The 72,089-nt window shown below is 39.0% G+C and overlaps 3 protein-coding genes across 3 annotated transcripts; 1 reads left to right on the plus strand and 2 right to left on the minus strand.

Annotated features, from left to right (window-relative positions):
- Positions 1-5,839: 5,839 nt before the first annotated feature.
- On the plus strand, positions 5,840-40,945 carry si:ch211-168d1.3 (ras and Rab interactor 3). The gene is made up of 11 exons (XM_017719051.2): positions 5,840-6,109; positions 18,016-18,141; positions 18,893-19,001; positions 20,807-20,879; positions 21,199-21,290; positions 22,666-23,027; positions 26,646-27,144; positions 34,149-34,454; positions 36,727-36,858; positions 37,381-37,547; positions 39,243-40,945. Exons 2-11 carry the CDS (start codon positions 18,016-18,018, stop codon positions 39,564-39,566), a joined length of 2,190 nt encoding a protein of 729 aa, XP_017574540.1. The 5' UTR covers positions 5,840-6,109; the 3' UTR covers positions 39,567-40,945.
- A 1,092-nt stretch (positions 40,946-42,037) lies between these two features.
- On the minus strand, positions 42,038-50,111 carry zgc:101810 (uncharacterized protein LOC493612 homolog). The gene is made up of 8 exons (XM_017719048.2): positions 49,891-50,111; positions 48,684-48,794; positions 47,876-48,164; positions 47,484-47,620; positions 45,941-46,090; positions 44,181-44,326; positions 43,872-44,004; positions 42,038-42,900 (listed from the first exon to the last, which is right to left on the minus strand). Exons 1-8 carry the CDS (start codon positions 49,936-49,938, stop codon positions 42,730-42,732), a joined length of 1,185 nt encoding a protein of 394 aa, XP_017574537.1. The 5' UTR covers positions 49,939-50,111; the 3' UTR covers positions 42,038-42,729.
- Positions 50,112-50,885: 774 nt separating this feature from the next.
- On the minus strand, positions 50,886-56,569 carry six7 (SIX homeobox 7). Its single transcript, XM_017719049.2, has 3 exons — positions 55,921-56,569; positions 53,421-53,584; positions 50,886-52,598 (listed from the first exon to the last, which is right to left on the minus strand). The coding sequence occupies exons 1-3, from the start codon at positions 56,326-56,328 to the stop codon at positions 52,394-52,396; spliced, it is 777 nt and encodes a 258-aa protein (XP_017574538.1). The 5' UTR covers positions 56,329-56,569; the 3' UTR covers positions 50,886-52,393.
- Positions 56,570-72,089: the final 15,520 nt, after the last annotated feature.

The raw sequence follows: 72,089 nt of genomic DNA on the forward strand, positions 1-72,089 counted from the left end.
TTTTGACAGTAGACCCCCTCCCCATCACCATCTTTTCCTGCTGTCCCACTGTGCTTCACAAGGGCCATTTTCTACTGCCAGAGAAACTAGGACATCACACCTAAATAGCTTCCAGACAGCATCATCATGTCTAAGGATATGAGTCAGGTGATGTGCACAGGAGCAGCACTGATTTGTCAGGCCATTCTTGAGAACTGCTGACCACTGAGACCTTCCCTTTGGCTTTCATCACCTGGACATGAGGCACACTAATGACAGCATGATGTCCACTCCTTCAGCCTTCAGCATAAGGATGGGCAATATGGCTAAAAATAACATCTCTATCATTATACAGTAAGCTTTCTTAAAAAGCATTGGGGGGAATTAAACAGTCGTGCCAATAGAAATATTTATGAAACAGAAAGTGGAACTAAATTTGCATAAATATTACAGATGTAATCCAGAAGTTTACCAATGCAGTAACATTGATCAAATGTGGTCATTTTAGCACAGTAACCCAGCGTCTCCTGTAGGTTCTGATCTTCTGGAGTACAATAAACATGACATTTAATATCCGTTTGAAATATCTGTGAAATCTAAACATCTGTCTAAAGCCACTATGATTGCAACACTATTGTGCATCCCCAGTTAAAAATAATAGAACAAAGTAAGTTTATGTCTTGATAGGTCGACATCCAATCAGCTGGCTGTTTCTATGCACTGGTCATTGTTTAGAGGATCTCCATAAATGGTCTTTTTATGATGCCTGCAGTTGTTCAGTGTTCTAGAATCACGGACAATATCCATGACATAATCACAAAAGCACACTGTAATTTAACAATATATTACCCTTCTGCCCACCCACCCCTATATCAGCATACACTACACACATAGGCTGGCCTAACTGAAGAGGCTTGGCTTGTGTGATTTCCTAAACAGCAGATTGCAGGTGATGAAGTGGGAAAAATCCATTCCAAAGGCTTGAGACTGTATTTTCTCTTATATCAGCACTGCAAAATGCAATTGCATCATTATATATGCAGAGGATCCATAGAAGCTGGGCTATTGATGAAACAGTAGGCACAAAAGAATAGGTGGAGCCTGGGAGGTGACAGTCTGACCTGGCATTTCAGCAAAACAAAGCAACTCATTATTTGACATAGGGGGGCATGGAAGGAGTCACAAACCAAGTCACAATGGCTAAGTGAAAACACTCTGTATGAGTGTGTTTAAGATGGTCTTCCTACCTCTTGATGTAGCAATTCAGTGGGTCCATGGGCTTATCAGTGTCAACAGAGCATAGAAGTTTAAATCCTCATTGGATCTATATAAAACCCATTCCACAAGAATTCCAATGCCTCTCATGATTTCATTTCTGGAAGAAAGCATGGCTTTTTGGGTGACTGTGTGATAAATCTGTCCAAATTATAGACTTTATAATGAAGATTATCTCATAATATTACAGTGGACGTTGACATTACAATGGATATGGTCACTCCTATAAAGAGACAAGCTTTTATTATGAATAACTGAAAGATGAAGTTATATGTACCTGTGTTTTTCTCTCTGCCAAGAGAAGAACTTTTCTGTGAGAGAGAAAATGCTAACTTCTGATTATTTATAGCCTATTTATGTACAATAGGTAAATCTTAGAAAATATGTTTTCTTCATGGACTGATTTGCCTCACGGTGCCTTACATTGCTCAGACTTTAGTCAAAAGTACTGCATCTCAGTTAGGTAAACAACTTAGTTAAAAGCAGTGAAAAAACAGTGAATATGATTGCCTCCTTACAAGCTGAAACTGCTCAGTTTCTCAGTTTTCACTGGACATTTAAATCAGTTTCCCCCCTTTCTCAGTTTTCTTATACTCTTATGCTTTCATTTTGCTTATGCTCTTCAGCACTATCACAGTCTCCTACTGCAGATGTAGAACCACAGCTCAAGACGGGAAGAGCAATGAGGACTCCCTAAACTCTGAGCTACCATCTTCTGACCAGATATCTAAATATACCTGCACTGCTTCTATCATAATGCCACAAACTGCTATTGCAGCAACAAAGCAGCTAAAAACAGCAATAAGAATCAAGAACACGAAAAAGGGCCATAGCATTAAAGATGATGCTAGAGTATTACTTCTTCACACTTTTTCTTCTAGCTAAGTGCTCTTAGTAAACTAGGCCTCATATGCATCTTAGCAGGTGCATGAGGTACATAACTGATTTAAAGGCTGAATCAGCAGGGTTTACTTTTGGTAATGCAGCAACTAAGGCTTTCAAACAACAACAGCATTTCTGTAATGCTAGTGCAGCATTGCGTGTATGCGTTCTCAGTGCCTCCGGTTAGCAATAGTCTCTGTTACTCCTGGAGTTGAAGGTTTAAGCTTAAAGTAGAATTTTTCACAATTCAATCACTGAGATGTAAATAAAATTATCTAGTATGGTTTTGTTCATTGATAGTCAGAATGGTTCACAGTGGTGATCTGAACCAAATGTCCAATGCTTTAAATGCTTCTGAAAGCTTCCTCACAGATGGGTCATTATCAGTATACTGTGCCTTTTGGGCCATCATAACTTTCAAAAAAATGACATGATTTTTAATTCCTATGAATATTCATCAAAGTAACGTGACTATAAACCACGCAGAACACATCTGTGTCAAACTTTATTTGTAATGGCAAGTTAACATGTGTCCACCCTGTCATGGACAAGCACACCATATAAAAATTGTGTTTCTAAAGTATTATAGTTGCAGATATAGCAATAGGCAGCAATAGGCAATCTCTTTCCTCACCATATCCTCATCAGACATCTTTTTATTCCCCAAACAACAGTAACACTGAATATTTTCGGACAAAAATTGGAATAAAAACTACTTGACCCATTGTGATGTATAATAAGTCAATTATAATCGTTTGTTTTTTACTGTGAAGAATTACTGATTTGCTTTAATAAAATATGAAGATAATAGAGTGGACAGGTCCTTTCATATTTACAAAAAAATGCAGTGGTTTTATTAACAGTGTCCATAATATATAGCTAAGCTTATATTTGACAGTGGAGATTGAATGAGCATCTCAGAGAGGCTGAGTATTTCAGAAGTAAAGATGAGGAGGAGTCCACCACTCTGTGAAGAAATTTAGCTTTACATCATCTACAGTACATAACATCATTAAAAGATTCAGAGAATCTGGAGAAATCTCTCTATACAAGGGACAAGGCCAAAAAACAGTATTTGCTGGCCATGACCTTCAATGCAGGTGGCACTGACATGATTCTGTAGTTGAAATCACTGCATGGGCTCAGAAATACTTCTGAAAACCACGGTGAAAACAGTTTTGCATCCACAAATGCAATTTAAAACTCTAAAATGCAAAGAAGAAGTCAGTCATGGGCGGGGGCAGTCGTGGGCGGGGCAGTCATGGGCTGGAGGTTAGGGAACTAGCCTCGTGACCGGAAGGTCCCCGGTTCGATCCACAGAGCCAACAATACATGACTGAGGTGTCCTTGAGCAAGACACCTAACCCCCAACCGCTCCCCGGGCGCTGTGGATTGGGCTGCCCACCGCTCCGGGCTCCGTGCTCACTAGAGTGTATGTGGTGTTTCACTTCACGGATGGGTTAAATGTGGAGGTGAAATTTCCCCGTTGTGGGACTAATAAGGGTCACTTAATCTTAAGAAATCATATATAAACAGTATCCAGAAACACTGCCACCTTCTCTGGGCCTGAGCTCATATAAAATGGACTGAGTGGAAGTGAAAAAGTGTCCTGTGGTCTAACGAAACAACTTTTGAAATTCTTTTTGGAAATCATGGACACTGTGTTCTCTGGGCTAAAGACCACTCAGCTTGTTATCAGCATACGGTTCAAAAACTAGTATTCAAGACGATACAGTGGTGCATTAGTGCGCATGACATGGGTGACGTACACATCTGTGAAGGTACCATTAATGCTGAATGATACATATATGTTTTGGCAACATACACTGCCATTCAGATGACGTCTTTTTCAGGGAAGGCCTTGATTATTTCAGCAAAAAACACATTTTGCATGTATTACAGCAGCATTGCTCCGTGTTAGAAGAGTCCTGGTGGTAAACCGACCTGCCTACAGTCCAGACCTGACACCCACTGACAACATTTGGTGTGTTATGAAATGAAAAATACAACAAATGACCCCCCCCCCCGAACTGCTGAGCAACTGAAATCCTGCATTAAACACAGTCTCACAATACCAAATGCATTAATCCTGATTCCCTAACATGCTGTACCACACAAGATGACCTCACACAAAGAGTTTAAATTTTTTTAATACAACACTGAAATATCGAAAAACATTTGAAATGGAAGATGGAAATAAGAGGCAGTAGGTTCATCAAAACCCAGGTAATTGGAATATTTTTTCCAGTTAAAACAAAAAAGCTCTTTCATTAGTTCCTGTAAAATACAATTGATGTATAACTAAAGACAGGCAGGAGAGGAAGAGAAAAAAACCTGAATGAGAATGACGTGAATGAAGGAGAAGATCAGATAGAGGTTAGTGATCAAGAAAAAAGTGAAGAGCTGTTTAATCTTTCAATTAAAATTACTACTATATTTAACTGAACAGAGAACATCTCTGTCACTATATATGATACATATACATGCCTACAGAGCAAAATCACACCGACTGTACCACCTGAGGCTGAACTAATCTATAATCTGTGCGTTTGAATAATATATTTAGGACCTGCAGCTTATTTAAGAGAAAGGAATCGATTTAATATCTTTGCTTGATCTGTGGCCTGTTGCAAGTTGATGGATATTTTGTTTAAAGTCATACTAACTCTTTGTTTAATACAAACTATGAAGATACAGATCTACTATGGACCAACTTGACCCAACAGCCATGTTTTGATATCTTTTTTGCTGTTACTACACTAAAAGTTCATAAGACATGGACATTTTGGGCCATTAGAACATTCTCATGGGGGATCCAAGCCCCCAGAGCCCCAGAGTACTCACTTAACCCTGCATACATAAGTCTCTAGTGATGCCTCTGGAAACCAGTGTCAATGATCATAACTAGGTATCTGGGACACTCATATGTATCCGTCTATGTTTCAAACTGTAGCCCTGTTGGACTATTGTATAAGATCACTATTTTAAAATCTATTTTCTGAGCCGGTCTGTGTGGTGTAAAACTTTTTTTACATTTTAACACTGAATTTTTATCTCTGAATCAAAAATCATACTGAATCTGAAAACCCCCATATTACCTAACACACTCCCCCATAATTAACATATAATGGGCTATGACCTAGTAGTTTTCCACTCCAGTCCTGGTGGACCTAATGGCCAGCACAGTTTGATCAACAGTAGCAATATCTGCCTGAGCTGGATCAGGTGTGTTGGGGCAGAAAAGGACAGTGGGTCCAGAGGACTGGAGCCAAGCTAAAACAAAACCACTGACCTGGTATAGGGGTCCACAACAGTGAAGAGAAGGCTGGAAGAGACAGGCAGCTCGCTGCTCTCCTTAGGCTCTCCTTTGGTGCCACCCAGTGGACAGGACGAGTGGTGCAGCGCATGGTGAGAGGTGTGACGCGCGGATGGAGGACTGGCTCAGCGCGCGCTTAAATAGCACACTTCTCTTTCACTACGTGGGTGTTTTTCTCCTCAGATATATGACGTCTGTAGCTAAACTTGACATTTATTTCTGTGCACTTCCAAAATGTTGCTCAAGAAAGTCTAACACCAGCATCTAGACGGAAAAAAATCACATGACGCAAATGTTTTAACACGTTCGAGACTCATTAAGTCATCAAGGTTGTTGTTTTCGTTTTCAGTGTTAAATCTCATTTTCGTTTTTTTTTTTGCTGTTGTATTCTGTCACTGCGCACTGCGCATGCGCGCACAGAAGCATGGGAAAAGTTGGGTGTGCGTTTTAAACTGAGCTTGAGGAGCGGGGAGGGAGAAATGTTCTCCTGAAGCAGAGAAGCAGATAAACCCGGAGGGGCTCAGGGTCTTCATGAAACCACTCCCCAAGACAGAAAACAGAGAAACCATGAGCCACGATGCGTGGAGGATCCCTGTGGCTGAATCCGATGAAGCTGATGCTGAACCTCACATGCAGAACTAACAACTAGAAGAAAAGGTAAAGTTGCTGGTGTCCCTGCTCTCTCACAAGCTCTCACTGACGGAGATGTAAATTTTAACACCTCTGATCCGTCCTGCGACCGTCAGGGGCAGTTACTATCGGGCTTATTTGGTTATAGGTTCGTGTACTTCAGCACATCATGTGAAGGATATTGTTCTGTTGACTAGTATCATCACCTCTGAAGTCTCTTAACCTCATATATTTATTAAATGCTGATTTCTGAGCTGATTGGAGTTGTGTGTGGTCCATATTTTGTGGCCACTGTAGCCCTTAAAGAGTTAATCCCTTAAACTCTAGGCTATTTATTCAGTTGATAACAATGAGGCGTATTATTCAGTAGCTACTCATGCAGTAATTACTATGTAGCTAATGTGTTATTATGAGAGTGATTTCAGGGGTTAAAGCTGCTGCTTCGCTGTTCTCTTTCTGCAGGGGGCTTTGGGTGGGCTGTGTATTGGCTTGCTTTTCATAGACTGACACTACTTGCTGTGGATGAGCGCAAGGTCTAGCTGAGCGCAGCTCCAAAGTTGCCATGAAGGGCAAGTTGATCTTCTGCTTCATTATCAGTGGCCACGCTATAATTGCAGCCATGTGCTTATTATACAGCGATGTTTTTCATGAGCTCTGCTGTAGTTCTTTTGTGAGTAGGGCTGAGATAAACATCGTCTATACCATAATACTGACATAGTGTGATACTGTTTTCTACCATATTTCCAGGAATGTATCTTATAAACACTGAGCATCAGATCCACTGTAATGGTAGATATTTTCATAGGCGTAATTTGAATGGAAGAAAACATTTCAATCAAAACATGCTTTGTCAGGTTTGTGAGATATTCTTTTAGGGTAGAATGTCAGTACTTCATTACATTTGTACTGATTTTTGATTCAAACTTCTGATCGCATGATACTGTGATATATTCAGAAATTACGGTGACGTTGACTTTGAATCGTCCAGAACTGCCACATCCTGACATTCAATACCAAATTTCAGTACTTAAGTAGTCGGCCTTATTAGCGCCAATTGAGCAAATAAGCAAGCTTGATCCAAAATGTATAAAATTCCTTTAAAATCCTCTAAAATTTGTTCTTCAGTTTTCAATTATTAAAAATTAAAACAAACAGGCTGAGCTTAATTAACATCTGTGGTCCAGGTTAAGTTCACTCACTAGCACTGCAATGGCACTTCATGTCCACTTATTTAGTGCTGCTTTACTGAATCAGTGCCTCCACTATATCATCCACACATGACACTTTATACATTACCAGCGTTTAGATGTACACCTCCTACCTCGTACTCATACTGCTGCGCTCCATACTGCTGTTATTTGTCCACCCCTTTATTTGCACCTTCTATTTATTGTTTATGTTACTTTTAGGAGTTGACTGGACCGTGAGTACAATGTTTCGTATCTTATATCTTATCTTATCTTATCTTATCTAGCAGTAAAGTTAGTTAACGTTAGCTTGGCTAGCTAATGGTAGCTGTCTTTCTAATATGTTAGCTTACCCACAGCAACTTGTACAGATTCAGTTCATGGACATTTTCATATGTCATGTATGTCACTATGTAGCGGAGATGTTTAATGTAGAATCTTTCACTTTGTAAGCATCTTTTTCTTTGCCCCTGCTACAAAAATGCAAATTTCAGCTAGCTATAGGCTGAGTTTAATACTGTGCAGCGCAAGCTTTATGTGTTTGGAGCTTGTAAGACATACATGTAATGTTTTAGCTTTGTGTGTTGCAGTTTTTCAGTGAGTCCTTTGGTAAATAAATCGATATAAATGTTATGTGTGAGTCTCATTAGAGGAGCCTGTAAACTGTTAGCTTTTGAAAGAATAGCTGTGTGTATTTTGAAAAACTAAAAGAATCAATTGACTCTTTTGTTCGGATTTGTAATTCTTTAAAACATATTAAATGAAATTGAGGAGCCATTTTAAAATATGCACTCATAAGCAATAGTTTTGGCACCCCTGGTCACATGTTACATGCTAATTTTATAAGTAAAAATAATATTCTACAGAGCACATACTTCTGCTCACCTTAACACACAATCACTGTTCGCTCAAAATAATATGTTCTCTGTAGAGGACATGCTAACTAATTTAATTTGTTAACTAATTTTAATTTAGGAAATCAGAAAAGTATAATTGGAGTTCAGACTGGATATAACTGTATAATATTCAGAAAGCAGGACAGACTAGACTACAGTACTGTTGTCTATATGTAGCCTTGTAAAAAGAAAGTACCATATGTTGTTACTGTAAACAAACATTGTAGTATGTAGGATAAGAATGAATGCTAAAAAACAAATTAATAAAGTTACTAAACTCTATCCAGCCCCGTTTGTGAGAATTTGTGTGAGTACCGGTTGTCTCGGTGGTGGAGTTTAAGGAAAATAGTGCCAAGCATCTCTGCTCTGCCTGTGGGGGTGGAAGTGTGAAGACTGTGAGGGCCTCATGGGAGAGAACACACACTTTTTCTCTCCTTGTCTCTCTCTTTCTTTCTGAGTCCCCTTCTTTCTGCCATTGTTTTTCCAGTATCTGTTTCTTTTTGTCACATTTAAACAGCACACACACACACACACACACACACACACACACACACACACACACACACACACACGTTCTAGTTCAGACTGTTCACGCATGGACCTCCATCGTTCACTGTCCTGTGACTCACAGAGAGCACACGCACTCTCACACCTGTTCAGTGTGTTGTGTCAGTGACGATGTCGTTTGCATGTTGATGTCATTGTCACGTTACTGACCACCGTGTTGCCTTGGTGATCTTGAGAGGACATTGCTGAAGTCATTTCTTGCCATTTGTGCTTGGAGAAACATCCTCCATGTGGTACTGACTGATTTTAGAATGTTTGTTCCAAATCAGCTCCAAATCTTGCTTGTCAGAGCACTTTATCCTTTCAGAATGATACTGTTATCATTCAGCTTCCTGTTGCTTATCATATATTACATATATATTCACATGACGCATGACTTGTGCAAAGAACTGCAGTTTAAATCTTGTAACGAAAGCAAACAGTCAGTGATTGGTGAGAAACACATCACAAGCCAGTCACGTATAGCTACAAACATCATCACTGTCCAAAGAAAAAGAAGTATCTCCAAAATGATTTCCTCCAAAATGGTTAATGTAAAAAGGTTTTATTCCAAGTGTTTCTGGAGTATTTCTGCTGGTCCATTCATGAAGGAATTTTCATATAATTTAAAGGACGGCTGACCTGTTCAAAATGGAGGTACACGTTTTTCATTGCACAGTGATATGTTTATGAAGTAGTCCGTTTCTTTGTAATAAAGATTTGCTCTGTGCCTTCTAATATTTATTTTCTGCATGCACAGACTATGAACACAGTTGTCAGAAACCTTTTCATAAATTGTTAGAGTGTCTGTGAGTTGAAAATACAAGAAATTTGGTGTTTCATTATGTAGCTTAATACTGAGAGAAAATACAGTTCAAAAGGCCTCCTTTCTAATCCAATACAAAGATTTTCTTAACATATTATATTACAATATAACAATTTGAGTGAAAAGTAAAGTCTTTGAAATTTTAACATGAATTTCAGCATTTCTTAGTATTTAGTATGTTCCCCTTTTGCCTGAATGACAGTGTATGTTCAAGCTACCATAGACCCCACAAGTTTCTATGAAAGCTACTCACAAGTAGATCAAACCAATGTTGTTTGGCAAAGTGACGAGCCTCAACCCACCCTTGCTCATAAAGGACTCTGCTATACTTGGAGGCCCCTTTATTACCCAGGCATATCTGCATTAACCCCTGTTTAAGCACTTTAATAGCCAGAGCCCACCAATGGGCTCAAAGTCTTATTTCACAGTTCTATAACCTAAGAATAGCTTAACCTGTTTGAAGTCCCTGGAGTTACTGAATAATAAGCCTTGCGGAGGACTGAGTCTGACGCATGCACACTGCAGACTTCAGTACACAGCCTCATTAAACACACCTGATTCAGCTCATTAGCTAATTAACAAGCTAATAAACAATTGATTTCAGAGCAGTAGATGAGGGTAAATGCTAATCTCCGTAACACTTTGACCTGGAAGGTCACCTGTTTGACATGTCTGCCTTACTATGTAATAAGTAATTAAGGGATTAGGATGTTTTTTCGACATTTTAACATTTCACATTGTTCCCACTCTTAATTTGCTCTGTCCCAACTTTTTTGGAACATGTTGCAGGCATCAGTTTATACCTCAAATGTACATTTAATGCAGTTACCATTTTACCTACAAGGACTACACTAAACTATGGCAGGTGCATTTCTGTGAGTGACAGTGCTGGTTCTGAATGCACTGCCACCTCTCATACTCATCAGTCACCTGCTCTCTCCACTAACTCAGTGCAGTGTTCAACAGTTCCAGCTAAAATGAGTTTATATTTTTCAAGAGTCATACAGCAACTGGCTGTCCAACATATTACACACATACAGGCCAGGCAGATTTAGCATCTCTATAGATTGCTCTTCTTTGACTGCTCTTGAACAGGATGAGAGGTGCTTCACTTACCTATCACAGACTCTCCAAAATCACTCAGTTAGTGCAGATAAGTATGTGGGGGGTGGGGGGGTTGAGAGAATTGGAGGATGGACAGATTTTAAAGGTGTGTGCATGTGTGTGTGAAAGAGAGAATTAGAGTGTGTTTGGTATAATACAGTAATACAAGCTGTTGTGCTGTTGTCATGATGAGTTTTGATCTCATAGGCACCCACTGGCAGATGTTTGTTGAGAAAGTAAGCAAGGAGTCACCACAATCTAATCATGTTTCCATATTCATAAACTGAATAACACATTCCTCTACTCATCATTTAGCACAAATCATGAAACTTGGAATGCAGGGCTGCAACTACTGAAGATTTTCATTTTTGAATATTCTGTGAAATTATCTTGAATATTTGAATATTACATTAATAAACATTTTTACTTATTGTTAGTCATTATTATTATTATTATTATTAATTGATGAGTCTGTATACTAAGATAATGAAAAATCATCTCATAGTAAAGAGGCATAAAATGTTGGGTAACACTTTATTTGGAGTGGTCCTCTGTGTATGATTAATAAATTCTTGACACAGTATCAGTAACACATCAACAACATATTAGTAAAGTAGCAGTAGTGAAGCATCTGAATACACTGAAGTCAGTATCTTGAAGATGTACTGTTCATACATTACTTACATTAAGTAAATATTTTGTTAATATGTTACTTCCAACATGCAAAACCTTAACTTACCCAAACCAAACCCTAACCCTGACCCTCAACACAAAATCTATTCCTAACACTCATATGATTTTGATATTTTACTGAGTCTGTTGAGTGTTTCATCCAAAAGAGAAAAATAAAGTGTCGCCAAATGTTGTTCTGAGGGAACTGGCATCTGTGACCAGATTACTGAGGCTGTATGTACTTTTCAGAGGAAACAGCATCTTCTCACCACATTGTCTTAAAAACCGAAAACACTCTTTGGTCCGCTCATCAATGAGCGAAGAGGTGACCATGTTATAAATTCTATATGACCACGTCTTTTAATCTGCTCAAAACACTTTATATTAGTCTTAAGGTCTGGTGCTGTTAAAGGTGTTTCTCTCTGCTCCAAATGGACAGCTTGCTCAAACATAAAGCAATCCAAAGCAGTGGGAAAATTTAGACTGAACCAGGTGATTAACCCCAACAACTCAACGAACAAGAACAACTCAATCTCAGGTGACTGCCATGTCTTTGATCAGACTACTGTTATACATATTTGGATATTTGGATGAAAGTTTTTTTAAATGATTTTAAAAACTTACATTTTTTTAGTGGAAGTAGCACCAAGTAGCACCACAGCCAAAGCAAAGTTCACCAAACTTGAAAACCTTTGCATGTGAAAACCTTTGCTGGGCTGATTGTGATGCTGTTCGACAGGCTGACTTGCCTGCTGGTCTACCAGCAGTACAAGTTTTTTAGGTTGCGCCAGGATGCAAACTGAGTTTTTGCCAAGTGGGCTGAGTTTGTGTTTGCAAGCGAGAGCACTCTTGTACCCACCACAATGTCTCCTCTCCGCAGACCCTCATTTAGTCAGTGTCTCAGTCAAACTTATCGTTACTCACTGTGGAGATAGGACATGCTAGCCCACTGGGAGTTTTATAACATCCCTCTGCAGTGAGATTTCAACATTGCACAGTAGAACCCAGAGTTCTTGAAGTCTCCAACTCTGACAGTTTAGCTTGGCAGTCTGGAGAGAGAGAGAGAGGGAGAGAGATAGAGCTGCACACTCACCCCAAACCTGTCAAAAACTGCCTGAGCTTTTTTCTGTGGAGAGTTATGATGAGCGTGATTTTTATTGGCTGCAGACTGTGTTATTGGAGATTTTTTCACATTGGCTTCAGAAGATTTTCGTCACCTCAGAGAGTAAATAATGGCTCAGTAAGAAATGTCAGTGTAATTCTGTGGGTGGTATGCATTTGTTAGCCACAATGCCGTGACACTGGCCTGTAGGCAGGTGTTTAGCAGTGAGGTTGTGCATGTGTTGGTTCCCCCACTGCCAGCCAAGGCAATGCCCTACTGCCTTCTTTCCTAATGTACAATTTCATACTGAAGAGATGTGTGTCTCTCTGCCCCCACATTCTGTCACAGCTACTGCTGCTCTTTTTCACTCAGGATGCTCCTTCTAGCTCTTAACTACGCTTCTCCTTTCTTTCTTTCTATATTTGACTATTTCTGTTTCTCTTTCTCTCTGTTTCTCTGCTTCTATCCTCCTCTCTCTCTTTTTCTATTTCTTCTTCTCTTTCTATATTTCACTATTTCTGTTTCTCTCCTTCTCTGTCCTCCTCTCTATTTCTTTCCCTATTTCTCTCTCTCTCTCTCTGTCATTTTCTTCTTCACTGTCTGTATCTATCTGCCTCTATTTGTCTCTTATTTTATCTCTTTTTGCCTCTCGTTTTCTCTTTGTTATCCCTCTCTTTCTGTTTTTCTCTGTCTCTCTGTCTCTCTCTCGCTCCTGTCTCAGGAGATCTCCATCAGCAGGCCTTTCCTGTGACTCGTCTTTTATCTAATCTTCACTTTAGCCTGCAGAAGTCACACTCGCCCACTTTTTCCTTCTCAAACTCCTCCTCATTTCGCTCTCCCCCTCTCCCTCTCACTCTCTCCTGATGCTTGTTAGCAGAACTGTTTCAGTCTCTTCATCGTGCCACTGTTACTGTTGACTGATTATTTCTTTTCATCTTTAACTTTAGCCCTTCACAGTTCACAGTATATAATGTTTATGCTTTGTTTGCGAAAATGTTTTTATCTGTGTGTGTGTGTACATTTCTCTCTGCTGTTCTCTCTCTCTCCTTTCTTTTCTTCTCTTTGTGTCTCTCATTTCATCTCTCTTTTTCTCGTTCACGGTTTTAACTCCTGCTGCTGCATTGCATAACTGAGTGTGTAGGCTGTTCACTGTTCAGGTTTTTATGTAAGGAGATTCTACACTGCAAATGGACAGCACTGTTTCATTTCTGCTTTTTCTTTCTCTATTTCTCCCTCTTGCTAATATTACAGAGGTGTAGGTCACGCTAAAAGCACGGCCCCCTCCCTGCCTAATGCTTTCAGTCGATTATGTGTTTTAGGGACCATTTTAGTACTGTGGTAGCATACCGTCATTGTTCGCCATTTCTTTGAAATGGGAAAGTCAGGTCAGCTATCTGATGTAGCCATGTTATATCTCATATTGCTCAGATTTCTAAGCTCACAAATATGCAGTTTACATAAAAAATGCAAGAGGTTGAATGCTTGAGTAGGGTGATACATTTGCCAACCATTCCAAGTGAGTATCTGGCAGGCTGTATGCACAGTGCATTGCACAGGGTCGCAAAACATTTGGCAACATTATAAACAGGGATCTGACTAATATACAAGACACTGTCTTAAATGTCAAGTAAAGAGCACAGCAGCTATGCTATATTTTACATCCAGTTTCTTACAGCACTGGTATACAGGCATATACAAACGTTTTATCACCCTCATTCAAATGACATGTTTTGTTGATTTTCTGACTGAAAATAAAAACACATGTTCTCCAGGGGCCATGTCGTGGAAATTTTGGTGGGCAATTTCTATTTATTTGATGGGTTTTACATACTGAGAAAAACACAACTTTTGCACAGGCCATATTTTATGTTTTATTTCCCAATATGTTAATTTCAGTAAACTGTAATTACGCATTAACATCATAAAATGGAGTTGAAAAAACAAACAATGGGTCAGACACACAAAAGTAGATCATAACACAGACAAGAGCACTCAGTAGCTCTAAGACAGAAGCAATACCTCACAACTAACCTAGCCTAAAGTCTGGACTTACAGACCAACTTAATCTAGTCACATGTTAGATAAAATGTGAAGAATATAAGTAGTCAGGGGAAGCTGATCTCTGATAGGTGGAACCAGATGACCATGGCATCATGTGTTCACCCAGAGGGTTCTGGGAATTGGAGTCCTGACAGTCAATGCCTGGAGGGATGCATGACAAGAAGTGTGTTCTCTGCAGAGGATGCGTTAACTTATTTTCTTATTTTCACTTGTCATTTGATCAGGGATGCCTAAACTTTTTCATTCAGTTCATGTGCCTCATCATTATAAGCATTTTTGTTTTCTGTAATCTTTCAACAAAATGCAGTGACTTTTGCCCACCTTGATTCAATCACGGTGCACCAGCAGGCTGAGAAAAATCACACTAATCAATAGGGAAAGAATTAGAATCAGCCAAAATGCTCCAATCATGCCTTCAGCAATTGGCCATTTTAATATTTTATTGGCTGATCTGTTTTGCAGTTTTGAATTCAACACAATAAGATGATATAATATTATTGCACTCATGCTGTATTTGAATATTTTTTGTCAGATATTTCCCAGTGGACATCACAAAATTTTCTACAACTAATTCTGATTTCTACAACTAAATCGTCTGATTGTTAGTGCTGCTTTATGAGAATCTAGGCTAGTTTGCTTCATTAACCAAACCCAAAGTAGGAAACCTGGTTGTAATTGTTTGAGCTCTGGGTTATCCTGCTTATAGAGACATGATTCATTAATTATCAAATAATATTATTTTTATTATGACTTTGGCAGATAGAAAGTCCTGGGAATGTGTTGTATGTTGTATGTGATCTACCCCAGAAAGTGTGAGCTTCATTAAAAAAATGAAAAAATGCTAATAAAAGTTACTAAAACAATGAGCCGTTGGCCAAATTGACTGTAAAGAAATCAAAATCGAATCTGGCCATAAAGGTTAATAAGTGTGTTCTTATTGGACAGTATTTTTTGTTTATCCTTTCCTTTCTACCACCACAACTTATCATCAAGTGAAATACTCGGCTAGCCCTGAAATCTTCTCTGATGTTGTGTTTTACACGACTGGAACATGACAGACTCAGCCAGATGCTCATGGTAAAATCTACAAGATTTTAATAATAAAAAGTAAAAGTAAAATAGTAAAAAAAAAAAGTAAAAAAATTAAAAATTGGCAAAAATTGTAGTCGTAGTACAGGCGTAGGTCAAATTCCAAATAAAAAGGCAAAACAGGGCAAAGATAACCAGTAGGTCAAAGAGAAAATAAGAAATCCAATATACCAAAAAGGGCAAACGAAAACATAAAGGAAACGCTCAGTAGTTCTACAGGGGAAACAATACCTCACAACTTGGCTAAGCTAAAGCTCAGGCTTAAAAACTAAACTAAATATGTCATGTGACATAGAAAACAGGTGAAGAGAATCAGGGGACTTATAGCAATGATTGGTTGAACAAGGAAGTTCATCAGTCACATGCGCTCCCAAGGAGTTCTGGGAAATGGAGTCCTTGTGTGAATTGCGGCCAAAGGGATGCATGTCAGTAGTACAGACAGAAAATATATTTCACGTTGACTTTAAAGGAATAGCTTTGTTGTTTGTTTAGTCTTGACCTAAAGGGTTTGTGGCAAGTTTGTGATGATTTGGGCATGTGCTTTTATGCTAATTGTTGAGGTATAATTTCATAAACAGCTGTTAGCTTTAGAGATTTCTTGGCTGACTGGCCGTTTGCAGTACAGACATAAATTGTGTACACGTGATTTATCAGTTAACCATTCCTAAAGGAATAATCTAAATCAGAAAAATCTAACTTGGACAAAAAATGGACAAAAATATGTTTCATAGCTAAAAGCTATAGTAGTAGCAATCAGTATCCTGTTCATATTTATGAGTAACAGTCAACAGTTGGTTATGCATTTGGGCTCAGTGAAAATTGATAGATCAGATTGTTCACTGAACTGTTCCATCAAGTCTCAGTGTGGAGGCTTGTTTTTCAGCACTCGGGCTTCTACGGAAGTGTTTGACCTGTATCCTGCTCTCTGAAATTCAAACTGACCTACCGACGTTGGCGAGCAAGAGAGAGGGCAGTGTTAAAACGGTTCAGTTCGGAAGTGAGTGTGCAGGCTCTAAAATAAACTTCGTCTTCCTCCACGGCTTCTGTCGTTACCTTTCTGATATCACTGCCCCCTCCCCTCCTTCATTGTTGTGCCTGCTGTTGTCTTATGTAAGCCGGGCAGAGGAAGTGACAGTGGAGTGGGCTTCAAAAACATGATCTATAAAAATAACCTGAAGTGCATAGGGATGAGCAGGAGTTATGATGAGAAGAACTCTCCTGAAACTAACCAGACACAGAGAGATAGAGAAAGAGAAAACCACCCTCTGTTCTTTGCCAAGTTTTTACAGCCTTTTTGATGAGGGTGTGTGTGTGTGTGTGTGTGTGTGTGTGTGTGTGTGTGTGTGTGTGTGTGTGTGTGTGGCGGTTGAGTAGGTGTCTGGGACTGAGTGGGAATGCCTGTTAGCATGTGTAGGCATCTGTTGCTATGGCAACCATCTGCCGCTACACTCAAGCCCTCTCTAGGCTGCCCACACAGTGTCACACTGCCGATACTCAGACGGAAAAGAGAGAGAGAGAGAGAGAGAGAGAGAGAGAGAGAGAGAAAAGACAAAGTGTTGGAGATTGTTTGGTAATCATCAGTTTAATGTGATTTTTGGTGGTGTTAATGGTGGTGCATGTGTATGTTTGTGTGAGTAGGCCTAAGTGATAGAGAGTGGCCAATTCTTTGTCACTATGACACTGGAATTGCTGGTATTTCTGTATGACATCATGACCAAAGGCGAAGATTTCCAACCATGTGTTTGTTTTTTCCTTAAAGCCCCAGGCAACCAAGTATGTAAGTCTTGTGAGCACACAATATACAAAGTAAGTCCTGTGAATAATTTTCCCACTATATGGCAGATATACGTAGTCACTTAGTCAATTTTTTTTCAGTATAAACTGGGCAGTCCTATTCCTGTGTATGTCCCTCACCAATTACAAGGATGATGTGGCTTGTCCTGTCCAAAAATCAGTGGCTGCTGCCAGTGCTGGTTAACCCTTTTGTGTTGTGAGAAGTTTGAGAACCCAAATTTTGCCAAATGTTGGGTCATACTTATTATTTAACACAAGAAAAATCAGGACAGTGAATACTTGCCGTCTAAGAAGCCAAAACATAAAGAAGCAAAGCGAAATCAGGTCAGGCAACAGCAGAAAATCTGATGGTCACTAAACCCTTGAAATGGGAGGGATGAAGGAGGTTGGTTGCAGTCTGCAGCTTCACTGCTGAATCTTACACGCTGCAAACCCACATCTAAAATGGGTTTCACAATATCCTATTAAATATAATTAGACGTCTAATATTATTCATCCTGAAACATGATGATGATCCTGTAATGTTGGATGACCACCACTGACACCCACCACATTGTGGATCAAGAATCTGTGTTCTCTCTGAGGACACTGAACACTGTGCCTGGATGTTGCGTATGTGTGTGCAAGTGCTTTAACCCCTCTGCTCTGTGTTACAGATGGATGACTCTCTTCAGAAGAGTCTTAGTGTTCTGGACCGCCTCCTCCTCACACACTCCATCTGGCTTCAGCTATCAATCAATCCTGACTCCGCCCTCTGCATTCTGCAGAGAGAAATAATCGGGGTGAGATCGCCATTGAATCACTAAAATGTATCAGTTTGTAATCAGTTCATGCCAAGTAGCCAGTAATCATTCCCTCATGTTTCTGTAATCAGTTTGCCTGCACCAGTGATCGTGTAAGATTATCACATTGGGAAGACACATCATATTTGTGAGAATAAAAGTTACGGCTGTGTGCCAAACTCTTCAAAACAGCAGCATTTTAAACGTTTTCCACATACACAGGGTCAAAAGCAATTCCAGCATTTGTCCAATTATAACATTTTCTGAATTAAATCATATCCGATTGCTAGTTAGGTCTCCTCATCACACAATGCTACCACCTTTGGTGCGGGGCGGGGCGGGGGGCTTCTTCCGCGTCATGAGACACACCACCACATCTCTTCAAACTGCCACTAATACAACGTAACAGCTCAATGCACTTAGAGGGGTACACTAACTGCCAAATATGTTACAATATCGAACAGACTCCCTTGCTGGCTAACTCCCTTGCTGCATTAAGTGATGGGGAAAAAGTGGAGGGGGGGGTGGCATCTGTGGCCAAGTGTCCAAGAGAGTGAAGCAGTTACACTTTCCTGGACTCCTGACCTCAGATCAGTAAACTGGTTTACTGAATGTGAAATTCATTTGTCAGTTTCTTCATTTCAATGCCTTAATAATTAAAATTATTAAATTAAAATTTAATGTAAAAAATATTTCTACTTTTTTATATTGATTGCTTTTGTTTGAATTGTTTATGCTGGTCTCTTCACAGACTTTTCTGGTGTGTAAGTGTGCATCTACTCAAAGAAAGGTGCTGTGTGTGAGAGTCCAGGAGAGCAGCGTGAGTGTCACACAGTACCCCATCCGTGAGGAGGACTCCAGTGAGTGTAACACACACACAGACATGCTCAAGGCAAGGCACTGACATGAAGGTGACACTAAAACATTATAGTGCATACATCTACACACACCTCAGATCCTAATATATGTTCACATAATACATTTATTATGTAATAATTGCAGTATTTGAAGTTGTGTTGACATCTTGAAAATACATCTTTAATGTAACCAGTAGGTCTGTTCAAGGTTCCGTTCCACACACCCCTTCAAACTATTGAATTCAGCTACTTTAAAGTGCATGTATTGCTGATACAGTTCAGTGCAAAGAATAATATTCAGTCATGCACACACAGCTTCTACAAACTCCATAGAGAGCATTGTCAATAGAATAGGATACTCTGGAACAGCTGTACTTGATAAAAGTCACAATGCCCAATGTGTATGAAAGCAGTGGAACTGCATTCTCTGGAGTGATGGAACACTATGCAATACCTTTGGTAGGAGTTGGAGTGGCATTTCCCATTCAAAATTAATCATATATCAGTGCTTGACCTCACATCCTCACAGTAGTTTTCCAACATCTTGTGTAAAGCCTTTCCAGAAGACTAGAGGTTGTTATGGCAGCAATTGGGACAAACTCACTATTAATACCTTTGAATTCAGAAGAAACACTGGATGAGCAGGTGTCTGCAAACTTTTCAACATTAAAGGCTGGTTTCCCAGACATGGATTAAGTCTAGTCTTTGCCAATGGTGAATCTCCATTTGAAATTCTTTTTAGTACAGGATTAGGATTAATCTGGGTCTGGGAAACTGTAGTGTATCAAAGCCTCATACCTACTGGCCAGCTGTGACTGAGCTAAAATATTTTTACATTATTTATATTTTTCTTTGTTGTTTTGGTCTTAATATAGTCATACAGTTATCCAGACCTCTCATGAAGTGCATGACTGTGTTACGACTCTCTTTGTCCTTTGTGCTCTCTTAGCAGTCACATGTGGACAAGAGATAACAATGTTAACAGATTTGCATTTCAGTAACAGCATGGTCAATCTTGGATTGTGTTGCTCTTGGTGGAAATGGGTCCTCAGACAGCTACTGTACTAAGTACATTAGATTTGCTTTGCACCAGTTATATACCATATTGAGCATTTATACACATACATATTTCATATACTCATAATTCAGTGATTCATACCACTTCTCTTTTGTCCACTTTAAGCATTGACACCAAATTTGTTAGTCACTCAAACCCTATCATGCCCACAGCTCTGAGGAGAAAATGATGAGTAATGTGTGTCCTTCACTGATGGTCACAGCACAGTCTAATCTTCATCATGTGTTTGGCAGGTACAGAGCAAAATATCAGCAATCTGTCAAAAGTAAAAGAGTTTAACAATTACTAAACAGTGATTCACAGATTTCATTTAATTAATCTGTTTTTATAGCAGCCCCAGTGCCAGAACTCAGTTATGAGTGTTGTGTCTGAATACCACAGAGGGTCCTGAGGAGGGGGCTGTGTATTCACGCAGCAAACACACACACACGCACATTCATTCACACACACACACACACACACACACACACACACACAATAAAACTAGCTATATTAAGTATAAACTGTAAAGCTGAAGCTTGATGAATGACTCTCTAATGCCAAGACTGTTTCCCAGTGACCAGGCAGTGAGCCTGGTATCTTGACATTGAGTTCCCTTTTATTAAAGTAAATGAAACATACCCTATTTACTGACTATTTTGTTGATTATTTTTATTTTTTTGATTCATTTTATGTTGTGAAGTCACTGTGTGCAGTGTGTATATGATTTGTTTTATGTGTGTCTCTGCAGCATTCTCTTTAGAGAGTTCAGCCTTGAGCTTTCCTGACCTGTGCAGATTAGTGGCCTTTTACTGCATCAGCAGGTAAAACATGCGCACACACACACACACACACACACACACACACACACACACACACACAATCATACAAACATACACACAGACACACCCACAAATACAATCTATCATGTCCTGGGAAAACTCTGTCTTATCTCTTTAACAGATGAGAAAAAAAATCTTTAGAGTTTTACACTATTTTGACTTAATACACCCAAACCATGTACTTCTTAAGGTTGGTGTGAGCAGCAGAGTAATACTTTCTAAGGAATGCTATACTGCAGTCCAGTAGAAAATAAGTGTGGGTGTGTAAATGTGTTCGTGTGTGTGTTTGTGTTTTCCACAGGGATGTGCTGCCCTTCCCACTGGAGCTTCCTGAAGCTATCGCTCAAGCCACCAACCACACACAGCTAGAGACCATCTCACACCTCGGGTTGGGTAAGATGATAATTAAACACATGCAAATGTGTACACACACAGAATGCTATAGGTGAATAGAATAGAATAGAATAGAATAGAATAGAATAGAACGGGGAAGAAAATAAATGAATAGAAATGAAAATAAACAAATAGAATAGAACATAATAGAATAGAAACAAACAGAATAAAATAAAAGAATAGATTATAATTGAATAAAATTGAAAACAATATAATGCAATTGAACTGAGTCAAATAGAGTTGAATAGAAAAAAGAACAGAATAGAACAGAAAAGAATAGAAAACAAAACAGGAGAATAGAATAGATAGAATAAAACAGAGGAGAATAGAACACAACAGATTAGAGGAAAATAGAATAGAATAGAATAGAATAAAACTGATATAGAATAGAAGTGGTACCAGAACTGCTGTTTTGGATGGGCATGGCCTTTTCATGAGTGGGCTGAACCATGAATTCACTCCTGCAGGCGGGGAGTTAAAGGCTACAATACAAAAAGTATAAACCATAACTGAGGCGTTTGATAAGTGTTCAAACACTGCAGTATAAAAACTGCAGTAGGAGAAACTGACAATCTAGCCGACCAGAACTCTTAAAACTTTGAGCTTGTGAAAAAAAAAAAATCTAAACTTGCATCTCTTGCTCTGCACACAGCAGCAATAATGTCCAGCACAACTTTAAAATGATGCCAATTTCTAACATTTAACATGGATGTCTTTGGTGGTCATGAGTTGATAGATGATTGTTCCACATTCAGAATTGGATAACTGTAGTTAGTGTATTTATCATATGCTGTGTGCACTACTTGGCTCCTCTGTGCTTAAATGTTGATCACATTCACTGCTAACACAGGAATCGAAAAACGTCTCATATCAGCATGATGAGAATTAATCCCTAGATTTAGTGTTGAGAATGGTAGATGAGTGTTTGAGTGTGTTGGTGGCTCAAGAGGGAGCAACGCTTAGCAAACCCACAGTTATTGTTAAAATGTAAATTTTGATTGATAATAGCAAAAAAATGTATTGTTGAATATATGATGTTTAATGAGTGCATTTTCACTTGTGTTTTTGGTTTAGTTATTCATAAGATTTTATTATTAAAAGAAAATTTTAGCAGTCATTTTTGGTGGGCCAATAACAAAGGTGGGTCTAGACGCCCTGGGCCCAGTAATACTAATAACGAAATAATTTTAATATTATTTGTTATATTAATATAAATTTGTTATAAGCAGTAATACTGTTGCCACGGAAACAGAAAAGAACAGAATCAACAGAATAGAATGGAAAATAACAGATCAATACACAAGAAAATAATATAAGAGACATAATCTGAATAACAGATAGAGTGACATAATCTGTTATTCTAACTCCCTCTCAGACTTTTGGAGTTCTCAGACCTCCCCTGGTCCTCCTAATGGCCCCCCTGCAGTGTCCGTGCGTCGGACATCCAGAGCAGGATCTCCATGCTTCATCAACCCCCTCTTTCTGCAGCCCCCCCAACCCAGCCGAGGGGCCTCACACAAGCGGCACAGGTTCAAACGCAGCCTGCGAGTCCGCGTCTCTACTGAGTCCTCGTTCTGTCTGTCTTCTGCGGAACCAGAGTGGAGTGACTCGGACAGACTGAGGGCCGATCCAGGGGGCTCAAGAAGGGCAGGGGGACTGAGCATGCTCAGACGAACCCCTGCTCTGGTTCCCACCTCGGAGGAAGAGGATGAGCACATGCTGGGAGAAATGCCTCCAGTAAGTGTGTGTGTGTGTGTGTGTGTGTGTGTATGATTGCAGTAGCATGCAGAGGGGGTGGATATAGGTCTCTAAACATAACCTTTGTTAGATTCACCTCCTCCTACAGAAAAGCAGTGATGTTTTTAAACATTATAAAACAGGGTGAAGTGCTCAGCACGTGTATGTTTAACACCAACTCAAGCAACATCACATTTTAAAGCACTTGTTGGAGGTAATCCATTGCTCAGAATCATAATTTCTACCGTTGCCCCTAATGTTGAGTTATTGATGACTAGTGAGACCAATTGTGGAGCCACAAAGGGCATCCTCTTTTTCAGATGCCTTTGCTGTCTGTTGGCTTTTCTCTCATCCTCTAGCTTGCTTATCCCACCTAGGGAACAGTGCTTCCAGGTGACATGAGCATCAGCATCTTCCAAGTAATGACCAGCAGGGTGACCAATCAGTAACACATTACAGTAATTTAATTCATCCTCAGTTATGAAAGCATAAGCTAATTTCTCAGCATCTTGTAAGGTTAGCATATTACATATTTCTGTTATGTTTCTCAAGTGATAAAATTCATTCTCATAATGGTGGAGAGATAGTGGTAAAATGGATGTCATGTTTTTAAGATGAAAAGCAACGGAATCTTCTGACACTGACAACAGCAACAACAGCGTACAACACCAGTCAGCAGAACGCTGCATCAGGAGTTAAATTTTCCTTTTGACTTCAGAAAAACAGGATGAGCAGGATGTTGATGTTTTCAGAAATCTGGGTGCTGAATGCTCATAATTGAAGTCCAGGCATACCTGTTCATGGACAGAACTAAATTGCATACCAATTCTACTGTGTGACATGGACTAACATTTTTTTTCAATGCTAATGTAAACAGCATCAGAGATATCACATATATAGGACTCAAATAATAAACTACTATCCAGGGTTAGACTAAGATCTTTGGCTGTATCTTTTGGTTGCACAAAAAAACATTAATGTCAAGGATAAAATCTGGAACAGTCTTAGAACCCTGGAAGTTCCTGATCATCTAGGCTTTTGTCTTTATCACATTATTTCAATATGTGTAACCATGCCACTGACTGGCTGATCTTACGTGTGTAAAAATAAAAAGGAAGCATAATGTTTAGAAATTATTTGTTTGTAATGGGGAGCGAGGAGACGGACGCATATGCGGAGATAAGCGACTTTTATTAAGGGCAAATTCAGGGTCATAGTCGAAACGGTCCAGGTTCAAACAGCCAACATGGAGGGGATGCAGGTCAGACATGACAAACCAAAACACAGAACTTCAAACAGGAAGCCAACACTACAAACATCCAAACACGTCAAACAACACAAAGACCAGTGAAAACTAAGAGCAAGCATGGGGCTTATAAAACAGGGATAACGAGGGACAGACAGAAAACAGGTGGCGACAATCAGGGCGGAGTCATGAAACAAAGGGTTGGACTAAGAACCAATACAAAGCACGTGGATGAAAAAGTAAACAAAAAGCACATGGACAGGACTGGGAGGGGCCAATTGTGACATTGTCATAGAAGCTGTAAATAAAGAGGGGACAGTAAGGGCCCTAAAACAGAGCTTTGTGGGATGCAACATTTCACTCTCCTCTTCAAATCTCATTTTGTTAAGCATTGGCTATGATGTAACACTCTACGAGGCACACAGAATACCTTTTGAGAGGCCATGTACCAGATCACAAGATCAGAGGAGGATCATTCTAGTTGAACTTCAAGACCGGTGCTGCTATCCTTAGGACAATAGGACCCAGCCAAGATATTGGAAGGATGGAACATTTGTGAGCCCATCACACCCTTATACGAACACAGGCACTTTATCTTTCTTGGTCACCTGAGTCATCAACCCATTGGCCTTTCTTGGTCATATAAGGACATCAACAAGTTTGGCCAGGCAGGCAGACTTGAAGAGCACATCCCATAGAAGCTCTCTGTCCATGCTGTCAAATGCCTTGGAGATTGTATCATTTTGTATCATTTGTTATATCATTTTGGCTAGGACTTTACCACAAACAGCAAGGAAAGAAATTATTCGACCGTCATCATAGATGGATTTATCACCTTTTTCTAGAAATTGTGATTATTTGTATTCCTCCACTGTAGAGGGATGCCCTCATCGATGCAGACTTTGTGATCCTCCTTGTGTCAGTGGTTCTAAAAGGGGCTGTCAATGCCAGGCAGCTGCTAGAACTTCCATAAATGTTGGTGGCTTGGTGAGGTTGTGAATAATTGGCTTTTTTTCTAGAATGGTATGGTCTACAGATGCATGCTAATGCTGCTGCTCTCAGGGATGATTTTCTCAGGGAAAGGTTTTCCATTAGATGTTGTAATGGTGACATATTCATTGTGCAGTTCCTTCTTATCAGGATAGCTTTGGATCTCTCACACTTTGTCTATGGATTGCTCATTCTAAAACTGCCACATTGTCTTTAACATTTTTCTGTGAGCTACTTTCCATTGCTGTGTATCAGTTCTGCAAGAGGAGTTGTTCAATGTTGTGTTGTTTGCTTGGTACAGGGTTGCTGAAGGTGCTAAGTGGGTTATCAATGGTCTGCCAGCGAGTGACTTATCTTTTACTTTGCGTTCCTAAGACGATTGCAGTTCAGCACTCCATTGACTGAACTTGACTCAGCTTTTGGAGGTGTAGTGGGGGCACAATAGAATATAAATTTTGGTTGTGATCATACACTGAATAGTCCAGCATTCTGCTTCTTTTCGTTGCCTGGCCCTGCAAGTGTCCTTAGCTGTGAGGAAAGGTCCCTCTCAGCCCAGGAGGTCTTGTAGCTCTTTTTGGTACTCTTTTGCTCAGTTACATAAGGGTCTGTCAAGACCAGCTGCCACTCAGTTCCATGTGTAAGTATCTGCTTACCATGAGTTGCTGGTGTATGGAGGTCTGACTAGAAGGTTCATACCTGCTATTGTTCAGAAACACAAATGCATATCATCACTGTTGTGTCACGATTGGCCCCTCCCAGTCCTGTACGTGTTTGTGTTTTGGTGTAGTCCACGTGCTTCTTTGTTTTGGTATCCGTAGTCCTGCCCCTTGTTTTGTACTCCGGCCCTGATTGTTTTCACCTGTCCCTTGTTTTCCCAGTGTTGTATTTAATCCCTGTGTTTGCCCTTTGTTTTCGCTGGTCTTTGTTTGCTTTGTTTGATGTATGTTGGTTGTGTTGGTGTTATCTGCTGTTGTTTGAACCCGCTTATTGCTTATTGTTTGTCTGTCATGTCTGCCCCCCGTCCAATCCGTGTTGGCTCTATGACCCTGGACTGTCTTGACCCTGATTTTGGATTTGCCCTTAATAAATCTTGCTTATCTCCGCATATGCGTCCGTCTCCTCACTCCCTGTTACATGTTGAAAGAAAAACCTGTATTGTTGTTAGCATATTCTTTCTTTCATATGTTAGCATATTTTCAAGCTGCTAACACCAAGTTTTAGTGTGCAAACATAACTTTTGTAGTTTGTAATACTGCGGCATGTGGACAGGTAAGAAATTCTTTGTAGAAATGCCTGGTAGACCAAGACTACATTAACACTGCTTCTTGTTAAATTACAATACATATAGTTTTCCCAACCCAACTGCCCATCTTTTATTTCAGGACACGTCAATGCCGCAACAAGAAGAGATGCAGGAGATGGTCCAGGAAGAGGGTGTCTGCTTAGCATTGGAGCGTCGTCGTGCGCCTTCCTTGGCTGAGCTGGACAGCAGCAGCTCCTTCAGCAGCTTAGAGGAGGAGGACTCTCAGCTGGATGCCAGCCTGCAGTGGCCTCCTGCAGCACGGGGCTCCCGTTTCCCTGTGGCCAACCCAGCCTCCACCCTGCGCCGCATGAGCGCTGCTTTTGTATGTGTGTTCGCCCCAGAGCGGCGAGTGGCCCGGCTGGTGGACGAGCTGTCCAGGGACAGGAGATCTGTCTTTGGCAACTTGGTCCAGGAGTTCCTAGAGAAGCAGAAGGAGGAGATGAAAGCCCCAGGCTGGAGCTCCGCCATGCAGCTGCTGCAAGGAATCAGGAGGTTCCTCTCACAGGCCAAGAGCCTTCTGCTGGAGGCTGGAGAACTGGAACCCCCCATTGAAACGCTTGTACCTGAGAATGAGAAAGGTATGGGGCTCTTGATTAGTGTAATGTCCTTTTTTTACCTTAAAAAAGTTATTAATGTAGAGTTACTCTGCTGTATGAATATAACAACATAATTAATTACATAACTAGATAATGAATTACATTTATACTTGGTTCACCTTAAATGTAATTACAACATTTAATGTGTAGTTATATAATCATTTACAATTACATAAATGTTATATTCTGTACTGACAGCTTTGTGTTTGCACTTCTAGGCTAGTTTCTGAACATTTGTTGGTCCCCTATCCCAATCTTCTTCTTTCATATGCAATAGTAGAAAAATAATTAATAGTTAATTTATATTTATCAGGAAAAAATAGGAAAACCTGTAGATGTACTGTTCCTTTTCTACAACCGATATACATTTCTAAAAGTACTTACTAATCGACAGTTTAGCAGGAAATGGCTCTGTGCACTTCATTGTGAACAAAAATAAACAGAAATTTAAGTGTTTATGTCTTTCTTTATGTTTTTCATCAAATTTTAATCATGATAAAATACCTTCCATACCCTGGAGTTGATTGAAAGTGGAACCGTAATATATCTGCATGTTTCAATGAGCAATAAATGAGAAAGAAGTCACAGCAAATTAAACTTTGATTTTATTTTCACTAACAGTAACAGTAGTGTTGAAAATTTCATGTTGTTTTTGTTTTGTTTTGCTTATTGAATCTTCATTGAAGCAGGCTCAACTAAAATCAGAATCACATTCACAGGGTTGGTTTAGCAGGCTCTGGATTGTGTGCATTACAGATGAGTAAGCTGTATATCATCACAGCTGGCTTGTGCTTTGGCAAGATAATGATTTCATTCATTTTGACAGACATTGTTCAGCCTGTCTTAATCTGGGAGGCTCAAAAACATGATCAGCAAATCGGAATCCAATAAGATTATCAGTTATATCACTGCCCCAAATCACACTCACCACCTGAGAGAGTATGTGTCTCACTTTGCGTGTTTGTGTGTGTGTGTGTGTTTATGTGTGCGTGTATACTGTCTAATGTAATGCATTGCATCATGCATGATTCATATTGGCATGTGCAGAGGTAGGAACACGGTGCATATATATATATATATATATATATATATATATATATATATATATATATATATATATATATATAGGGTGTATCCTGCATTTCACCCAGTCACACCTGCGATAGGCTCCAGCATCCCCGCAAACCAGAAGGAGAAGTGGCTTTGAAGGTGTGTGTGTGTGTGTGTGTGTGTGTGTGTGTGTGTGTATATTGCTAGTAAAAGGTTGGACAGTCTTTTGCCTTCAGAACTGCCTTAATTCTTTGTGGCATACTTTCAACAAGGTGTTGGAAACATTCCTCAGAGATTTTGGTCCATATTGACATGATAGCATCACGCAGTTGCTGCAGATTTGTCGGCTACACATCTATCATGCGAATCTCCCGTTCCACCACATCCCAAAGGTGCTCTATTGGTTTGAGATCTGGTGACTGTGGATGCCATTGCACTACAGTGAACTCACTGTCATGTTCAAGAAACCAGTTTGAGATGATATGAGCTTTGTGACATGGTGCATTATCCTGCTGGAAGTAGCCATCAGAAGGTCGGTACACTGTGGTCATAAAGGGATGGACATGGTCAGCAACAATACTCAGGTAGGCTCCGGCATTTCAACAATGTTCAATTGGTACTAAGGGGCCCAAAAAGTGCCAAGAAAATATCACCCACTCCATTACACCACCACCACCCGCCTGAACCATTGATACAACGCAGGATGGATCCATGCTTTCATGTTTAAGCCAAATTCTGACCCGACCACCTGAATGTCGCAGCTGAAATCAAGACTCATCAGACCAGGCAACATTTTTCCAACATTCTATTGTCCAATTTCGCTGAGCCCATGCGCATTGTAGTCTCAGTTTCCTGTTCTTAGCTGACAGTAGTAGCACCCAGTGTGGTCTTCTGCTGCTGTAGCCCATCTTCTTCAAGGTTTGACGTGTTGGGCGTTCAGAGATGGTGTTCTGCATTCTTGGTTGTAACAAGTGGTTATTTGAGTTACTGTCGCCTTTCTATCATCTGGAACCAGTCTGCCCATTCTCCTCTGACCTCTCACGTCAACAAGGCATTTTCGTCCACTCAACTGCCACTCACTGGATATTACCAACAACCATGCCACGTTCAAAGTCGCTTAAATCACCTTTCTTCCCCATTCTGATGCTCGGTCTGCACTTCAGCAAGTTGTCATGACCACCTCTACATGCCTAAATGCATTGAGTTGCGGCCATGTGATTGGCTGATTAGCTATTTGTGTGCAATTGTACCTAATAAATTGGCTGTTGAGTGTGTGTGTGTGTGTGTGTGTGTGTGCGTGTGCAGTATTTTAAAATGGCAAAAAATCATTACATTAATTTGGTTTTCAGTCAAAATGGGCATTCAAGTCAAAGGAAAACAGGTGGAAAAACATACATTTCCAAAACTGGAGTTGAAAAAAGTTACAGTCTTCTCAGTTTCCCCCTTGGTTTTTGAACTCTGTAGAGCACAGCCTGTTGCAGGGATGCGGGTAGGTGTTTTCAGTTGGGAGTGCTGAAATTTTAAGCAGAGTACATGTGACATGACAAATGACATCATAAGTAATGATTTGCCTTTTTAATTAGATTTTTGCTTTTTTATTTATTTCATTTCTTCTGCTGATTTACATCAACCAGAATGTGTCATATAGTGCTATATTGAGGTGAGAGACTACAATATATACATCTAGCTGACACATCAAGCCACTGAAGCACATCATTGCTCTCTCATTCTGGACAAACTTTATGCAAATGAGCCAAGTGGCGACTAATCAGATTATTGGTATGTAGCACAGTAACTGATTATGTGACGCTCATAGTCATACGATGAGATCACTGTAATGAAAAGCTGGTTTTCACTTAAACTTGGTGTTCACTTCTGCTGCAGATTTTGAAAATACAAAAATACAAACTCCAGTCTAAAGTAAGCACACATGAGTCTACACTACACTCAGGTTGCTATAAAGCTCAGAACATTTTATAACAGTTGCATCCTGAAATCAGCTCCCCCACCTCTAATGTCCCTGGTCTAGCCACTACCACATTGTTGAATTAAGTTTTAAAGGCTAATCTGTGAAGGCTAATGTTATCTTATTATTGGAATTTAAATTCCACTTAAATGGTGTAGCAGTTCCAAGCTAGCACCAGTTCAGGTGTTTGAATGTAACCCTGTGGTGCAGAATTCTGGTCCTGGAAGGCTGGGATCCAGCACAGTTTGGTGATTTTCCTGCTCAAACACACCTGGTTCACCTCTGTTCATTGCCTGGCTATGTTTGAGGAGGGAAAGTGCCCAACTGTGCTGGACACCGGCCCTCCAGGCCCGGAGTTGCACATTCCTTATAATTTCTACATAATTTAAGGTGGAATGGGAAATGAAAATAAGAAGCTGTCTTCAGCTTCATTTCATCTCTATGTGATATACAAGACTCAGTTACAAACCGGGCTGTACATTAGTTCACAGCAACCAGTCCAGAATGGTACCTACCCATTGGAAATTTTCCTGACTCTCCTGATTACCCACTCTGGCATTGTCTTATACTGTCTGATAGAAGGCTGGATGGACCCCCACTTTGTGAACAGGAAGGAAAGAGAGATAGGACTGAGGAACAAGGAGGAGATGGGATGGTGGTGGGGTATGAAAATGGAAGCTAGAGATGGACGTTTATATGACAGCAGATGGGAAGGAAAAGAAGTTTTTCACCATGTCCCACTAAAGGGACTCCCTGCAGTGAACTATGGAGCAGTGGAACTCTGGAGCTCCATCCAGCACCTTTGGGATGAGTTGAAGTGGAATCAATACAACATCAATACCTGACTTCACTAAAGCTCTTGTGGCTGAATGACATCAAATCCTCACAGCAATGTTCAAGCAATAAGTGTAAAGCCTTTCCAGAAGAGTAGAGGCTAGAGCAGCAAAGTGATGATGGTGGGTACTGTTGGGGGGTGTTTTGGAGGGTGATGGGGAGAATGCTGGGGGAGCAGGTGTCTTCAAATGTTTGAACATATATAGTGTGTGCATTGTAAACTGAGATTTCCTTCTAAATAATTTGGATGATAGGTCTTAAAGGCGAGTGTGCCTCTGTGTTGTGTGGATGAAAGTGAGAGAGAGAGAGAGAGAGAGAGAGAGAGAGAGGAAAATGGAAAGATGCATGTGACTAGGCAGAGAATAGCACAAACACATGGCTTCTGAGTCTTTGGAGCGAAGCTGCTTGGTGTTGCGTTAGCAGCGCTGTGTTGGTGGAGACATTTGCATTTTGTGCTTCTCGTTTATCATAAGCACATATCATAGTCCCACGCACTCTCGTCAGTGGAGGCGCAGTGTGTGTGTGTGAGGTGGGAATAGAGGAGAGATAAAGAGCTGCAGAGTATAGTTTGCTCTGCACACGGGTTAGTGTATGTGTGTGTGTGTGTGTGTGTGTGTGTGTGTGTGTGTGTGTGTGTGTGTGTGTGCGTGTGTGTGTGTGTGTGTGTGTGTGTGTGTGTGTGTGTGTGTGTGTGTGTGTGTGATAATACGATAAGGTCCATCTGTCATTGGTTGCCGCCTCATGACAGCTCTGCATCATGTTTTCCTAAAAGGAGATTTGTTGGATTATTTTGATGTGGACGGTAACACTTAGCTTGTGTTAGAATGTAGATCCATATTTATTAGCTAAAACCCACAAAATTGCTAAACAGATGGAGAATTATGTAATAAGTATATAGCACAACATGTCACAGCTTAAAGTGCCCATATATAAATAACAAGTAATTTCTTATGTTTTATTTTTTGTGCTAGTCTGAAGCCAAAGTTTAGTTCAAGTTACTCCTTGATGTCACTCTGACTGATTTAACATGCTGATGTACTGATTTAGACAAAACATCTGGATGTTAACTACAAATAATACGAGGTTTCCCTGTGGAGAGGTTTGTAAATAGTTTTTAAATAAATTTAATTATTACTACATCATTATTATTATTATTATTATATTGTATATATTAATATATAACTATTATATTGATATTATTTGTATTTACTCTGTTATTAGTGTTTTTCTGAGGAAAAAAAAGCAAACACTTAATGCCCAGATCAATTGCATTTCTCAGGGGCCTAAAACTTTTGCAGTTGTATATATACATTGTATATGTAAATGACTCTTGTTTTGATTGGCTGTCCTGTACTGCCTCATTCAAAAAGCAGTCCAGGCTGAAAAACACCTTGTAACTTTAGTGTGAGTTGTTGTAGTGTAAAAAAATGTCAACTTAGAAAGTGAAATTATTGTGAATCTTGTGGATAAATCTAATATTTCTCATGTTGAGATCCTATATTCCTATATTGCGGGAAAATGTTGCTTCAGCTATGCCAGAATAGTAAGATAATTTTACTTGATAGATTACTTAAAACAAGTTAAAAACATCTAGAAATGAGATAAATAATCAGTAGGCTTATATCAATCTAAATATGAGAAATATAAGATCCATTGACTAGATTTAACATGATTTCATTTGCCATGTTGGGCTGATCTACTGTAGGCTAAATGGGTGGATATTTGTAAGTGGTTTGTTTTTTGTGACATCAAAAAAACAGTCAAATCTAAATAAGATACATTTGCAGCTTGATTTCCATACATGGACTGTGTGGACTGGGGAGTGAGAAGTGTGTTTTGAAACTTTAACAGTGGTTATGTACTATATTAAACCTTTTTATTTCAAAAGAGCAAGGACGGTTAGTTTTCCCTTATTTGGCCCTTTTATGGAGATTGTTGTTTTTTGGAGTCAGATTACAAAATCTTCTACCTTTTATTTTAGTCTGAGGTAAATGTTTTCTAGCTACTTATCTGACAATGGCTTTAAGTTCGTCACACACACGCACTCAAAAAAATGATTTATGTCCATCATAAACATTAAGCAAATATTTTACATAAAACTTATTTAAAAACATAAAAATATACTTTACTTATTTATGTTCATTAGATGCAAACCAATTTGGAAAAATCCAGAACTGATTTAATTAAATTGTATTAGACTTTTCTCTTAGATTTTTCCACTAAATCTTATTAAGAGGCAGCGCAGATGTGCAATAATGACAGGAAACGCATCTTGAACCAGGAAACTGCTTCAGCTGGCGTGGTGGACATGAAATGGCTCTTTTTATTAATGTTTCATGTTGCGTATTTATTTTGAGAGATACTCTAAACAACTCCAGCGAACTAGCTAGCTAGCATCCATGCTAGGTCTGATGTCATGTTAAGGGGTACAAAAGGTACATTAAACAGTGGGAGTGATTTATTGTGAAGCTGTATATAAAGATGTATTCTATTAATATTCAAATCAACAGTTCATGTTTTTTTGTAACTGTAGGTGACCTCCACATATTAGCAAGGCATGAAGTGACTAATAGCGTTAGCTAGCTAACTGGCATGATGGTTAGCAGAAGAGCTGCACCTCAATACGAATGTTGTGCACATAAACATCTGCTTTAATTAGTAGTTTAGTTGTGAGTGAATAGAAATTCTAAAGCAGGGAATTTGATCACAGCTGCAATCTTTAAAGTTATGTTTATTTCTTTTACATTAGACTTTACATGTGTCCTGTAATGAGCCTCAGCAAATACTGTTTAATACAGTTTGGACTACAGTAAATGTTTGTGAACTTAACCGGTTTTGTCATTTAATACATTTGCACAGTCTAAATAATTGTGCTGTGAGTACAGAAGGTACTGTTAACTCTTTAGAAATACATAAATGTTATTTAATTCATTCAGATTTATTGAACATGATGGAAAAACATCAATTATAATACCATTTTTACATTGGATTTCTGTATTTAAAGTGAATGGAAAATTGACATGTAATTAAGAAACATAAGTTTTAACTTTTGGGCTTAAATATTTTTTCTGAGTGCTGTAACCTGCACTGGCACGCACTTCAGTATTCCCAATCATAGTTTTGTGTCCTCTTGCAGACCTGGCCCTGGAGAAAGCTCTCTTTGGCTGTGTTCTGAAACCACTGAAGCTCCAGCTGGGCCAGACACTGCTCTCCCTCCACACCCAAGACGGCTCTCTCCAGAGATTCGCCAACAGCCTGCAGGCATGCCAGCAGGGCACGTTAGAACGCCTGGGTGTGCGCGCTGGAGTCCTGGATGCTCAAGGCATTGAAAGAGCGAAGAAGAAGCTAACTCTAATGCAGCGGAGCCACTCGCCCATAGACAAAGTGTTGCTGCTGCTACAGGTGTGCAAGAGTGTGTACAAGGCCATGGGAACACAACCTGGTGAGTGAGCCCTCCAGTCTCATGCCGGCCCCTACTCCCTCAGCCTGTCCATCACTGTTTGCATGTTCACCTGAAGTGTTCTCCATACTGAGAGCTAACCCAAAGGAAATGGTGGGAGCAGGAGTGGTCTAAAACCCTCTGACAGCGAACCTGCATGCAGATTTACTGACAGCAGTACACTGAAGTAGAACCTATTAAGCATGATGGAGGAAAGAGCAATAGGCTTCGTTAACCAATCATTCGTATGAAGAAATTTCTTCTTAAAACCCACTTACACAGTTTTCACAAAGGTTCTAATATTCACCAATGTTTTTTTAATGTGAGATTTGTTCTTTGGTAAGAGCGAATCCACACACACACACACCCAAGAGCACAAAGGTGCGATCGATGCTGGAGTTTAAGAACATGTAATGAATCTGATGTAGATTTTTTTTTCTAAAAAAAAAAAATAATAATAAATTGATATTGGTAAACAAGACACAACATTAGTATTCAATTATCCCTGTGGAAAGTAACTGTGGTAAATGGTCCAATCGTGTTCCGATGTCATGCAGTGATAGTATGTTGTTGAGTCTTAATCTTTTTCAAATAAAAAGAGTGCAAAGGTTCCGTTCAGTAAAAGCTGTGGTTGTAGTATAGTGTCATCTTTTAGCCACAAATGATTTTTTAGACCTCACGCTGTGGTGTAAGGATGTCCTAAATTGTACGCCTTAACAAATACGGCTTTGTACGCGCATGATATCTACCTGCCATACTGAGCATGTTTTACCAGCGTAGTGGTTTTAGAACAGTCACAACTATGCTAGGTACAATAAATGTGATATTAATGTATAATGTTATCACTATACCCACCCAGTGTTTAAAGGTTCAGTCATGTTCATTTGTGGAAAGCTATCTTACTATGTAAATCGATAAAAGAACAAACATTTTTAAAACCGCTGGTAAAGACATTTTTACCATTATTGGTATTGTAGTAATTTAACCATCACTGGTTCCAGGCCTAATAATTGTTTTTCTTTCCACATTAAACTTGAATACCTGAAAGCATCCGTTTAAAACACTTATTTTAGTGCATATGTTGATTGTGTCACTGGCAGGATGTTCTAGATTTTTGTTTTCTTTTTATATAAGCTCTAATCCTTACCTCTTGTGAAAATAGCACAGCTAAATGAGCAAAGTGTCAATCCGTAGTCATGGAGACAGCAGGTTCTCTAGGAGAGTATCTTAGGGCATCTTAAACTTTATTCATGTATTTTTCCCTTTCTGTTCAATAGGAGTGCCCAGTGTCTCACGAAGAAAAATGCTGTTAGTGGACTTTCTTTATTTAGTTCAGTGTTATTAGTCATATAGAATGTCAGTGGTAGTCTAAATATAGCACCTTAGGAGGATATTTAAGGGTATTTTACAGTAACATCACCCATAAATGCTTTTACAGAAACAGTGGGTACTAATTTAATAGAAATCTTTCATTTGGACAGTATTGTCAGATAACAAATCACTTGGAATAATTATGTGATTAAAAGAAATGAGATATGACGTATATTGGAGAACCACATGTTCCATCTCTCCTCTCTATTTTCTGTGATAGTTTTTCCCACAAGTGTTTGCATCCCTTATTTCTCCTGCCTTCTACATACACTATATAGACAAAAGTATTGGGACCTCTTAATTATTGAGTTCAGGTGTGGCACTGTCATAAGGTGTCGCAAGTCAGTTGGTGGAATTTCTGTCCTGTCTGATCTACCCCAGTCAACTGTAAGTGCTATTATTGTGAAGTAGAAATGCCAAAGAGGAACAACAGCTTAGTCACAAAGCGGTAAACATCTCGTCCGACATCAGTGTCTGACCTCACAAATGCTTTTCTGGATGAATGGGCAAAAATTCCAACACACACTCCAAAATCTTGTTGTAAGTCTTCCCAGAAGAATGGAAGCTGATATATTAATGCCTATAACTGTCCATATTAATACCTATATATTTAAAATGGGATGTCCTAAAAGCTCTAGTGGTTGTAATATAGATGTCCCAAAACATTTGTTCATTAAATGGTTCTCTCAGCTCTTTAGTGTAAAGCAGACGTTGCAAAGAAATCCAGCTCAAATTCTCAAAGTTCCTTACTCTTTACAGTCCCCTATCACTTCTCAAACTTCATCTCAACTCGGCATTTGCAAACCTGTGATTGGATGTTTATCATTGTAGCTAAATTTTAAAATTTCTGTAATTTTTTTTCTGTGGAGAATTTCTGACCTCTGTTTAATTTGCTGGCCTGCAGGTCAGGACTACAGCTCAGAGGAGTTCCTGCCAGTGTTGTCCTATGTGGTAGTCCAGTGTAACATCCCTCAGCTGCTGTTGGAGACGGAGTACATGATGGAGCTGCTGGAGCCATCATGGCTGACAGGGGAAGGTAAGAGCCCTTAGGAGAAAGTAGCACAGGAGAGAAGAACATTAAAGTTTTTGTAGACTGGAGGATTCTGACTAAGAGTGTAATCCACTCTATTATTACTGTCTGTAACATCCAATTATCAGTAATGTCAGGAATATTCAGTTTTTTTTTTGAATATATTGACTTTCAGACTTATGCATTTAATATAATTGGTTAGGTTTCAAAGTCTGTACTTTGAGCCCTCTGAGTGAGTTGATGAATAAAAGCTTCTCAAATGCCGTGGCATCCTGGTAAATGTGGTGGGATTGAACAAGCTCATTCTAATAGTAAGTTAAACCGGACCTCTATTCTGATGGTAATCAGCAACTGGTAAATTTATTATGTGAAGAATGTGTATACCCACTGACCTGGACCATTGCCAGCTGCAGTGTTCGCATGTTTTTTTTGTCAGCCATTCAACTGTAATTTTCTTGTGGTAAACACAGAGATTTACAAGTTTGTGAGGACCTAAGCCTGAGCTGCCACATTAATGTTTTTCTGTAGGAGGGTACTACTTGACGAGCATCTACGCTAGTGTGTGCCTAATTCAGAGCCAGCCTGGGACCCCATCCACTAGTGGCTTAACCAACGAAGCCAGAGAGAGTCTGAGAGAGTGGAGCAGAAGAAGGGGCCAAGAGGCCAAAATCCAAAGAGAGAGCCAACAAACCCAGGTTTAAAAGCTCTCTCTCACACACACACACACACACACACACACACACACACACACACACACACACACAGACACACACTCATCTGCTGGTCCAACCACACAAACTTCCAAACTTCTAGCATCCTTTGTTTCTATTCACTGTCTTCTTCCAGCAGCTGTCAGCACATGCTGTGCGATGCTTTATTCTGAATAACCTTGAACATTTTGTTCCTTTATTGGTTTGGGTACCTGATTTGGCTCCCATTTCATTTTTTTCCAAATATTTGACGAGTTATGTGCTCCGCCACCCCCATCACCACCTTCTCATCTCTGTGCTTCTGTCAGCTCTGTGTTTGTGCGAAATTTGAAGATGGTCCTTCAGCACCCACTTCAGGTCACATCTACCACATTACTGTACCGTAACAAAAAGAAACTTAAACAAAACTTTTTATAGTTACACTATGACTTCTATAAGATCATAATATGTTTTTTTTTCCTGATTTGTAACAGCTTTTTCAGTATCTATGCTATTTAATTACTAATTTCACTGCTTGCCAAATGTTTCTGAATGTTTTGATACCACATTAGAATAAGACTATGTCGTAAACATTTCAAGAATGATTAATAAGCAGCTCCAACACATAAAAAGTGAGCTGTTATATCTTCCAAATATGAATATGTGATGAGACTGATAGATTGAATGTTGATTGATGGAAAAGACAAAGCAAGACAAGTAAACATCAAAATCTGAGCTTTAACAGTATAAGTGAATGTGGGTTCACTATTAGGCATACAGCAGTTCATTATTGCTCTTTTTATTTTTGTGTTTGCTTATTAATGATATTAAAGTGTTAATGAGAGTTAATAAGAGTTAATAACCATTAATAAACACATTCTAAAAACCCTTTATAAGGGTAGTCTTATTCTGAAGTGGTACCAATGTTTTAATACAAATAAGCATGGTTTATTTGCCAGTTTGTGATAGCTTATTAAACACTAACAATGTTTATTTTGAGAAAAACAGTATCATATTTTTTTGGCAGTGCTATCTTGTGAATAATGCCAAACCCCAGACATTTATTGGCAGCGCTCATCTCACTGCAAAAAGTTATATCTTGACAAGGGAAAACATCTTAAATCTAATTAATATATCTAATGTTTCTCATGATGACAGTGCTGTAAGAATATTCTAAGACTATTTAGCTCAGCTCATTTTTTATGCTTTTACTTGTTTTATGTCATTTTATGTAGTAAAATTGTAAAAATAAAAGTTTTTTTTTTTAAATAATACGGATCATTTTGCTTGTTTTAAGGAAAACAGTACATTTTATGTTGGATGAGCAATGAAAGCTAACTGGCACAACATTGGATTCTGATGAGGACTCCCTGTCTTTCTCTGCTTTAAACAAAATTAGTTTAAAAAAGATTTAATTAACACAATTCAATATTTGTGTTAAAAATAATTTGGAAAATTATTATTTAGGAAAAAGTTGAGTATTGCAAAATATACTGCAAAAAGCTGTTTTAAAAGCATTTTAAAAATATTTCTTTCTAACTTTTTTACCTGTTCACTGTAAGATAAAAAACAATAAAAAAAGTAGCAAGAATGAAGAAAAGAAAGGAAGGAAGCAAGAAAGTGTCGCCAAACGTTTGACAGGGAGACAGATCTCAGTCAACATTCTCTAATCACGCTGCCCGTGTGTGTGTCTGTGTGCAGAGGTTTGTGCGGGTTCTGTTCCAGAACACAGAGCAGAGCGCAGCGCGGACCTTGCACTGGAAGGCCGGTGAGAGTGTGGAGATGTTAACCCAGACCTGCGCTGGAGCATTCGGAGTGAGTGACCCTCAGCACTACTGCTTGTTCTGGAGGAACGGAGGGGAGATGCAGCCCCTACCTCTGCACACACAGCCCCACGAGCTGGGCACGCATACAGAGGGAGCAGCCACCCTGTCCTACCTCCGCAAGGACCACGACTTCAGCAAGATGCGCAGACTGACCAGAGGAGGCGCAGTGGATATCGAGGAGTCTGTGTGTGAAGAGTGAAGATGAAGAGATGAGAGGACTTTGATTTGTTTCAGTTTCAGCTTCGCAAGATCCTCTTCACTGGCCCTGAACTCCACTGAGGTTTAGTATGAAGGCCTGTGGACTGTGCCTGTATGTGTGTGCGTATGTGTGGGTGACTGTTTACTTCAGATGTTGCAAAAATGCTCAGTTTTGCGTGTCAGTCTGCCACTGAAGATACAGACACAAGCTCACTTTGAGGCTACAAAGCTAGCTGGAATGGAGAAAGATCCTTGGCAATAATGCTTAAAGCAATATTTGCCAGCAAAGGAATCAGGAACCATCATTCTTTTTTTAAACTCTTGCTGCACAGAATCTAAATATCTGTGGTTCTAGTTGTCAGTGTCATTAGTATGGTTGCCAAGGGTCTTTGCCTGCCGAACTTCAATACCAAAGTGTTGAACATGATGTCTTTATACAGCATCTTTTTTAAACAGGTGGGTGAAAAAAAGTCTATAATAAATCTCTCTATATATATTTATTATGTACATTTACACGTATGCATCTGAGATGCCCCAAGTGTCAGTATGTGATAGAGTCCATAAGAAGCAAGACTCTTTCAGCTGTATTGTAGTGCTTTAATATGAGGAGAAAACAAAAGGAGATCATTTCTGGTCTTGTAACAGCACATCATTTTTTTCAATATTTCAAGGTTGTCTCTGGTATCTTTTTAAACCGTAAAACTTGAAAAACTGTACTTTGCTTAATTTAGAGCTACTTTATTTTGCTCAGTATTGACTGAATGAGTTAAGGTCTTTGAGTTGTATTAATAATGTCTAAGCTGAAATTTTGTCGGTTTCTCATCTCGGTGAATTCTCTAGACATTCCATGTAAATGGACGTCATGAAGAAGTTCCGGCTGGACAGAGGAGCAGTGTCCAGCCTGTGTTTCGTACCGTGTTGCATTCGCTGAATGTGCTGTAATGGTAACACCCTATGGTGGTTTAAGTGATCGCAAAAACACTGATTGACTGGTTTTACATTAAGTTAACTGACCGTTTCGTCATATCCTGTTGTGTTTGATCCCCATAAAGACACTTAATATTGTAACACTTTATTGCTATCATGTATGGTTTTTAAACTCTGTGTGAGTAAATGAGTACAAATTCAGTTCCAGTGAGGAACAGTTTGCCAAGTCAGTGCAAATGGACTTTATATTTGGAATGATGTCGTTGAAAATATTTGATTTCTGCATGCAGTCAGTTGTGATGATGAGTTGTCGCTGATGTCAAATGTGCATGTTTGGACTGCAAAAAAGCAAGAATCTAATTTTTTTTCTTCCTGAATGCACTGATACGACTGTGCTGTATTTTTGTTCAGTAACAAACTGCATTAAATCTTTGTGGATGCTCAGAGTGAAAATACTGTTTGCAGTATATTGAAGGAATGGTTCGGTAAAAATCTATTTGACACAATTTGCGCTTACTCAGATGTAGTTGATCACTCAGAAATCTTCGACATCCAAATTTTGTTTCTTCAGTTTTAAACTGAAGCCACGAGGTTAAGGTAGATAAACAATAGAGGTCAATAGTCGCACAAATCGGTTCTATAAATACGCCCCAAAAAGTGCTCTCAACATGCTTAAACTCCGTCCACAAGGTTGCACAGAGTTTTTGATGTGGACAAATTGAACAAAACTTTTAGCTTTTACTTTTTAACTGTTTACTTGTTCATCTTCATTTTATGAACTGAAGATGTATTTTTATAAATAGAAAGAGCTCAAATGCCAAACATAACTTAGCATCAATATGACTGTTTAACATTTATTCACATAAAGGGGAGTCAGATTCTGTGGGGGAGTTGGAATTTAGCACAACACCTGTCTAAAATAGCTACTGTCAGCGTCCAGCTACACTGTGAATTTTTGCTCATTTTTATTGCTCACAGTAAGTAAAATTCTGTTCTAAATCATGTCTGTGGAACCTGGTTGTAGGTTTGGAGATGGATTTATGGAAAAGTGACTATTAACGTCTGGTGTTTGTTAGTAATGGTAGTCTGATGACTCCAGTTTAAAACTGAAGAAGCAAAATTTGGACACCAAACGTCTTCACCGATCAAGCACATCTGGGGTAAATGAAGATTGTGTAAATGAGATTTTTTTGCTGAACCATTCCTAGCATGTACGATGTCTTATTATCTAAACTAGAGGTGTCCAGTCATATCCACAAAGGGCCAGTGTGGCTACAGGTTTTTAGTGTAATCAGGCAGGAGCTCACCTGACTCAACTGTTTAATCATGTGAGCTGCTGCTCCTGTTGGAATGAAAACCTGCAGCCACACCAGCCCCTCATGGATAAGATTGGACACCCCATGTCTAAATTAAGATTAGCCTGTATTTGTGTAATGCCCTGAGTGCAGTACACGCCACTAGATGGCATTCAAGCTCTTCTTTCAGTGTCTTCAGCATCCTGCTCCAGTGATGAGAACAAGATTCTCTCAAAGATTTAACAAACTACACGGTAGACCAGCAGCTTTTTATAATATAAAGCGTGAACATTTTTACAGCTTATGAAAGTTTAGGCATGTAAAGGAAACTATCACAGAAGACAGACAACTGCTGAATAACATTACAATGTGCTTTTCTTTCCATCTACTGTATAATTTAAAAAATAGATTTTTTTCTTTGAAGTTGGCCCATTTAATAGTGAGTTCTCACAATATCCTCTTATTTCCCTTTGCCTACTGTGTGTGTCTGTGTAAATGCACACTATATGTCCAAAAGTATCCAGACACTCATTCTAATTAGTCAATTCAGTTACTTTAAGCTGCACACAGGCATTCAGTTCTGCACATGCAGCTTGTATAATATCCTTGGAAAAGCACTGCCAATAGAATTGGACCCTCTGAAGCATGCATGAGCCTAAGGTCACCATGCCCAATGCTAAGAGTCAGCTAGAGAGGTAAGAGAAAGAGTCACGTTCTCTGGAGTGATGGATACATTTGAGATGAACTGGAGTGGCATTTGTGATCCAGAACTAATCATCCAGCATTGGTATCTCACCTCCCTAATGCTTTTCTGGCTGAACACAATCAAATCCTCACAGCAATAAAGAGTACCTTTGATTTCGGAAGAAACATTGAATAAGCAGGTGTCTGCAAACTTTTGGGCGTATAGTGTTTACATTTATATCTGCATAGATTCAGGTTTCATTTCAGTGCTCCACCAAGCTTGTCCAGAACCTTCAGCCCTTTCTCCTCATACTCTGCTTTCGACAGCCAGAATGACTCTTTGTCTTTCATGATGTTGGCCAGCACGGCCCCGCCCAGGAACACCATGTGCTTACGGCGAGGAGGATCTTCTATACGGATCTTGAACTTCTGTAGAGGAAGAGAAAAAGAGAGAAATGAGTAAGAGAAAGAGTGCTGTGGGGTTTGATTATGCAGCCAAGAGGTGGGTGGCATACTCTTACATAAGCAGTAATTTGCTTTAATAATAATTCATGCTTTAAATAACTTGCTAGCATTCATTATGTCACTGCCTGTTCAAATGCTTAAGTATATCAGATGCTGTTACAGTGTGAAATCATAGGTTTTGAACTCCTTCATTGCCTTAACATGTAGTTTCAGTTATGCAAAGACTGAGGATGTCTCCTTGGACCAGTGCTTCACAATTAGCTGATTACAGACAACATAACTGCTTTACTGTGTCAGTGAATGATAGATCTAATAGGTCTTGACTCTTTTTGATCATCTAGATGTAGTTAAGATATAATTACATTTGCAAAATATGAAAGTAGCCATATGATTTAAAAAGTTGGTGAACTGTCCCTTTTCAATTCCAAATCAACTGTTTCTATTTCTGTAAATACAGCTTGCTACAGTGTTTCTAGTGACACAACAGCATGAGGGAAAATGACAGTGAGGAACCCAGATTTTAAAAGAAAATCTCCTTAGATGCAAGAGGAAGAACTACTAAGAGGAAGCAGGACTCAAATGAAAAACTCCCTAAGTTTATGATGAAGAAGCACCAAGAGGAACCAAGACTCAAAAACTTCCTAAGAGCATGAAGAAGAGACTGAAAGGAGCCAAGACTCAAAAGGGGAATTCAAACCTCTGAGATTAAACAGAGGCATTTGGCTAAGAAATGTTGGTGGGCTAAGAGAATTACCAATGTTTAAAGAGTATTAGAAAATCTGAAAAAAACTAACAACAACAATAATGATGCTCAAATATCAGTTGGAATAAAATCTTTTCTTTAACTCACACTAAAAGTTTTTGCCTTCTCCATTAAAGTTACTATTTTGGAAATACCTGTTTTCTTTGAATAGCAACAATATACATTTTAATACCGAGAGTTTATCTGTGTCTCCACGCAACACTCTTTCCAGGTACAGCTGCTTAATCTCTCTCTCCAGTCGGGATGGCAGCCCTGGGTACATGGTTGTCCCTCCTGATAGGACAATGTGCTTGTAGAACTCTGCCCTACAATAAAGAAAGATTTCACCAACTATTACACACATTTGCATACTGGTGTGTTTGTTTTTCATGCAGCAATAAGCATTTATAGAAACAGAGAAAAAGTGCTTCAGAACAGGCACGTGGATGTGAAAGCAGGTTCCATGTAAATAAAAAACAGCCTGATTGATGTTATAACTGACCTGAGGTCGATGTCAGCAGCCTGGATAGTGTTGAAAAGAAGCTCGGCCACCCCGACCCCCTCTACGTTTATGAGGTGTGGCTGGAAGAGTGCCTCAGGGGCCCCAAACCTCTCTCCCCCGACCAGCACTGTACGTCCATCTGGAAGCTACATCAAGAAAAGTTTATAGAGCGATTAGACTTTATAACAGCTCTATGTTCTTTAAGGTTTTAACCCCTTAAGTTCTAAGGACCAACTGGTTGGTCCAGGATTCCTCTTCTCACCCTCATACATACCTTACATAGTACTCTTATGAATAATTCATAGTAATTGAATAACAACCTTAAGGTTAAAGACATTAAATAATACTCCAGCACTTGTTGGACCTTTGGTGCTGGAATAAGGCAATAATCAAAGATATGCCCCCTCTGAAACCCACCCCCAAATTCTTCAAGTCTTCTAATTTTAAAAATACAGAGTACAGTCAATGACACAAGCAAAACAAGCTAGCTAGCAAAACATTATCATTGGCAAACTAAACTGTTTTTCCTTGCAAGAGGTAACTTTTAATTTAACTGCATGTAATGTGTTATCTGGGCACAAAACATACATTTACATGGTTATCGGAGTTTGGGGGAACATTTCAGCCATACTAACATGGGCTAATGATGAACTTGTTGTCCATCTGACAGTGATCATGAGTGCACCATCGAGACGTTAGGCTGGTTTTACAATTTCAGTTTGTTCTTAACCTAATAAACTTGTTCTCACCCAAAAATGTCCATGGTATCCCCAGATGTTTGCGTTACTATGTCACGTCTGGCCGTACAAGACTAGTTATCAACCTTATTTCTATCTGCCGAATTTGTATCGTGCAGTCGACACAGAGAACGTGTTAATTTGAGACAAATGCCCTTTGGCTTGGTAAGTGGGTTTGAGTCCATGGGTTTTCTATTCTTTTCTAATCACAGGGTATCATGTTGAATTTATTTTCTGTGGTAATCAAATTTATGCTACACATTGCGCTGTGCATAGTTGCTGCGTCGTCTTAAAATCTTCGTTGCGGCTTACAGAAACATTCCGCTTCTTAACAAATACCTATATACTTCCTATAATATACTTCCTTCAATGCTACAGATAGACCTGATGTCTGTTTATCTACTTCTTATTCATAAAGCAGCTGATCCATGATAACCATTTTCAAACAGATCCTTCAAAACCTGCAACATAATACATTTATCCAAGTCTAAAATCTTTAATATGTAGTCTAACATAAACATTCAGGTTAGTGGTGGGTGTGATGTGCCTTGGGAATGTCAAACTTGTTGAAACATAAAAATAATGAGTTTACAAAGAATTCATTCAAGGTCATTTTTGTATGGGGGCCCATTAAATCCGAGTCACCCCACTGACACTACAGATGCAGCTGATAGAAATAAATACATTTTTGGACTATTCCTTTAAATCCATAAATGGCCAAGGCCCAACAGCAGGCCCAAAATTTTATTACAGACTTCTTTAACCTAAGAATAACTCAGCCAGTTTGCAACGAAGTCCATGTAGTTACTGAGTAATAAGCTTTAATATGTAATAAGAGAGGGATTTTAAGGTAATCGTGTATTTTGTATGTATATTTCAGTTTTAACTTATGTCTAATGTCAATCACACTACATCTGTAGTGTTACTCACACAACCTCAAGTGTTTTGTGTTGGTGTGTTTGCAGGTGTGTGTGCCTCAGGCCCACATCAGAAGGAAAAGCACTGAGGCATGGTGTACATTACCGTGTAGGACTCCACCAGGAAGGTTGTCTCATTGGCCAGTTTTTGCTCCTGTTCAATGTTGTAGCCCACAAAGCACAACTTTTCCTTCAGCAAGCGGACTGTCTCAAAGTCTGCGGAGTGGTTGAAGGCGTAGCCCCTCAGCAGCAGGAGCTGACGAAGTGGAGGCAAAAAAATCAATACACCAACGCTGTGTTTGAAATGGCATCCTGTTCTTAAAGGGGAATTCCATAGACATTGCAAAAATCTGAGTTTTCTAGAGAAATGCTCAGTCAGAATTCATCACAGTAGTGCTGATGGAACCAGATGTTTAATGCCTCTAAAAACTGTGTCACATAAAATTCTTCAATTAAATCATCATTAATACGCTGCCTGTTTTTTACTTTGGTTTTAAGTCAATTGAAAACTTTTATTTTTAATTAAAAAAAATAATTTCTCCTGTATATAGTTCATTTCTCTCATTTTTTCATTCTTGCATACAAAATAAGGTGAGGTGGACGGGGATGTCATTTTATGGCCCTGTTGTCTTATGACTGATCAAAAAATGACAGATGCTGAAAATAGGTTAATACTGAACATAACGTGGACATAATTTGAACATAATATGATATATTGGTGAAGTAATGGCAACCAAGTTCACAACCAACTGAAGCTCATTGGTTTACTTTAATCACATCATATCTCTGTAACTACATATAGCTGTATGTAAATGTTTAAATACCCTTTATTAAATTGAGTTTGGTTGATTTTTTGAGTGAAAATAAGATAACACATCCTCTACAGAGAACATACTGATTCATTAGGGTAGAAATAAAGGTTTTGTGCAGGTACATTTTTCATTCATCAAGGTACAAACAATGTAAATGTTCCCTCAAAGGTACAGCAGTGGTTTAGGGGCCAACTGTAAACCTTAAATATGTTTTTTCCAGGTGAAAGGTATGTGTTTTGTATCTTTTCATAATCTAATCATTTAAAACAGAACAATAAAATAAAAAGCCTGGAGATGAGATGGGGTGTGTGGAGTCTTAGAAAATATAGTCTTAATGGATTATGGAACAGTTATGTTCACTGATTAAAGGTTCTGAGATGTACCCGTGAGGATGACAAGAGGGATACTACCCCAGTGAGTTTACTACCTTTATTTCTGAGTATGTAGTTTTATGCAAATTGTACTTCTCAATTTTTTTTTATTTGCTAAGCAGTACATATTGGAATAAAAGCAAAGTCTTTACTATATAATGTATTATAATGTTTGCAAAGGCCACATTTTATACATTCAGAAACTATACATTAAATGTGCAGCGGTTTGTTCTCTGTAAATGATGTGTTAACATTTTCACTTAGAGAATTGGAGGGTGCCCAAACTTTTGCATAGGACTGTATATCTCAACATACTGAAAGAAGGTCATGGCCACCAAATTGTCATATTGTATAGTAGTGCTCTGATACTGATGTCCAAATGTTCAGCAGTCTGAATACCGGTCAAGTTCATTTCATATGCAGTTCACAAGGTCAGAGAAAGTGGCAAATAAGGAGCCCACCACACCTTGATGAGGTAACGTGTGATGTCACGTCCCGCGATGTCCAATCTGCGAGTGAGGTGGGGGAGGGAGAAACCCTCATAGACTGGACAGATATGAGTCACACCATCACCTGAGTCCACCACCACACCGGTCAGGAGACCTGACACAAGAGTATAGGTTAGCAGATACAACCCAATCTCATAGGAGTGTTTCATTTTTGCTTATAATCTACTTTTATATATCAGAGTTTGAAAAATCTTCATATCAGCTTTAGATGCATGAATTCATTTCAAAGTAGCAAGAGTTTGTTCCAAGTAATTTTGGACCGTTTTGGTTTAACTGAAATTCTCACCATTATCATTGTGAAAGAGAACTGAAACCTCATTAACCTCATATCCTCAGCTTCTTCTCTTACCCTGTGCATAGAGTGTTAGCACAGCTTGGATGGCAATGTAGATGCCGTGGAACTTGTAGGTCTCAAACATGACCTCTGCAATCTTCTGCCGGTTCTTCAGAGGGTTCAGAGGTGGCTCTGTCAGCAGGACTTTACAGTCTGATGGGTTAATGTTGAGACGCTGTGGACCGAAGGTGTGGTCCCACAGGTGGAGCATGTCCTCCCAGTTCCGTACCATTCCGTTCTCCATGGGGTAGGAGACCTCCAGCATGGACCGGCATTCACTGGCCTCCTCCCCAACCATCAGGTCCTACGGGCAGGGTCAGGGTTCAGATATATATTATACTCATAATAAAACTGCCAAAAAGTTTTTTTTTTTTTTTTTGGAGTGACACTACAGAAAAGTACTGTGTTCCTTAAAGACCCTTTGAATGCTTTTTTAAAAATAAATCTTTAAAGTTTAATAAACCTCCACACAATGTTTAAGTTGCATACCAACTAAAACATTTTCTGTGAACTGTACAGAGATATGTAAGCCATGTCCAGGAATCCATCTGCCTAAACACCTTTACTGCTGGCTTGAGCAAACTAGAGAAGCCAGGCAGTTGGAAAAAATCTTGGGAAGTATTTTTACATTTTGGACCTTTAGATCTGTAGATTTAAAGCAAATCAAACACTCTCACCATTACTTAGAGGAAGACTGTGGGGCATAAGGGTGCAGTTGAGGACAGGGCTTATGTGTTGCATGTTTTAGGTATTGAATGCTCATGCAGGAAACATTCATTTAAGGTCAAACTTGACCTCAAGCATATTTGACCTCAAGACTCACCTTAATTACAATATTGCCAACTTTAGTGTCTGAGCGTATGACAGGTCGGCCCACAAGTGCTGGGAAGATGTGCTCAGGGAAATTGGACCCAGCAAAACCACATTTGACAAACTGCAAATCAACAAGGTTCAGTCAATAATAACAAGACCTTTATATATTAAAAAGACAATATCATATATAGTACAAAACTAAGCTGCAGTCAGGAGAGGCTTGAAATTTAGTCAAAATGCTTGCATTCTTGCTCTTTCCTCTATATGTATGACAAAAACTATGTTACTGAATACTCTATTATAGACCAGGTGTCCAATCTTTTCAGAAAAAGGCCACTGAAGCTGCAGGATTTTATTCCAAACAAGCCGGAGCTCACCTTATTCTACTCGAGAGATCAGTTGGTCTTCAACAGCCAATCATGTGTACTCCTTTTTTTTGGAACTAAAACCTTGATTGTAGGCTATGTTATGAGAAAGGGGCTTATTTGCCTGACTACAATACTATGCAAATGATATATTAAATGAAGTGCTGCTGTGACATGCAGTAGGTAACCAGTATTATTTTGCATCTTCACTTTTGACAGAAATTGTTATTAAAGCCAGGCTCAGTTTTTTCGGTTTCACTTCTGGTGCTCAGTTCTTCACTTCAATCTATAGACTCCAGTCAGAAATGCCCTAACTTGTCTGCGTAGGGTAACACACATTCCATAGCCTGCAGATAGAAGGTGTGCTCGCTGGGACCCGGCTGAAAAAATAAGGAAGCGAGAGATCTGACATGCTGACTTCAAGAACCAAAACAATGCAACTATAAAACTTCATACAGTGATTCACACGTATGATGTATGACAGCACTTCCTGATTCGTGTCCAATGATGGTGTTCCTTTTTCTGCAAAACCTTTTAAGGTCATTCGTGTGACACAATCGCAGTTCCTCACTGAACAAGTCCAAACAGATGTGAGCAGTGCAACACGCCCTGTGCAGAGATACACTCACTACAGTTCTATAGTGCATGTAGCATTCAGATCCCGAATCCAGTGAAGAAAATTACTTTATTAGCCTTTAAATGACCAGGGCGTCGTCTAAATGAATAAATACTAAACTAAAGTACTTTACATTGAGATTATTTAACACAGGGCAATATTTGTTAAAAAGGATGTTTGCACATAACATTTTAACTGCTGTCTTCATAGCAGATCACAACACAAAGCGTTCTTACCCCTGTCCCATTGTCGCAGACAACCACTTTTCTCCCTGCGCTGTCCATGCTCCAGCAGCTTAAGTGAGGCACAGGTGAAAGCCTCCTGGAGAAAGTTTAACTCTGCACTACTGCTATGCAAATGGTTTGGCAGTCTGGCAAATCTGCCCTGCGTCTCACAGATGCAGTGCAGTACTGAGGTGATGGTTTTTACATACTTCTGTTTGAAGGCTGTATAGAATGCAGAGAGGGGCTGGACAGACACTCCCCCTGTGGGACCATACAGCCTCCAGTCAGTCATAAAAAGAGCTTTCGTTTCCCCACCCGTATTTCGGCAAGCCCTGCCTCCTGTGCTGTTGAGATTGCTGTAAATAACATCTTCCCTGCTGCGCTGGGATTGGCTGTAAATACGTCACCCTTTGCCATATGATAGGCTGGAAATATTTTTCATCCTGTGCTGACTGGCTAGCAGTATTTCTCCTCCTGCTGTGACTGGCTCCATTGTAATAATAATAATAATAGTAAAAATAAAAAATTATCATCATCGTCATTTGAATTAAGTCAAAATTTTAATGTTTTTAAACAAAATTTCATTTTTTCACAGTGTAGTAGTTCTTACTCACCAGCAGTCCACCCATTGGTTATTTTTACTCAATGCCAGCCAATGAAGTAGCGCTTGTCTGAACACAGGTCGGAAAATTCTTTATAAAGCTTATAAATATTTAAAACCCATCTGCTTGAAGAAAGTAGCCATGTGCTAAGCTAACACCACTTTTCCATACAGATTTGTTATTTCTAATGGTAATTGGTTTCCATTACACCATTGGTTACCGTACTGTGGGATACCTTTAGATCCCACCAAATGCATCTTCACTCAGTCCCTAAATACTAAATACCACTAGTGGCTACTGGAGACCACTAAGAACCAGCAGAAACTTTTAAAACTTTCTATATTCTTTTTTTCAGCAGGGATATTGAAGTTCTCAACAGGTTCCCCAACAAACAAAACAACCTAGTTTTGAGCAAAAACAGTTTATTTAAAAACTATACATCAGACATCGAAACTACAACAGTCTTTTCAGCTTTGGTGAGTCTGCACAGGGTTTGGGGGGGTAAAAGCGTCTGTGGTCCCTAATCTGACAAACGGGTATCATTTTTGACTCAGAAGTGTAGGCACATGAGTTGAGTTAAGACCAAGTTTGATGATTAATAACTTTTCCCCTCGCACCTCATCTTTAAGCTTTCTAGTCTCATCCCATCTTTATTCTTTCAGGATTTCTCAGAGGAAGACAAATAACATCAGAACTGACAGAGAAGGCATAGTGACTGAGAAACTTGATGATGAAAATTAGGCTAACTGCAGTCTGCACTGTGTGAAGGGGTCAGAATAGTTAATCAAAGTAGCATGATCGTCTTCATCATGCACAACAGACAGGTTGACAGGTTTACAGTATTTCATCCTTATACAAAACAAATCTGAACAGTATTCGTTAACTAGGTTGCATCAATTCTTACAGTGTTTGTACATGTACAACTTGTACTGACTTAAATGAAACTTAAACACCTCCCTTTTGGACATGTGGTGCACTATTTGGATGTAGAACTCCCTTCGTGTGTGATATAAGATGTACAGTAAATGGAAAGGAGATCCATTTGATATTCAGTCTCTGTGTTAATTCAATCCTGCTGATGCTACTGTTATGCTGTATGTATGAATACCCAGTCTTGAAGAGTTTGTATGATGTATTCTATTAATGAAAATAAGTCTCTTTGAAATGCATACAAGACAGATTATGAGTGGCAAGTAAACAGCTACCTCCATATTTGCGGTGATAAAAAGCAGCTTTTATACACACATGTAAGATTAATATGCTTAGGTAAATGCTACTGCTAATAGGTATCTTGCTGACAATGCACCATTTTAAAGAAGACTTTTTGTGCCATCTGAAAAATAATATTCATTACTGAATAAAAATATACAAAGGAGCCAATGGGGGCTTGGATGGTGAATGTAGTTTTGGTTGATGTGATTTATTTGGCACACCCAGTACACAGGGATCATTAAGAACATTCAAGTGCATGGGTCCCTTATAAGGTCTGAAATAAATGTAACAGTTCAGTAAGTGAACAATATCATAGATATATACCAGTGAAAGAAGACTATTCATAACAAAATGATTCAGCATGTGAAATAAAAGATTTTAAAAAAGCCATTATTAAGCCAGTGTCTCAGTATATCATTGTATCTCTCTTATGTCATTGCATCATTATCAGCAGTATAAGGTCAAATATTATTGTGCCTCTTGTTTTCTTTGACAACATCCGATAAGTCAGAATGTCACAAAGGTCCTTTTAAGTGCATGTGAACATCCATGGCAGCCCTCGTTGCTGTCACAGATCCATCATCAGTTCACAGTCTCCATAGTGACCTGGTTGGCATCTTGGCTCAGTTGAAGAAAGTCTCTGAGGGTCAGGAGGAGTGTGTGTTTAATGGTTTCGGTGGCTGGGCAGACTGGGGCTTTGCTCAGGACTCATATTCACTGTCACTACTGACTGATATGTCAGGCGTGGAGGCCCTGGTGCCCTGAGGCTCTGTACCTGAGCTGCAGTCACTATTCTCTGGGCTGCCAGGGCGGTGCAGGGAGGAGCCTTGCAGGTGGGGGTTGTGCTCTGAGGAAGAACATTCAGGAGAGCTACCAGAAGGGAGGAGGGAAGGGTCTTGTTGCAGTCTAGAAAAAGAAAGGAAGACAGAAAGGGAAATGTCAAAAGAACAAGATTAAACTCCAATTTAAGAGAAAAACATGTACCTAAACTTTCAAACTTTTTTTCCTTTTTCCTTGTGATATCAACTCAACTGAGCCATGTTTTCCAAAACCATTGTAGCACAAAGATCATCAACATCAAAGGACCATATCTCACATTTTTCTTGCATTTGTTTCCTGAGATTCACTTATGACACAGGTGTGGGTTTATGTACCAGTCATAATTAACTATTACAGTGCCATTGTCCAACCTCTCTTTACCACTTAATATTAGGCAGGGCGTTTTTGTTAGTGTGCTTTTAAGACTCATATATGCATCTATGTAATGATTAAAATGGCTAAAGGGCTCCTTATAACTTCAGTGTGAGTGTTATGGCACCACAAAAACAGTGAATTCTAAATGGACTGTTTTTGTAAATTAGTTTTCATGTAGGGATCAGAGAGTGAAGTGTATATTTTAAAATGTTACCAGTCTTTTCGTATCACACCAAACACATTTATTGTAATGAGTTTAATGAGGAAGATTTGTCTTTCCATGATATGTGCCTGTTAATGGCAGAGCACATAGGTAAAGATTGGTTGTGCACCCCCTCCTGGTCAGAGCTAAAACTGCTTTCTACTGAAGTTGAAACAGATGAAGCCCTGCCTTAGCACAAGCACACTACAATATATTGTTAAATGTAGTGTTGACAGTGTCTTTCTTCCTATTAGTGACATTGACACTGCACAGGTGTCTGAATGTACATGCTATCAGTGCTAATGAAGCCTGTGCTTTGTTTGAGCTGTTACCTGTTTTTGGCCGACGCTGCTCTGTCTCTCTGGCGTCTGTTCTTGAACCAGTTGCCCACCTGTGTGGGGGTGAGGCCTGTGGCCTGAGCCAGGTGCCTCTTGCGGGATGGGTTCGGGTACGGGTCCTGCAGGTACCACTCTCTCAGCAAACTCCGTGTCCTCTCCTGGGGAACACAGAGTTGATGCTTAGTAAAGCTGGTGTTCCAGAGTATTGCAGAGTGCTTTCTCATTTATCAACTGCGAGTTGTCTTGTACATGTCAAACTGGATCCATTTAAAGTTAACCAGTGTAAAGTGGAATTTACAACTGGGTCTTTCTGATTAAATTGACCTCTAACTTCAGGTCTTTATGATGGGATGAAATTCTCCACACCTTGTTAAGACACACTTAAAATAATCAGGCTTCGTGCTCGGAAGTGTCCATCGATCGGGATAAGCTTGTGACGTTTTTAATGATTAGCTGAGGATAAACAGGGATCAGGCTTGCTGATGTGAGACGCTTTGTGCTTTGAACAAGTTTAAAGGATTACTAGGTCCCTGCAGAAACACACCTGGCCACTGAGTGGAGACAGGATACTGGCTGAGCTCCACAGACCTACATTCTAACTATAGCAAAAGTCAGTAGCCTGAGGTGGCACGAAGAACTGACTTACAAGCAGAGATTATGTGTTAGGAGGCAAAGGACTGGTCCTAGAACAGTATTTAAAGTCATCTAATACCTCAGTCTGTAGACAACCTACAGAGCATTAGCTTGTTTTCTCTGTATGCTGCTGTAATCCATCTGCTAGTTATTAATAACAAGATAATTCTCTGCCATGTTAAATTAGGAAAGAGAAAGCAGGTGTTGTCTTGTTTATTGGATGAAGCTCATAAATAAGTCTGGCAGTCATTAAACGCTCCTCAATGTCAGGTACAGTGCTGCAGATAAACAACAGTTAAACACTGTTAATCATTGTGATAACAATGCAGCACAATTGAACTCAAGATAATCTGGCTGCTAGCATTCCTCTACATGGATTAGCATTGTGCACAGCCAGAGGAGAGAGACGACTCTCATTTTAGAGGCAGAAAATCAACTATGGAAGAGGAGCTTAAGTGCCACAGGTGGTCCTTCACACAAGAGGCTTAACACATTAACTGTGTGCTTTAACAGCAATGCAGCGGTTAATTGGAAGGCAAATAACACTTTTTATGTGGTCACACTAAGGAATGTAGTAGAGATGCAGTTTTCCTTTGTTTTAAAGTGCAAAAAATAAAAGTAGTGAAATCTGGCTTTAGGAAAATATTGACAATGACCACTATGACACTTGGCATTTTAAAACAAACTAGCAACTTTTTTTATTGGATCATGATAAAGTTGTGCAATGTAGCTTACAAAGCTTTGGACAAAAAGTCTGTCTGTTCTGCCCAATTTCTTAATTTTAAGCTTTTTCTTAAGTTCTGTTTAGCCCTTCTCATTTCATTATGAATTGACTTTTGTGTTAAACTTCATTCTAGTCGTGTTTGCAGAAGAAAACTTTTTTCATTTTACCTTGAGCATTTTGCTGTAGACCAAAAGGCTCCAAAAAAGAGAAGAACAGATCCTAAAAAACTTTTATTCCCATGCTGTTGCTAAATGTACTAGGAAGTTCCACTTAGCTCCACTTCTAGCTGTATTGTAATAAAACTCAGTACTGGAAAAGTTCTGATCCTGAAAGTACTTGTCAAGCTGCTGCTAGGCTAATTTGACTTTTTATCATTATTTCGCTGAAGTAAGATCACTGTCATTCAAATCTGGGTTTAGGCTCCTAATTCTCTGCTGCTGAACCTTCATCTTATGGTCCTTAGCAGTGAACTCTATATCTTCTAGCAGCTCATTGTAAAGCAGCTAGCCTGCAGCTTTTGAAATGCATGATGGGCACTGTCGTTTCTTGAAACTTCATGACTAACTGCACTGAAATGTCTTACTTTTGGAACTACAACAACCAAAATGAACTGATGTACCTTTCTTCATGCGTTGTGGCCCATCAGCTTATACAGCACTTTACACACTCAAGTTACATACAAGTTACACATTCAGCTGATCGTCATTAGTTCACTTTCTAAATGAGAATAGGAGAACACTGCAAATAGCCTCATTACACTGAAAAAGCTATTTTTAGTAGGAAATGTAATAAAAGTGTGGCTTTCTTATGACATGAGCGTCCTGACTAATAACTCACTGTCCAATATCATAGACTGTCCCTCAATACTGAATATCCTGAAACAAGTTTACATAAATCGTACGTATTATTAACTGAACCAAACTTTGTCAGTTTCTTATCATGTTTAAGCATCAAAATGGTCATCAACTGCTTCAATGGTCAGGGCCCACCAGCAGGCCGAAAGCTTTATTACCCACTTCTATAAACTAAGAATTGCACAGCCAGTTTGCACTGAAGTCACTGTAGTTACTGAATAATAAGCCTTAGTATGTAATAGGTCTGGGATTTTAAGGGGTTAAATCGCTCAGCACCACTCACCTTAAAGCAGTGTGTCTTCTGCTCTCCGTCCCAGATGGTTCGGGGCAGGGGGAACTTCTTGCGGATCCTGTATTTCTCCACGGGCCCGAGGGGCCTTCCCCTCAGTCGCTCGGCCTCTCGGTAGTGAGCGTCCAGCCACAGGTCCTGCAGCTTGGCATGGGACTCTCGGGTAAAGCGGTGGCTCTGCAGGATCTGATAGAGGGCCTCAAAGTTTCCCCCATGAAAGGCCACCAATGCCCGTGCACGCATCACAGACTCGTGGCGGTTGAGGGCCTCTCCAGCCGCCCCGGGGACCGCCGCAGGCAGGGACCACAGAAAGCGTCCCAGCCGTTCCATATCACCCGTCTCCTCCAGGTTTTCACACACTCGAGCCACCTGGTCTGGAGTAAACATCGGCAGAGGGAACATGGCTTATTTCTTCAGCCTCAAAACTCCAAGATCAAAGAAACGATGCGCCAAGTTCTCGTAGCTGCGCTAAAGCTTTTTGCGCATCTTCCCTTTGAAAATGCGCGCATAAAAAGCGCTTCCTCTGGATTACAACTCAAGGTGATTCAATTATAAAAAGTGTTCAACGCGTCTGAAAATCCCGTTGGGCTCTTATATAACTGGCGGTGTGATTTCTCGGTAGAAGGACCGAGTCTGCGCTCTGCCGCTGTCTCCTCTAGTAGAGAAGAAGACCAGAAGTCAAGCGTATTTATAGCGGGATGCTATTAGCATCTCTGTGCTTGTTTTGAGAGGGATTACAGGCTCTTAGCGGGGGGGGGGGGGGGGGGGGGGCAGTGTGAGCACTGAGGTGACTGGCTGATCAGATTGTTAGGCCCTAAACTCGGGAAAACGTGAACTGCCTCGATTGATAACAGCAAGTTTATGTAATTGGTTTGATCCACAGATACAGACTGGACGCTACAGCAGCCACGGTGACCTAAACTGTGGTTTAGTTTACCTTCTTTGTCCGCGAAGCGCGATCTCGCAGCTTGGAGCAGAAGCCGTGCTGACCCCGCGGAGCACAGTTTAGTATAAATGACCATAAAACCACCATAAAGTGTTTCTAAACTGCGGCTGACTCGGTAAGATTTAACAGCACTGTGCGACTGTTTAACCAGGTGAACCAGCGTAGTTGGGCGCCCCGTGAATAGTAACAGTAAACTTCTATAAACTAAAAAAAGTTTTCATTCTTTAAGCATTTTTTCACCTTTCTCATTCATTTAAACCTTTTATTTTGACCATTTTAATTGTAATAGTTTTAATTATATTATATGGTATATTTTACCCACTGAATAAAAGACTTGAAATTAAATATTTGACATGAACTTTAAACTTAAAATTTAAAGTTAAAGAATTAAGAATATTTTTCATTCTCTAGTAAACCTACCAAACAGCGCAAAAGTTTTAGGAATGTGGGACAATTATATTTGAAGTGTAATTTAAACTGATGCTTATATTATTGTCAATGTGGTTGTTCATCCATTTCCAGACCTCTCCTTGGAGAAGCCCAGTATTAGCTGTGGTCATTAACTGTAGACCTGTTTTAGCTAAACAGTGCTTCATTATGTTAGATCAGGTGTGCTAGTGATAGACTTTGCGAGGGCTGGGGACATAGAGAAGAAATTGGGAAGTTTGTTCTTTAAACTACCTTACAAGATATTTGCTTTCTTAACTGATTGATTTATAAAGTAAGACATTCTTTATTTTTTATTCTTTTTATTGCTTAATGTTGATGTTTATTTTGCATGCTTTCTGATGATATATTGTGTTTTTCTAAGAGTTTTCGTCTTTTCTAAGTAGGTTTTTGTACGGTACTGTATATGTGAAAAAATAATCTGTAATTCTTTCCAGAATAAAAAGGTAGAACAGTGATCTAAAGCTCTCTGTAATCTGCAGCCCTTTGAGTGTGAGAAGATTTATCCCAGTGCAGTTACAGACTGGTTAAGTGCCCTTCAATGATCTCCGTCTAATGACTCTGGACACTCTTACTGTCCTGCTCTGCCTGTCTCCCCCTGCCGTCCGTCAGGTCCAGCAGCACTAATCGGTGCAGCAGCGAGTCATTTTGTTATTAATCCGGTTGAAGGCGAGCATCTGTCTCCACATGGTTAAATAAACAGGTATTTTATACACTGGACCCTCTAAGCCCATCACAGCCGGCATGGAGATGATTAATGAGGCTGTACCCCACCACCACCACCACCTCTCTGCTTTCATCATCACTGCAGTTTTAGCTCAAGATTTAGAGACAGTATTGGAGTTCTGTCATGTCACAGCGCAAATAAACACTGAAGCAACAACCTGAATAAAAATAATCACTCAGTTAGAAGTTGGAAGTAGCTACTAAAAACCACCTTGAATGAAAAAAAAACTCCCCCGGCCCAGAGATCCTGCAGCGAAACTTTCTGGAACATCAACCATCTATTTGCATTGAAACACAAGACAGGTTCTTGTCTTGTTGGGATGCTGTTGGTCTACAATAAAACAGTAAAGCTGGAGAGTGAAAAGTGTGAACAGAATGAAGCCAAACAGAAAAAAAACAATTAAAATGTTCTTATTCTAATCTTATTAGGAAAAATGCAAGATTCATTACAGTATGAGAAAAAAGGCCACTCTACATTTTTGCTCATTAAATTACAGTGTCAATGGACCCTCAAAGGTACAACAAGGGTCTAGGTCCAGTTGTGTACCTTAAAATGAGTTTCAAAGTACACTACATTCCCATTTCCAGAGGAAAATTTGATTATTTCTTAATCAAATTTTTTAAAACAGAGAAATAATTATATAAAAGGCCCTTGATGTCAATGTCAGTGTAACTTAAAACGTGTAATTGTGGTGGAATATGGTCCACTTATGTTCCCTCAGTAAAGGTACTGAACTCCAGTGACAGTTTTGTACCTTTTTTCTGAAAGAGAAGAAATGTAAATATTATTCATTTAAAACTCCCAGAAATGTACGACTCCATCATAACTGTACTAAAGTATGTGGGAAGTTAATGAATCTGAACTGGTTGCTTCTCTTGTCTTCCCAGTGAAGTGTAATGAACAGCGCAGACGGTAAATCACAGGAAAATCTCCATCTTCTGGATTCCATATGGCTGCAGGCAGAAATAAAGTTCACAGTCAGGTAAAGGGTCACGCTTTAGCCCGAGGTTACGGCTTTTAGTGATTAAACCTCATCGACCACTTTTGGGGGGAGACGGGCATTTTGTTTTTGTCTAGAACTGTGTGTGTTATCTTATTTATACTGTAATGAATATCTATTCCATACAGGCAAGTGCACACACAGGGGTTGGGGGGAGCTGTTCTTTCGCCCTCTTCGTCCCTCCTGTACATTAACTGTGTTTTATTTGGCACAATCTAGCACAAATAATGTGCTAAAATATGCTGAAATATGCTTTTGATGTTGTAAACAGGCACTTATGCCAAACCCTGTGGTGGTTAAAAAATAGATAAAACCGAGTGATTCTTAGCGACAGCATCCGAAATAGTGTTACAGCCTCATATGCTGGTTATTGGGGTTCAAATCCCTGTATAGACAGTAATGTACATTTAATTGGTAAAATGGTGAACTTAGTAAAACCTCAACACTATGTTTGGTTTCCTCTGAGACATTATAACACTGTCTCTGTTGGTATGAGTGGCTGTAATATGCTGTATTTTAAAGTAAGTTTAAGTCAGATTCATATGGCCTTTTACCTTCCTTGTGTTCCTTCTCTCCATGATCTCTGTGCTCAGGTCTGGTTCCATCAAACATTTTTCTATAATAATTCTTCTTCTGTTTTTTATTTTTGAAACACAGCACATCACAGCTGTGACTTCACAGACGCCGAAGTATTATTTTTATTTAAAACAACAATTCTGATGCTTGATTTGATGTTAAAATTTTTTGCCCATCTTATGTTGAAATTATATAAAGCATGTACTTATTCTTTCATTTTTATAACAGATATTGTCTCAAGATTTCTTGTTGGTGATGTTTTTTGAATTCTTGAATGGATACCACAAAGGAAGAAAAAATGACTACATATCTCTCATAACATGTCTGCTGTTTTCTCAGTGGTGTTACTAATGAAACATTACATGATTTAAAAATGAAAAACAAATAATATTCATGCAATATTCCTTATTGTAGTTTTGTCAGTGGTGTTACAGTCAGTGGTGTTAAAGCTGATGGTGTTAGATATAACAGACTACATTTTACAATTTAATTGTATATCGCCATTTGTACGCCACTACAATGGTATCATGACCCATCTATTATTGTAGTACAAAATAAGACAAAAAACTGTTGTCATGTAAACTTTTAACACTGCTGATGTTGTGCATATACTTGTATGAAAAAGTTTAAATGCCCACAGCAAAGTTATTTTTTTGTTTATTTTCTAAGTGAAAATAAGTTGCTGAAATGTGCCATAATTTTTGCACAGGTACATTTTATGTTTAATTTTTTCTAATATGTTAAATATAATTAACAGTAACTGTGCATGTAGATTTGCAAAGTGTGTTCTCTGTAGAGGATGTGTAACTTATTTTCACTTACAACCCCAATCCCAATGAAGTTGGGACGTTGTGTAAAACATAAATAAAAACCAAATACGATGATTTGCAAATCGTTTTCAACCTATATTCAAATGATTACACTACAAAGACAAGATATTTAATGTTCAAACGGATAAACTTTATTGTTTTTTGCAAATATTCACTCATTTTGAATTTGATGTCAGTCTAGTACCTGCACTCTTTTACTACGAAGCCACGCTGTTGTAACACATGCAGAATGTGGCTTGGCATTGTCTTGCTGAAATAAGCAGGACGTCCCTGAAAAAGACGTTGCTTGGATGGCAGCATATGGCCACGAGGACACGACGTCCATGATTTACAAAAAAAATTTGAAATGTGGACTCGTCAGACCACAGGACACTTTTCCACTTTACATCAGTCCATCTCAGTTGAGCTCAGGCCCAGAGAAGCCGGCAGGGTTTCTGGGTGTTGTTGATATCTGGCTTTCGCTTTGCATGGCAGAGTTTTAACTTGCACTTGTAGATGGAACGACGAACTGTGTTCACTGACAGTGGTTTTCTGAAGTGTTCCTGAGCCCATGTGGGAATATCCGTTACAGAATGATGTGGGTTTTTAATGCTGTGCCGCCTGAGGGATCGAAGGTCACGGCATTCAATGTTTGCTTTCTGCCTTGCTGCTTACTTGCAGAGATTTCTCCAGATTCTCTGAATCTTTTGATGATATTATGGACTGTAGATGATGAAATCCCTAAATTCCTTGCAATTGCACATTAAGAAACGTTGTTCTTAAACTGTTGGACTATTTGCTCATGCAGTTGTTCACAAAGTAGTGAACCTCGCCCCGTCCTTGCTTGTGAACGACTGAGCCTTTCAGAGATGCTCCCTTTATACCCAATCATGACACTCACCTGTTTCCAATTAACCTGTTTACCTGTGGAATGTTCCAAACAGGAGTTTTTTGAGCATTCCTCAACTTTCCCAGTCTTTTTTTGCCCCTGTCCCAACTTCTTTGGAACGTGTTGCAGGCATCAAATTCAAAATGAGTGAATATTTGCAAAAAACAATAAAGTTTATCCGTTTGAACATTAAATATCTTGTCTTCACTGGAATTGGGGTTGTAGAATATCAACAAAGCACATCATACAACTACATAACCTACTGCCATATATACATAAGCCGTGTGTGTGTGTGCGTGTGTGTATGCGCATGTGTGTGGCACGCTTCAGTGAACTTTTGTACACACACACGAGGAGAGAAATGAGCTCAGAAGATCATTTTCGTTGTTAATCTGATTCTCAGACACTTTATCTTGATCATTTCACACACACACACACACACACACACACACACACACACACACATACACACACACACACACACACACACACACACACACACACCACACACACACAGCTCCAATCTCTTTAGCAGTTTGAGAAGAGCAGACTGAGCCTAAATCTGCTTAACTGCTCCCAAGCTGCTAGAACCAGATAAATCAGAAGATGAAGATGAGTGTGTGTGTGTGTGTGTGTGTGTGTGTGTGTGTGTGTGTGTGTGTGTGTGTATGTGTGTGTGTGTGTGTGGGTGGGGGGTGGTTGTAACATGGAAAGGTCAGGCTTTTATTGATTTGTGGATATATACTCATGTCGATAAGTCTAGTTTTAACAGATCAGAGTGAAATCACTTTCATGACTCGTCCGTACGGAACTCCCACTCTGCCTGAAACACTACCACTTTGACTAAAGTGCTTTAAAACTTTTCAGCTTTATTCCACCTGCACACTCATATCTGCAGTTGCATCTGAATTTTATAAATTCAGAATGCATTTAGGCTTTTTTTAAGCTGATACTGTGCATAACATTTGTTTATTTTGGTCCTTAACATAGCAACTATAGATCACAGGTCTGTGAGAGAATGGATTAGCAAACATGGATTTATAAATAGTTCAATTTGGAGTTTTTGCGAAATGTGCCTATTTCTAGCATCCATTATATAGGTTTACACTGGCCTGAGCTAATACTGATGTGCATTTCCTTGTACTGTGTTTATCAGAGTTATTTGGCCAGATTTGAGGCACAGATAATAACAGGGTTATAACATTTTATTAATTTGTTATTGACCTTTTTAAACATCAGTATTAGGAAATATAAATAAAACACTATTGTGCATTATTGCTCTGGGTAATGCAAACCAGTACACCTAGTAACAGATTATATTTGTTTTTTAAAATTCACAAATAAAAAAAAGTCCATCTTTTTGCATCTGTTGATAGTGGTATTAGTTTAACCATTGCTGTAAACAGTGATCACTGATCAAGAAGGTGATCACTGGATCACCTTCAGCATCTGTTAGTTTACAGCGTGTTAAGCAAAGATGCGCACCAGTGCTTTATGTATATTTCCTAATACTCCATTGTTTAAATTGAATGATTTAGCCAGATTTTAACCCTGCACCCCCACCCTTCACCATGGAACCCCACTTGGAATAATTAATTAGGCTTACATTCAGGTCCTTCTGCTTAAAAATGAGCTGTTAATATTGCCAACAGGCAAAGCAGGGGGTGTTTGTTGGGGGGTTGTAGGGGTATTACCACAGGCCTAGATATCCACACAGGCACAATTAACAAGCAATTGGGAGGAGAACTAATTAGTGTTATCTCCTTATCATCCAGCCTCCTCCGTTTCTTCAGACAAGAGGGTCACACAATTCTAAACTCTCTCACACACTCACACACACACATGGACACACACACTCACACACACACACACACACACACACAGAGCCACAACGCTGACACACAAACACACGGTAATGCTCTGCAAATAGCTAATCACAAACTCATTTGCAACTCAATGAGGGACTCCTCTCAGACTGTAATGAACGGCATTCACCCGCAAAAAGCTACTGCTCCACTTCCCCTCCTATTGTTACAACATGGAAAAGAAAAGATAAACTACTTTACATGGGGGTAAGCTTAGACGGGATGTTAAGCAACAGAAACAAATATTGAAAGAGGGAGGCTGATGGAGGAGGAGCAGTTTAGGGTTGCAGTGAGTTTGGGATGCATTGTACAGAAGAGATTAAAGGGAGTTTGGGCCGGATATGTGACATATACTGTATATGATAGTGTTTCCTTTATACAACTAGCAAAATTACAAATCTGCTACAGGTAGTTTTTAGTTAGGAATCTTTAAAGTTTGGCCCATTGGGTTCTCAATAGCACCTTAAATATTAGTATAAATATAATATTAAGAATAACGCTCTGCTTTTTTCCCTTAAACTCACACTTTCGGTCACTCTCATAGCTATAACTTACAATATTGGTCTTATAGTAACCACGTATAGTAGTTTACTGACTTATATTTTAACAGCTTATATTTTAAGACTAATAATCTAACAATATGCTTGCAACTGAAGGTTAACAAGAGCATTATGTTTCCTGCAACATTCTTTCATACCATATCTCAACCACTGTGTCACAGGTCTTATCACTTTGGGTGAACAGATATCCATGTGTATGGGTTATTCCACGCCAACTCACCTTTGGCTACATCATGTATTTTCATGAAAAAAACTTTTAATTCCTGCAACCATTTAAAATTTTAAAACTGTGCCCAAAAAAGTTTTTTTCATTATGGCTTTGTCCCATGTTTGCCCCATCAGGTCAACTGCATCATAAATACTGAGTTTAACTGCTTGCAGAATGACTGAACTGAAATATCAGCAGGTTATAAATACACTACTAAGAATTGGTTTCATGTCGATACCACTACAGGTTCATTTCTTTGTGTGCTTCATTATACTTGATCTTTGAAATGTAAACTTTCAGTCAGTTTTCAGAATTATTTTTGGACCCTAAATTTCTATAAAACATGTGACTCCTTAATTTTTTCATGTAATATTTAAAGCTACATCTTTGGCTCAACTGGATTCATGACTAAAAATACAATATGGAGGCCTTTTTGACCTTGTATTTTCTCAAAAAATACTATTTCCTTTAAACCTTTTTTATATCCAACATTAGATTCTTGTTGTGTATATTTGGCATTATAAAAATAAAAGAATATACAAATGACATAAAATGACACGTTTTGGAGCATTATAAAGGTTCTTTTGGTAACAGTGTTTATCCATTGTTTTTCTATTTCTTTATATGTGTCATAATCAAACACTTCAGGTTCAAAAAAGTATTAAAACTTGAAGGAGTTATAGTACATCTTTAATTCTTTTATATATCAATGACACCTTTTTGTGAGCCATACTCTCATTCAGGAAAAAGTTTGAAGGAAAAGGAATTGGTCCTTTTTGAGAAAATGTGTGGTCAAAAAAGGCCTCCAAAAATGTATTTTAGTTGGGAAGCTGTTTTGACCTCATTCAAATATTATATGCAGAAATGCATAATGAATACATTTGATAGAAATGTAGTTAAATTTGAAAACTGACTAAAATATTTCATTTAAAAAATGAAAGATTTCATGCTCTGACAAAAAAACCTGTTGTGGAAATTACTTAACAGGACACTAGTAATTATTCTTATTAAACAACTTAGAACCTGAAGGGGCAAACTTTTAAAACTTAAAATAGAAAAACCTATTCAGAATTCCTCATCAAGACATGGCCTTCCAGGCCCTAGGTGAGCTACTGTGGAATAGCCCAAATATACCCTATATGTATATCACTGGTTCTTCTGGATTTTCACACCATTTTTGAAAATTTGTGTACCATGTAATCTCACAGACACACAAAGCATTCCACTGTATACGAGCTGACATCTCTCTTCTTTATGTGGTCAGATGGTAAGTGACCCATGGATGTATCATAGCCTGGAGTTTGGAGCAGCTTACAGAAGCTTGACCTGTACAAGCTAATCTAAGCTAACCTCCTGCCTTGTTGAAAAAAAATAGTGTGAGGCAGATCATGCCTGTTTGTTTGTGTGCAAGATACCCATGCCAGCTAGCCTTTGACACGCTAAGATGGATTGATGTAAGGGAGTAAGGCAGCGAAAGACAGAAAGAGAGAGAGAAGCAGACTGTCAGTCTATGGCGAGCTTACAGGCCTTAAAGTGTAGGCCTCAGACCAGCACATGGCATTTCCTTTAGATTTGACAGTGTCTAGATTTGAGAGTGACTTTAAGTTGAGTTGAAGATTTTATAAAGGAACATATAAACTTTTTTTCCCCACATGTCTTATCATAACCTCTTTTGACTCATGACGCTTGATCATCAAATACCAGTTGTTATTTGTGCTTATGCTTGATTGTTATATAAAAGAGAATCACTCTCATGCCACTCAGAGGTGATTTGATATAGCAAAGAACAGGTGTTACTGGAGTTGTTTAGGAATGCTAAAGGGCTTAGTAGAAGGACTTATTCTCACCTAATACTTTAATACCCATTAATACCTGCTTCTGTGACTTCCATCCTCCCTCTCCTGGTCCACCACAAGAACCCTGCCCTGACGTAAGCAATCGGAGGATGCAGAAGGTAGCAGTATGGACATGGGAATTAGTGAGTAAGAAGAGTTATTTTGTAAGTGCACTCACCTGAGCCTGGTTAGAAAATGGCATCAGTTTATTGAAATTACAGAAGAATGAGGAGAGAAGTTGTGGTGTTGATGGACAGTGGTGCAAATGAGGGTCACTTTAATTAAGAATCATTTTCTGTGGGGATTGCACTTTAAGTTAGAAGATGAGCTTACTCCAGCTTAGGACGTGAAGGTTAATTGATTTGACTAGTGAAATTGTACTTGCAAAGTGCTGTTTAAATCAGATTTGTGTGACAGAACATGCTCTGTGTATGCAGTCAAAGATGTGACTCTACAGGTGTCATACTGCTCCATGACTGTGATTTCTTTGTATTAGAACAATGTAGGCAGCTGCCTAGCTGAGCCAATGATCCATTGAAAATAGTAAGTAGATACATGTATTTATGTTAAATGATCTATTCCTAATATACAAACCGATTCATAAATAATTGTTGTTTGAGAACATTATTTTAGTTGTTATATTGGAGATGAAGTTAAATAATGTATATGACCTCAAAGTGCAGACATTTAAACTTTAATTTGAGGGTATCTACCTCCACATCTGTTGAACGTTGTAGGAAATACAACCATTTTCATACACAGCCCCTTCATTTTTAGGGACTCTAAGTAACTGGACAAACTAACAACCAGAAATGAAAGTGACATTTTCATATGTGGTTGCAAATCCTTTGTTGTGAATGACTGCTTTAAGTCTACAGTATCAGATGCTGGGTTTCTTTCCTGGTGACACTCGCCAGGCTTTACTGCAGCTCTCTTCATTTCCTGCTTGTTCTTCGGTTTGTTTTGCCTTCAGTTTTGCTTTCACTAAACAAAATACATGCTCAATTGGATTGAGGTCAGGTGACTGACTTGGCCACTACAGAACATTCCACTCCTTTGTCTTGGGTTGCTTTTGCAGTATGATAGCGCAGTGCCATCCAAAGCATTTGGCTGAATCCAAGCAGATGACATTGCTTTATACATTTCAGAAGTCATCCTGTTCTTTTGTCAGCAGTTACATTGTCCGTAAATATAAAGGAACCACTTCCATCAGTAGCCATACGAGCAATATGCAATAACACTACCTCCACCATGCTTCACAGATGAGGTGGTGTGCTTTGGATCATGAGCAGTTCCTTCTCTTCTCCATACTCTTCTCTTCCCATTATTCTGGTACAAGTTGATCTCATTTGGCCATATTGTTCCAGAACTGTACAGAAGTTTTTAGATGGTTTGGCAAACTCCAACGTGGTCTTCCTGGTTTATATGTTGGGGAAACCCTTTATATTTACTCTGGTGAAGTCTTCGTTTGATTGTTGACTTCGACACAGACTCGCCTTCATCCTGGAAAGTGGTCTTGATCTAGTCAACTATTATGAAAAGTTTTTCTTCACAAGGGAAAGAATTATTCTGCCATCTGTCATGTTTTCCATGGTCTTCCAGGCTCATCAGTGCATTCCTTAAGAATGTACCAAATAGTTGATTTGCCCACACCTAATTTGTTTGCTATTTTTCTGATGAGTCTGAATTTTGTTCTTCATTATTAAATTTAACGCCAACATGCTGTGGTAGAAAGCGGCTTAGAAGATGGATGGATGGATGCTGTGGTAGACAGAAGGATAAGTGGTTTAGATGATGTGTGTGTGTGCTGTAGTAGATCTAAAATAGCAGTACCTTTACAGAAGTCCAAACATTTACAGACCTCACTGTATAGTCAAAGTTAATTTGCTAATTTATTAATGGCACCATTTTTTTCATGCTGTTTTCCTGGATTGACTCTTCAAACCATCTATCTCTGTGTGTTGCTAAGACTCTATGACTGCAGCCCACTTATTAAAATGCAGCTTTTAAAGGGCAGCTCTCACTGCAAGGCTCTCTTGATAAACAATATTTCCAGCTAATACAATGAGGTGACTTTTTTTAGCAGCGAAGTATATTGGGTCTGAAGTATCCCCTGTTCCTGTCTTTTGCCTAAATCCACAGTGAGTCATGGGAGGACAATGGGATATCATTGAGGCCTCTTGTATGCAGAATTGCTCCCAGTAGTGACCAGTGTTTCTGTTGATCAGTGTTCTTCTAATGCAGTACTGCGGGACTAGGATTCAGTAAGAGCTGTATTTGTTTCATCGCTTTCCAAGATTTATCCTGTGCTCAGATGGGAACAGTTTCTGGAGGATTACATAAAAAACATGTAAACAGGTACTGATTAAGAATGACTAAAGATTTAATTAGTAATTTAATCTTTCTGATTACCCAAAAAGTATAATCTAATCTGATTATGCCTACTTATCAAGCAGAAGGCTGTATTATACATCTCATGAATCATCAGATGATGTTTTTTTCCTAAAAATTGTCTATGATTTAATAGGCCATTCCAAAAATAGTAATTAATTAAATAAATCTCTACAGTTACCATCAAAATAATCATTTAATGATATTCATATCATTTAAGATATGATTTACATTTAAGCTGCTTCACTGCTGTGAGATATAAGAAAGGCATGAGATGGTGGCAATATCACATATAAGTATAATGGGAAGTAATTTCTGACATTTTGACATATACATTTAGAGTGAAGTGTTCAAAGTTGTGACTGTCCAGGCCTGCTTAACATTACAAACTAGCCTCATTGAGGTTAACATTCAGGTAGTTGAATGGACAGTAAATCTGTGACTTGCAATACACTGTAAAGCAGTTTCCTATATTATTAAGCATTAGGTCAGGGCTAATAACTACTACCTTCATGCTGATAACACAGTCAGGCTGTTTTTGAGATCAAGTAGCCATTCAGCTGATATTCTTGCATTAGATAGTTTAAGAGTGTAGTAACCTGTGAATGTTCCATGCCGTTCTAGGGGTTCATCCTAGAACCTTTAAAAAGGTTCTTCACACTTATATCTTGTTTACAAAAATGGTTCTCTATAGAAAAGCAAAAGTTGTTCTTCCATGGCAATATACAAAGAACCCCATTTAAACTGTATTGAGTAAAATAGAACAAAAAAGAACAGAAAGTAAAATACAGATTCTCTTATTTAACTTGAGTAAATGTCCATAGCATCTGTCTCTGATATTTAAATGTAAATGTAAATGTGTCTCTACAAACAAAGATCAGAATTGTCCATGCTGCGATCTTCTCAATGGTTCTCTGTAAGTGTAAAAGCTGGACAGTAAAAAAGCAGGACAGGAGAAACGTTGATGCCTTTGAACTTTTGGTACTGGAAAAGACCTTGGACAAACACACGGATTCTTAACCAAATCAAGTTCACTCCTCACTCGAAGCCCAGATAAGAAGTCTGAAGAACTAAACAGAAGACAGGATATTCTAGAGAAACTCTATACATATGGTCTCCAATAATAATAATAATATCTTGCTCTGCATATGAACTGCATTAGGTCTAACGTTGTGTTTGTTCAAGGTAAACACACTATAAAAAGTGGCTCGTCAGATGTACTTAAGAAAATTACTTCATGTGGTAACAAGTAAATTAACTGGTTTTCTTCAACCTAAATAAACACCTTGAATCAATGGTTCTTTAAGTTAAATAAAACTAGTTTAATTGCTTGTTGCTACATGAAGTAATTTTATAAGCAGATCTGATGAGCCACTTTTAACAGTGCAAGCTCTTTTTACACTTTCTTATCTGATGGTCATTGAGGAGCAGTGCTGGATGGATTACATAGATACAACATCTAATCAGGTGTAGATTAAAAATTATATGGCTAAACATGTAACATAATATGTTTACTTACTTCCAAAAATATGATATATACATCTGTTTAAAGCTAAAATGTATTTAATTTAAATCCACTTTATACTATACTCTCACGCATTATATTCTATTTTTAAAATACAGTGAGTATTCGTATCATGGAAGTTTAGAGATCCTGGATTTTGCTATTTCAAACGGTACAAATATAAACATACCATTTAGAGCTTCTCAGCAGGACTCTGACTGCTGCATTCAAATGGGCGGAGATCTCTGTTAAGTTAATTTGCATTACTTAGCATTACGTTAATGTCAGTTTTCTAGGTTTGTCTTTGTGTTACTACTAATGTTTTTTTTTACCCATTAAATGGTTCATGGTAGTGCATGAGAATGCCTTTGTGTACATAAAATCCATAACCCAACTCTTTACTAAGCTTTTAAAGCTATGGATATGAGTTGAAATACAATGAGCATCTGTGGAATATACTACAGGACACCACTGAGGTAGAGAGGTAGACATCTCAGTTACCAACTACAGTGTATTTTTAAGATTGAGAGCAGTTTAAGAATAAGAGATAAAGCTAAGGATAATGCAACTAGACAATTTACATTTGCATCGGTCTGTGTCACAGTTTTATGTTTTTTTTACATTAATTTGGTGATCTTTAACTTCAAATACCAAAGAGAGAGAGACAAAGAGAGAGAAAGAATCACAGTTATTCTGAGATTGTAGTGCATTTTTCTTCCATATCGTGATGGATAACTGAGCAGAGCACAGTGTCAGAGAGAATCTCTGTGCTTGCTGATGAGAGGTGGGGTAGGAGAGGGAGGTGAAACATATTATTTAATAGAGCTTTGCGCCATACAGTGGTGCAAAGTGATATAATCAAAAATCAGAAAGTCAATACATGTTGATGCAAGATTATGGGAAAGTAAGAATTGTGTCTTTTATGATATAATGTATCGATCAGCAACATAAACTAACCAACTTAAAAACGTCCACTTTGATTTCAGGTTGACTTTAAAGCATGACATTAAGGAGCCTCTCTCTCTCTCTCTCTCTCTCAGTCTCTCTCCCTGTTTAAAGTGTCGTCTCTCATTAGAGCTGCCCTGGTGGGTAGCACCTTAGTGGGATGGGTTTAAACCACAGGCTGCTAGGCTGTCCAAGCCCACACGACTTACTGGCCCAGTGATATGCGTGCCATGCGCTTCTCCCATCCCAGCACAGACAGGTAATCCGCTCCAGAGCTGGCATGGATGGCCTCTAAGCCCTGGCTTGATTAAGTGAGACGGACGGTGAAGAGTGAAGAGTAATAGGGTTGAGTGGATTCTATAAGTAACCAGGGACATGTCTCAGTGTCATCACCACTGTGTCTAATGATCACAAGATAATGCTGCATGTTTTGACTGCGTCTGGCAGCTTCCTACTGAGTGTGATTAAGGAGAAGGTGACGTAAAGAGAGGTTGATTTGCATGTTGTCTCACTGACTTGGTCTCCTATGGTGACATGATTACTGTGTGAAAGTTTGAATTACTTATCATTTATACAGGGTTAGTTCCAGCCATAGAAACTGACAGGGGTGGAAAATACTCATGTGATTGTGCTGTTATTATATTCCCAAGACATTTTATGTTACTAGATTATTGTTCATACTTTGTATTTGTGAATTTAAAAAAAAATAAATATATAAATAAACATTCAATGATATGGAAATCATGGCCTCAATGAATAATAGTTTGTTATTTTGTTTAATAATATGTTAAGGAGAGTAGATTGGAATATTAAAAATGAGACACCAAAAAGTATTTTTAGATGTTTTATCAACATTTTCAAGTTTTTTGCTAATGACAAGATGTTATTGCATCATTTTAGAATCATCCACAGCTCTGGTCATGTTTTAGATATATCCAGATGTATCCACAACATGTACATATATATATATATAGTGGATTCTTTAATGTAATAAACACTTGACTAGTACTGGAACATTGTACTTTGGTATTGCAGTGAAAATACACAGTTACATTGGAAAATATATTGGAAATACAGCGGTTCCTGCCATGACTCCTGTCATTTGGCTGTCAGCAAGAAGTCAAATGTTTTCGGCCTTCGTGACCAGCCAAAGAGTCTGTCCCTCAAATACGCCCCTGTAGGACATGGCGTTATAGCATAGCTTAGCATTTAATAGTCAAAACAGCAAAGACATGGATTCTACTGTATTTCTTAACAGTAACGGATATTATCGGTTGAATTTGATTCATTTTTGAGGTGTGTTCCGGTTCATTGCAGTGTCTCCATAAAAGAGCCACAGTTCAAGTGAGGTGTATGGCTATGTGACCTGTTTACAGGTGGATTATGGTAAACACTATCCAGCACGTGGTTGAGTTACAATCAGTCATACACTGGGGAACCATTTAGCAAACACACAAAATC

Source organism: Pygocentrus nattereri, chromosome 2, assembly GCF_015220715.1.
Source record: "Pygocentrus nattereri isolate fPygNat1 chromosome 2, fPygNat1.pri, whole genome shotgun sequence".
NCBI classification, from domain to species: domain Eukaryota; kingdom Metazoa; phylum Chordata; class Actinopteri; order Characiformes; family Serrasalmidae; genus Pygocentrus; species Pygocentrus nattereri.

What these genes read in the sequence shown, in the direction of transcription:
- zgc:101810 (XM_017719048.2), bottom strand. Translation starts at nt 49,938, where the DNA reads ATGGACAGCGCAGGGAGAAAAGTGGTTGTCTGCGACAATGGGACAGGG. An exon ending in TTGGCAATATTGTAATTAAG is followed by an intron (nt 48,165 to 48,683) that starts GTGAGTCTTGAG and finishes CCCTGCCCGTAG; the next exon opens with GACCTGATGGTTGGGGAGGA. An exon ending in GCTGCTGACATCGACCTCAG is followed by an intron (nt 44,005 to 44,180) that starts GTCAGTTATAAC and finishes TCTTTATTGTAG; the next exon opens with GGCAGAGTTCTACAAGCACA.
- si:ch211-168d1.3 (XM_017719051.2), top strand. Translation starts at nt 18,016, where the DNA reads ATGGATGACTCTCTTCAGAAGAGTCTTAGTGTTCTGGACCGCCTCCTC. An exon ending in CATCCGTGAGGAGGACTCCA is followed by an intron (nt 19,002 to 20,806) that starts GTGAGTGTAACA and finishes GTGTCTCTGCAG; the next exon opens with CATTCTCTTTAGAGAGTTCA. An exon ending in CATCTCACACCTCGGGTTGG is followed by an intron (nt 21,291 to 22,665) that starts GTAAGATGATAA and finishes ACTCCCTCTCAG; the next exon opens with ACTTTTGGAGTTCTCAGACC.
- six7 (XM_017719049.2), bottom strand. Translation starts at nt 56,328, where the DNA reads ATGTTCCCTCTGCCGATGTTTACTCCAGACCAGGTGGCTCGAGTGTGT. An exon ending in AGAAGACACACTGCTTTAAG is followed by an intron (nt 53,585 to 55,920) that starts GTGAGTGGTGCT and finishes TGTGTTCCCCAG; the next exon opens with GAGAGGACACGGAGTTTGCT. An exon ending in GCAGCGTCGGCCAAAAACAG is followed by an intron (nt 52,599 to 53,420) that starts GTAACAGCTCAA and finishes TTCTTTTTCTAG; the next exon opens with ACTGCAACAAGACCCTTCCC.